This window comes from Gossypium arboreum, chromosome 10 (assembly GCF_025698485.1).
Source record: "Gossypium arboreum isolate Shixiya-1 chromosome 10, ASM2569848v2, whole genome shotgun sequence".
NCBI lineage: Eukaryota > Viridiplantae > Streptophyta > Magnoliopsida > Malvales > Malvaceae > Gossypium > Gossypium arboreum.
In genome coordinates this window covers 125809015-125881103 of record NC_069079.1, presented here as the reverse complement: position 1 = coordinate 125881103, position 72089 = coordinate 125809015, and the positions used below count along the sequence as shown (strand labels likewise).

Genomic DNA, 72089 nt, shown 5'->3' with positions numbered 1-72089 from the left:
TTTATTTTAGACATTTTGTTATAAAGTAAAAGATTTAATGAGGAATAAAAAGATTTTTAATTGAGAGCACTTTTCCAAAAGGTAAAAGTTAGAAGTTTTGGGTTGGATTAAAATCCTAGTTTAAAATCAATGTTTGATTTGAAATAATTGTTTGGGTTGAATGATGCTTTTCAACCTCAATTGAAAGCACACCCTAAAAGAGTGAGCACTCCTTCAAACACTATGATAAACATGAATAAAATAAGGGTTACATTGATTGTTTATGCAATTCGGCTTCTCTATGTCAAAGGAACCAAATTGATTTAACAATAAGACTTTTATAATTTTGGGGTTGTGTGCATGTAACTTAAGTTATGTTAATATTGACTGGCCTAAATGGAGGCTAATATTATACAAAATTACATTTGCAACTGTTGTAATAAACATGTGATGCTTATTGTTAGTGTTTAATTACTACACCAAGATATCATTTACAAATTAATATATTTGTCCAAAAATAAAATATTAATGGAGTGATTGGTATCTTAAGGTTTACCTTTATTCAAATTAATTATTAGTTTGTTTTATATTTGAAGTCTTACGTGAGATTGTTTTGTTTGATACAACTAACCTGCCAACATTATTGCATGCATTAATTGTATTCTTATATTAAATGACACCAACTTCAAGTTATGGTAAGAGAATCTTAAGATAGTTCAACAATATTCTCATAATCTTTATCCTTTCCCATCATCTCCTCCAATTTTCTAGTCAGATCCCTCTTAAGGCCCTCCATTTTATTTCTAACAAAACCCGCCCATCTCACCAAGCCCTTCCTCACACCTTCTAACTTAACCAACATATCACCCGAAGTAGATTGACCTATTTGTTTAACCTCCTCCTCAAAAGATTCTTCTATCACCCACCATGCCTCAGACTAAAACCTTTTCTGCCTCAACCTATTACTCTCCTGCTCTGTATGATTAAGAAGGGCATAATGATCCGAAAAAGAATGTGGTAAATGCTAAATCACTACACTAGAAAACATGTTCATCCATTCAACATTCGCCACTCCTCTATCCAGTCGTTCTCTCATATTCGTTTTATGTAAGTTTCCCCTTTCCCAGGTAAACCAAGCCCTAAAGTATCCAATGTCCATTAACTGACATTCCTCTAAGACTCCTCGAAAGACCTCCATTCTCCTCTCCTTTCTTGGCACACCAACCTTTTCAAAAGAGTATATAATTTCATTAAAATTGTCATACACTAGCCAAGGGAACGTTTGAGAGCGTCCTAGATTTTTCACAAATTCCATGAATTGTCTCTGCTACACGCATACGATGTCCCATAGAAGCCAGTAAACCTTCACTATTTTTCCCTATCAGTCTCCTAAAATATAATATCTACATGACTACTAGAATGACTCCTTAGATTCGTTTTAACATTTTCCTTCCAAGCTAGAAAATGACCTCTTCTAAAACCATTTACCAAAACATGAATACCATTTAAAAATCCACACCTTCTATACACATTCTCCATTTGCACATTACTAATTTTTGTCTCCATAAAGGAGACCACTTGTGGATTATACATCTTCAGCATATGCCGAAGCCTTCTTATAGCCCGTGGACACCTCAATCAATGGGTGTTCCAACTAATTATTATCATTACTACCGATCATCTTGCCCCTTGGCAGCTGTAGATAAAAAGTGAGTTAGTCCCAACGATCTCTCATCTCTAATCACAAGTGAATCTATCACAATCGAAACACTGCGATTTCTATTATCCTTTTTGGGTCTTTTTTTTCCCATCTCTGCCTTCTATAGCGCATTCCTCAGAGTCATGATTTGTATTTGATTGACCCTGTATCTTTGAAGAGTCCCCTTGCATACCCGACACTAATTTCAAATCACCTTCCAAATTTAACCCCAACACAGGATCTATAGTCATCCCAAATTATTTTTTCCGTCCTCCCACAATCCCTACACTAAATCAAAACGTCCTAGGGTATTTCCCCTTATCTTCCCTTCACCGTCCTTTCGCAGCCACACACTGTTCATCGCAGCAACTCTCCTAGACTGGGCTTTTAGAGACAGATACCATCCCATCTCTACAACTTCTAAGCCTTTAGCCATTCTAGCTTGACAAAAATAGTCATTGTGCCCTAAACAAGCACAGAAAAAATAAAACAGATTCAGTCATTCGTAGATAAAGTTGACATAGGAACACTTGCCAAGTGAAAACATAATCTTCTTTTTTCGCTTCAAAGAGCATCTAACATCCATCTCAATCCGTATACGTAAGAAATTCATGAGGCCCTTACCCAATCTTTTGCCATTGATCCAAAAAACTTACCCATAAAATCACCTAACTTCTTCGCTATAGATTCAGTAAACAACCCTAGGGGTAAATCATGCACTTGTACCCAAAAAGTCGTATAGATTAGCGGTACTTTCATCGGATCCTCACCATCCTCCAAACAATGAATCACCAAAAGATGATTATTGAAAGTTCATAGATCCTTATTTAGTACCCTATCAATATCCATTTTATGAAAAAATTGAAAAAAGAACCTCTTATCCCCAAAATTAGAGATCTCAACCCCTCTCAGAGGATGCCATAGATTCGCTATCACGCTTTTTATTGTCGTAAAATGGATTACAGTTGTTGTGAGAAAGCATCCAAATAGACAAAGATCATAAACCATCGTCGCAGAATTAGTTTCCTTTTTTACTTGCAAAATCTCCTATTCCTCATTTTCCAATGTTAACTCTACCAATTCATCCTCCATTGCCACAAATCAAAATCAACCAGATTGATAAGAAATACTCTATGTCATAGCCAGAACAAAGAGAAATAAGCCAAAAAAACCCTAAAAAAAACCAAAACATACTAGAGCAGCAGACCAGAGACGTGCTAGAGTAGCAGACCTTCGATATGTCGAGTTAAAATTTTAAATACAAATATTTGATTCTATTGATATACATGAATAAGAAAATCCATCTTAAACATACTACATGCCATAATTATTAATTAAGAAAATAAAGTAAATCACCAACAATGTTAGGTGTAATGGTAAGACACATTACATGTTCAAAGGATGACACAGGTTCAAACCTTGAAAACGACATTGTTGTGAAGAGTAGTCACGAACTTCGAGCATGGACCAACCCTTCTTTATCTCGAAGGATAAGGCACCCTAACCACTTTACGACTATTCCATTCCTGTTGTCCATTGAAATCGCTTTGAATAATCCTCCTTTTGGGGAATTTTAGATTGAGCTTCTGATAAACTTTGATTTTTAGCTAACTCGACACTAACCCTTCAAAATATTTCTTGTTGGAAGTATCCTTCTTCCTATCGATAACGAATGAGAAGGATGAAATAATTCGATGGGGGTAGTTTTTGAACCATACCACTCTTGATAAGTAGTCATACTTCCACCTATTTATACTTGGTGTTTGTCACACATAAACAATTCTATATACCTTGAAATTTAGTATTACCATTTTTCATTTGGTACTTGGTAGTCTATTTTCCTCTCTTACTCTCTTTTTTTATTTTGATATATATAAACATGACTTTTTAGTTAATTACAAGGTAATGTATCCAAGTTAATGAGTCTAATGCTACTAGAATCAATGGCAACAAAAGAAGTAAATAGATATCAAGCAATTGTTCAAATAGGGGTATTGACAGTATATTGTGATAACACTAATGCAAAAAAAAAACTCCAAAAACCCTGTGTTGCACTCTCGAATGCAGCATCTAGATATCAAGCATCACTTTATACGAAAGCCTATTGAATCAAAAAGGGATATTCTTCAATATATGTCAATAGAAAATCGGATGGCTAATAAATTTATCAAGAGTCTTGGTGCAAAAGGATTTGAAGTGCTAAGAGGAGCATTTATAATCTGTTATGAATCTCTCGAAAGTATAAAGAAGGGCACAACCATTACCTTATCAGTGCGTACATTTGCACTTATTTATTTTATTGGTTTTATTGCCAAATTTATCTCATGTTGGCTAATTTTTATCCTATGGAGAATTTTTAGGGGTGGCATTAAGGGGGCTTTTTGGTGGTTGAGTTAGCCTTAAATACCCCTATTCAGTTAGAAAAGGGAAAACCTTTTTCCCTGTGACTTTTATTTTCTTTTCTCAATTGCTATTTCCTCTTGATTAACTTTTTTTACACTTTCAAGAAATACAAACTTGCTTTATTGGCTCAGAATGGCTAGAGTGAAATGAGAAGTAAAGAAAAAGGTTGGAACCTCTTCTTCTTCCATAGAAATATTTGAAGAAGAGGTAATAAATGTTTAGACTAATGAAACTGTCTAAAAAAATATCCCTCCACTCAATCAAGACACACAAGATGATCAAATTGTTGTGATTGCTGGAGAAGAGAGGAAGAAAATAACAAAATAGGAGGAAGAAGAAGGAGAGAAATAGCAGAGAGAAAAGAGAAGAAGTTGAGAACGCAATATTCTTTTCATAACAACCCAGTACTACGGGCATGCTTAAAAGGAAAAGATTGACGCTGTTGTCATTCGGTTACAACTAAGTGCCCAAAAATCCCCATTTAGTAACTAAGCTTTCGCCTTAAAACGCAACGTATTCATTAAAAGACCCCTCCCCAAAACGTGTCGTTTCAACAAATAGAATAAACAAAATTTAACTATTGTTTTAACCTCTCTAATTATTATCCATAACAATACTGCCTACCTTAAATAGATCATTGTCCTCAAGGATCGAAAGTAGGATACTGCTTCTGAAAGTTTGTCCAATCTTCTCACGTGGAGTCCTCAAGGAAAGTGTCTGCCCATTCGACTAATACTTCAGTGGCTGCCTGATTTCCTTTTTTAACCATCCGTCTTTCAATGATCCTAGTTGGTTCTTTCAAGATTGAACCATCTATTCCTACAGGTGGCAAGGTCGGTGAGCGGACAGCGGAGCCAACATACTTTTTCAGTTGAGACACGTGGAATGTGGGATGTATTTTGGTGCTAGCAGGTAGTGTCAAACAGTAAGCCATCTGACCAACCTTAGCTTCAATAGGATAAAGGGCCATAAAACTGAGGAAAAAGCTTTTGGTTTCGCACCTTCTTCAATGAATGCTGTCGGTAGGGCTGAAGCTTCAAATACACGAGATCTCCTACTGCAAACAATCGATTAGACTTTTTTTTATCTGTCATTTGCTTCATACGGTCTTGAGCTCGTTTCAAGTGGAATCGAAGGAGCTTCCGTAGGGTTTCAAATGTTAGAGGGTTCTATCCACCTTGGCTACAGTGGAAGAGTCGGTCAAGTATGGTAGGTGCAAGGGAGGCTCTTGTCCACAGAGGGATGTGTAAGGAGTATTGTTGATAGCCGAATGGTGTGTGGTTTTTTTACCGCCATTTTGCTGAGGGTAGCCAAAGAGCCCATTCAAAAGGTTTTTCACCAGTCATACAACGCAAATAACTTTCAAGGTATCTATTTAAGACTTTTGTCTGCCCATCTATTTGAGGGTGGTAGGCCGTGGAAAGATAAAGTCGGGTGCCAAGTAGTTTAAAAAATTCTTGCCAAAATGTATTAAGAAAAATTTTGTCTCTGTCGGACACGATGGACTCTGGAACTCCATGAAGTTTATAGACATGGTCCAAGTAGAGTTGAGCAACCGTGGAAGCAGTAAAAGGGTGAGCCAGAGCTAAAAAATGAGCATGCTTGGTTAGTCTGTCAATTACTACCAAGATGGTGCTCTTACCCTTGGATAAAGGAAGGCCTTCAATAAAGTCCATACTGACAGTAGCCCATGCTCGATCAGGTATTGGCAAGGGTTGTAAAAGGCCAGGGTATGTAGCATCGTCACCTTTGTATTATTGGCATGTGGGGCATTCTTGAACCCATTGCTTGACATCCTTCGATAACCCCTTCCAATATAGCAAGCTAGCGATGCGACCCCGAGTAGCATGGGTGCCTGAGTGTCCACCCACGACCTCACTATGGAACAGCTCAAAAATGGCCCTCCTAAGGTCGGTGCTGTGACCGATGACCACCTTCCCGTTTCGCTTAAGAAACTTTCCATCTAAGGAGTACTTGGGATGAGATTGAGGGTTTTGTAATAACTCATTGGACAGCTTTTGGAGCCTCTCATCATTTAACCCTGCCTGTAGAATTTTATCCCATAACTTGACCAGTGAAGTGATACTTCCCCAAAGCATTGGTGAAGTTGGCCGTCATGCAAATGAAGGCGTCGGGATAAAGCATCAGCCACGACATTTTGAGACCATTTGCGATACACAATGGAGTAATTATACCCCAAGCATTTTGGAAACCCATTTCTGTTGAAACGGAGTGATAGCCTGTTGCTTCGAAAGAAATTTTAGACTTTGGTAGTCAGTATTAATAACAAAGGGGTTCCTAACAAGGTATGAATGCCACTTCTTAACAGCAAGCAAAACAGCCAGCATCTCCTTATCGTATATAGATAAAGCTTGGTGTTTAACGCCCAAGGCTCTACTAAAGAATGCCACTGGTCGAGCTTTTTGTTGTAACAAAGCTCCAATTTCGCTACCACAAGCACCTGTCTCCACAAAGAAAGGCTCACTGAAATCGGGAAGAGCAAGGACTGGGGCTGTGCACATTGTGTTTTTTAGAGCTAAGAAAGCAGATTGGGTCGAGTCTGTCCAATGCCGCTATTGATCTTTCTTTAATAATGAGGTGAGGGGCTGAGCAAGTGCGCCATATCAATGAACCGTCTATAGTAGCTAGAGAGACCTAAAAATCCTAGAAGTTCCTTGATGTTCTTAGGTGTAAGCCAAGAGAGAACGCTTTCAACCTTTGAAGAATCCATTCGAACAGTTCCTGCAATGATAATATGGTCGAGATATTCAACCTGAGTAGTAGTAAAACAACATTTGATTTTCTTAGCATAAAGGTGATTAGTCTTTAACAGCTGTAAGACTACTTCCAAATGTCTCAAATGGTCATTCCAATCCTTAGAATAAACGATGATGTCATAAAAAAAAACTAGGACAAATTTTCTCAACACTGGATTGAAAACATTATTCATCAAAGCCTAAAAACTGGATAGAGCGTTGGTTAGGCCAAATGGCATAACCAAAAACTCGTAGTGGCCTTCATGAGTTCGAAACGCTGTTTTATAAACATCTTTGTCCCACATCCAGATTTGGTGATATCTGGATCTCAAATCCAATTTAGAAAACAAGGTAGCTTGGCTAAGCTCATCCAACAATTCTTCAATAACAGGGATAGGGAACTTATCCTTGATAGTCATGCTATTGAGTTGCCTATAATCCACGCACATACGTCAGCTCCCATCTTTTTTCCTTACTATGACAATAAGTGAAGCAAAGGGACTAGTGTTGTCCCTTATAATTCCTTCCTGTAACATTTCCCATACTAGTTTTTCAATCTCATTTTTATGAATAGTAGGGTACATGTAGGGCTTGACTTTGACTGCTCGTGATTCATCCAGCAAGGGAATACGATGATCGTGAAATCAAGTAGGTGGTCGACCGGATGGCATTTGAAAAACATCCTCAAAAGCAGTCAATAACCTGTAGAGCAGTGGATGATCAAGGGACTTTGGAAGAGTAAGGGTGGTCTATTGACTAAAGGATAATAGCATCGGTTGGGGTCCATAGCTAAAAGCCTTGAAACATTTAGTTGCTTGGTTGTCAGATAATAACTGAAGACTGCTAGGCATAATTCCTTGGAGGGTATGATTGCTGCCCCGATGCTCGAACTGCATAGTGAGTGAGGAAAATTTCCAGATAATGGATCTCAAAGAGAAAAGCCACTGGATATCCAATACTATATTAGATCCATTCAACGACAACAAATAGAAATCAGTAATGAATGCGAATTCCTGAGCTCCCTATTGGGCATTTTTGTAGATTCCCTGAGTTGAGAGCGTAACACTATTAGTTACCATGACCCTTAATGTAACAGCCGGCTCAATAGGTAGGTTTAGATGCTTTGCGAGCTTGGAGTCCATGAAATTATGTGTACTCCCAAAGTCCACAAGGATAATGACCTCTGTTTGCTCGATATGAGCTAGAAGCCTCATAGTGTTGTGACCTTGAGAGCCATGCAAGGCATGTAAAGAAAGGACAGATGAAGTAACCTCGGGTTCCTGCTCCACTTATTCCTATTGCTCCTTACAATCTTGGAACTCATCAGTGTTAGGACTATTCGGTTCAGCCTCACCACCAGAAGAAACATTAATCACCAACTGGTACAACTGAGATTTTTGACATTTATGACTAGGGGAATACTTGGATGCACACCAAAAGAAAAGGCCTTTATGTCTCTGATCATCCATTTCAGCCTGTGATAAAGACTTCATAGGACCCTTATGAGCCCCCATGGTGCTAGAGAAGGGAACAGCTTGAACGGGTTTAATATTTGGCAGAAGGGGTCGAGTGAGTCCTCTAGTCCCACCGATATATGTCAATTTTTTAACAGGCCCCGAGATAATGTTTTCCACTCGTCGAGCTAATCGAAACCCATCCGTTAGGGTGGAAGGCAGAAACAACCGCAAATACTGCCCTATCTCTGGTTTGAGATTATTAACAAACACGCTAATCGCATGTTCCTCGGTAAGATCAATTTGGTTGAGTAGAATAACAAATGTATCATGAAATTGGGTCACTGACCCGAGTTGCTTCAATGTAACAAGTTCAAACATAGGATCTAGAAGAGTGTCGAAACAAAAGCGTTCCTGCAGTCCACGGGCATATACCTCCCAGGACAGTTGTGGTAACCCACCACGCCTCTGGACAAAAAAATGATGCCAGTTGAGAGCCTTACCTTCAAGGTGAAGCATGACCATCTTAACTTTTGCCTCGTCTCGGATACATTCAGATGAGAAGAATTGTTCCAATTTCGACCACCAACCTCAAAAATCTGTACCATCAAAACGTGGGCAATCCAACCTGTATAGGTTACTAGTGATGTCCCCAAAAAACCCCTTTTGCAATGATTCTGATTGCCTGAACTCCCGTAACGGAGATAGGATTAACTGCTCCTCTTTCAAAGAATCAAGAGGAACACTCCCTAATATTCCTTTTCCTTTATCCAAGCTGACTTCCATCGGAGTCGTTTTGCTGGTACTAACAACACTGGTTGGTGTTGGCTGCCCCATATATTGCTCAAATAAGGCTTGAAGACCCGTGCGAATCTCGGTTCAAATCTCACCTTTCATCGAATCATTGAAGGTTTGAGACTTGGTATCAATCTTGGCATACAAGTCTGATTTCAACTGGGTGAACTCCTGCTGCAGTTGACTCATTTCTTTTTGAAGCCTGGTGGTTATTCTGTCATTGGCCATGAGGAAGGACTAGCTCTAATACCTTGTTACGGTTGCTGGAGAAGAGAGGAAGAAAATAACAGAATAGGAGGAAGAAGAAGGAGAGCCATAGCAGAGAGAAAAGAGAAGAAGTTGAGAACGTAATATTCTTTTCATAACAACCCGGTACTACGAGCATGCTTAAAAGGAAAAGATTGACGCTTCTCTACAGCTGTCATTCGGTTACAACTAAGTGCACAAAACTCCTCGTTTAGTAACTAAGCTTTCCCCCTAAAACGCAGCGTATTCATTAAAAGACCCCTCCCCAAAACGTGCTGTTTCAACAAACAGAATAAACAGAATTTAACTACTATTTTAACCTCTCTAATTATTATTCACAACACAAATTTATCGTTTGATAGACTCCTTAACACAACAAGCTGATGAAGCATTAGGTGAAACAAACCTGGAGATGAACCTAATGAGATACCTGTTCGAATAGGCGCTTGAATAGAAGATCGAACAGATGAAATAACATTTTGAGAAAAGAGCATTGTTGAGAAGGACTCCAGCTTGTTGTGTTGATACGTATCATTGAGAAGACACCCTGACAAGGGGGAGTATGGTGTGTTTTTGATAAGTGGAGTTTGAGTTTGATGTGTTGTTACTTTTTTGGTTGTTGATGTTTGATGGGCTGTTATTTTTTTGGTTGATGGTTATTGTTTTTAGAGGGAGGAGTTGAGCTATTTTTGAATACTGTTATGAAGTTTTCTTGTTCTTGCTACTTTGGAGATATTTATTTATGCTCCTGTGTGAAATGGTGGATGGTGCTGATGAGCGAATGGATTTGGTTGCTATGGTACTGGTGTAAGGGGGAGTTTGTGCTATCTATTGCTAATGGTCTATCTCTGCCAGCTGATGCTATTTATTGCTAGTTATATAGGTTGTTGCTATTATTTTTCTGTTTCATGCTGAAGTTTAGGGGGAGATTATTGGTTTTATGATTTTACTGCTATGTTTCTACCTTTATACTGCTATTTTTCTGATGATGTATATAACATCTTTCTTGAGTTACTTATTCAATTTATATTTGGTATCTCATGTGGGTTTGTGTCATGGTGATAGGGGAGTGTACCATTTGCTTACGTTTTGTCAAAAAGTCAAAAGAGAAGATTGTTAGGATCGATCAAGACTGTTCAATGCTGATGTTTCAATTCTTGTTCAAACACCCTGTTTAAATAGCGTATTTAAACATGTTTAAACTCCCGTCCAGATAGATTTTTGGGGCAACATAAGTATTTTTTGATGTTCACATTTTTTACTTAGGCCTTCACATCTGTTTTTACCATAAACAAATGGATCCTAGGATGTATTTTATGTTGTCTCAAACCTTGGAGATCAGAATTGATGGCTTAAGGAAGATTGATATCGACATGCCTTATCCAATAAGGCTTACATTTATCCTTTAGCCTCTTTTCTTGGTGATTTATATGTTGATGTTTCTTGATTAATCATAATTTATTTTGGGATAAGTTTTGAAGATTATTTATGTATAATTATTATGTTGTTTATAGTGTTTTAAATTTATCAAACTTTAAAGTGTATAAAAATTTTGATAAATTATTTTTATATTATATTTAAATTTTTATTTTATTTTTGAGCGTTAAATGTGCAATAGTTTAAGAATTTTAAAATCAATTGTTAAAATCGAAAGTTGATAATTGCTTAAGGATGTTTTTATCTCTACTTGTATTATTCGGATAAGCTGCAATATTGAGCCTATAAATAGGTAGCAGATTGCATGGTGAAGATACATTTTTTGGAAGGAGAAATTATTTTATAGATTCTTCCTACCACAATATCTATGATTTCTTTCCAATTATTTAATAACATTTCAACAATATTTTCATGTCATTGATATATATTTTTGGTATTTTCTTTTTACTCTGAACCCCAAACCTTGAACCTAAATCTAAACTCAAATCTTAAACACCGGATCTCAAACCTCTAACTTCAAACCCAAACCTCAAACTCGAACCTTGAACCCAAATTCAAATCTAAAACTCAAAACTTTAGTTTAGGGTTTGGGATTTAAGATTTGAGGTTCGAGTTTGAGGTTTTGGGTTTTGGGTTCAAGTTAAAAAATAGACTATAGATGATGTGATGGGAATGATCCATAAAATAATTTCTCTTTTGGAAGTGTTTTGTGCAGATTTGTTGTGGTACTTCTTGGTGATCTTTCCTTGTATTATTGCACTCATTTCATAGGCATTGTTTGAGAGAGTTTTGTAATTTTTCAAGGATTTTAAAAAATTTTCGAATGAAATCTATATTATCTAGTATTATAATATTTTTATATTATTTTAAAAATATTATTTTATCCTTTTCAATCCGCTTGACTAAAAATATGGGTCAATTAAAATGTTGTCTAAATCTACCCATATTTGTAAGTGGCTAATTCATGTCCATTTTAAATCCACCTATATTTTTTTAAAAATATCTATTTTAATTTTAATTTAATACTTTTATATATTTTTGATGTATTAAAATTTTATATATAAATAACTTAACATTTTTCTAATGTTTACATTATACTATCATATATTATATATAATGTAATATATTATAAATTTTAAAATCAAATCAAAATTTTGAACCCAACCCATATTTTAAATACTCCAACTTTTTATACTTAAACCTATTTTTCTAATCTAATATTTTTACTAACCCATCCAAATTTTCAAACCTTACCCTTAATAGCACTTCACGAAGGATTTTGCTTATAAGACTTGAGTTATGCAATGGCTTTGAGGGTTGGATTTGCTAATTGGCCTATGAATTCATACACACGCGCGCGGACACACACACACACACACACAAATATACATGTATAATATTCACTTTTTTCTCATATTCATTGACAGTATTTTCACCAGTTTCTACCTTTCAATTTATTATTAACTAATTGGAAATAAAAAAATTATAAAAAAACCCAAATGAAGTTGGGGAGTTAATTCTAGTCTAGTATGATACAATTAAAACTAGTCAGCTATTAAAAAACACAAAACCCTCAAGGAAAATTTTCAGTTAATTCAAACCTCACCTTGATGATATCCATCCATTTTATGGCGATCTTCTTCATGTCCTTTATAACAAGGATCACTACAAGCTTGCTCTCCGCCAGATAAATACTGCTCAGAATCTCATTAGCAAGATTTCTAAAGATTATGTCAAGCTGTTAAAGTATGGTGACTCGTTATATCGGTGAAAGTCACTCAAGGTTGCTGCACTTGGTCGTATGTGTACTGTGATAAAGAGGATTGGCCCTAGTTTGGCCTACCTTGAGCAGATTAGGCAACATATTACTAGGTTGCCATCTATTGATCCAAATACTTGAATCATCTTGATTTGTGGGTACCCTATTGTTGGTAAGAGTTCATTTATGAACAAAATCACTAGGGCTAATGTGGATGTTCAGCCTTATGCTTTCACTACCAAGTCACTCTTTGTGGGTCATACGGATTATAAGTACCTTGGATATCAAGTAATTGATACCCCTGGAATTTTGGACAGGCCTTTCAAAGATCGAAACAAGAGGTGCAGCATTACAGCATTGGCTCACCTACGAGCTGCAGTGTTGTTCTTTCTGGATGTATCTGGGTCATGTGGGTACAACATTGCCCAACATGCAGCTCTTTTTCACAACATTAAATCTTAATTTATGAATAAATCGATAGCATGTTTATTTTGCATATATTACGTGCTCAAGTCAACTTGTTCTTGAATTAATTCCTGCCAATTGGTGAATTTTATGTTTAAATCTTGCTAGGAACGAAATTAGGATGCTTTAATGCAAAAACAAATAGAAAATGATTCAATTGGAGCATGAGCAATAGAAGAGGGGTCAAATAAAAAATTTAAGGATATTTAAGAGCTAATCAGATTTTTGACCTTATAAAAGCTAAATTTAGAAAAGAAAATCTGATATTTTATTTCATGTAATTAGTGAGTAAGTAGGATTAGTCTAATTTTAGTATATGATTTATATATAAATATGGGGTATGGTAGACTTGAAAAGACACACATTCATAATTGAATAAAAATCAATTTATTTTCTTTCTTTTTTGCATGAAATATATGGATGCATCCTGCCAACTTTGTTTCTATTTCAATTTTTTGCTTAATTATTTCCTAAGCCCTCCCCCTTTCATCTTTCACTATTTCCATCCAAATCCAATTTCATAATCAATCAAAGCATTATTAAATTCATGCTTCACTAAATTCAAATTAGTTTTAGGTTGGTATTCTTTCTGGTCAGGAACTGTGAGAAACGAATGCGCACTAAAAATCTTTCAAATCGGTATTCACAATTTCTTCGAAATATCAGGATTGACAAATTCATCCCTTAAAGTTAACTTGATTTCAATTCAAAAAGCGCGTTGGGTTGGAATCGTTTTGGCGTACAGTTAGAAATACGAGTCAGTCGTGCTGTATTTGGATTTTCATAAACAATTTAAGGGAGATAGTGATCGAATTTAAACATCCCATGTGGTTGAGGCCGCTAATCTGAGTTGAGTTCGTCAGAATGCAAGACTATCGAAGTCTTGAATCGCGAATGCATTTATCGTGATTAAGTAATTGGTAAGGGTTGGTTTGCAGAGCGTATCGAAATCAACTATGAGAGGAAGAATTGGTGGTTAGGATGTTATTAGTTGCTATAACCAGCTTATTGTTTGGAGGAGAAAACTTATTTTCGAGGATCGATTCAGAAATCGGACTCACCGAGTCTAGGGCTAAAGCTTATTATTTTTGTTCACAAAATTCAAATTTAATTTATAATTCAATTTTATTTTTGATTTCTTTAATTGCTTATTTCTGCTCTCTCGATTATTAAATTTCTAGAAATTTCCAATTGCCTTAATTTATTTAATTTATTTTTCAGCAAATCTATTTGGAGTCATGGACATGACTATTGTCACGATTATCGACTCAACCAAAATTTTGTTCATAAGAAAAACATGGAAGTTGATCATAATATTCAATACCTGTGGACTCGACCTTACTACTTTTTCTTTTTTTTTTGCTCAATCAAGATTTTACAATTTTCAACATTTGCAATAAATGCTAACATACTACCAAATGCAATCATACCTCCAACTAAAATGATCCACACCCAAGTACAAAAATTAAACTCAAACTGATAACCGCAAACAATCACCCACAAGAGCACCAAAATCCCTCCTGTTAAATAGCTCTCTAAGCAAAATACAAAACCAACACAAAAAACCCCCATAAAACCCCATAACAGCATACCTGACACACTTGAACGAACATAACAACATCACTCCAAAATCACCACCATGCCTTAATCATACCAGGCCTTTTCATTCATGTTGCTGTTAATGTATCTGCCATTTCATTGCCATTGGGCTCTGCTTTTGAAATTGTTGCCTCATCCACACAGGCTAGTCTCCTTTCCAAATCTGCAAATGTAACTTGTTGCAACTAAGGTCTCCCGTCTTTATTCAATAACCAATTATATACCTCCAGTGATCCACTTTCAATAATAATCGAGCCAGTTCCCCTCCACCCTAACTCAATTATTACATCCAACACAATAATTACTACTATTTAGAGTTATTTTAATTGTAAAAATTATTTTTGGTAGTTCCGACGCCCATCATAAACCCTTGATCATTGTTTGCAATAAGACTAATTTGCAGCCATTGGATGGCATATATGAGGAAGACAAGAAATTGGTCATGGGGATAAAAGCTGAAGCCATGAAGACTTTGATTGGTCAAGGAGGTGAAGTGGTGTTATTGATTATGAGCACTTTGATTGAGGATGGAGTGATTGGTGTGAAGAATGCAGCCTGCGAAGGGTTATTAAATCAAAGGGTTGAGTTGAAGATGAAATAAAATAAAGATGAACTACTACCTTAATAGGTTTCATGTTGTATTGCGGAAACCACGTGATCAGAAGAAACGACCTCTTTGCATACCTCAAGCAGTTTTGGAAGCTAAAGCTAAGCTGTTCAAAGGTGGCAACTACAGCAGCATGCATGCAACCATGCACGAGCATGCAAGTGACCAAGCAAAGAAGCAACAGCAAGCTTTTGTCCACTATGTAATTCGGTTAATTAGTTCATGTGATAGTTAACCTTTTTTTTTTTGTTGTTGTTTTGAATGTAACTTTTGTATTTGCTAAGGATTAGTTAGATACTTAGCTTATATGGTAGCTTTTGGGTACTCATTATGCTGATTTAACAGCTTAGTTACTTGCACAAGCAAGTTTTATTTTCTCCCAATGAAATTTAGCTACTTAAGTTCGTGTATTATTTTTCTTATTGAAGTAAGGAGAGTTACCAATTTGTTCTCTCAATTGTTCATTCGTTTTTGCTTCTGTTTTGCGCTTTCAAACACAAATTTTTTTAGGTGTTGTTCATTTGATTAAAACTTAACATAAGCAAGTTGCAGAGAAAATTGAAAAGGATTTGGAGGATGAAAATGGTGGCGCTGGTGTGTATTCTGCTAGTTTAAGTAAGAACTATATCTTGGCAAATAATGAATGGAAAGAGGATATAATGACTAAAATTGTTGATGGCCACAATTTGTACAACTTTATTGACCCTGATATTTTGTTAAGGCGTGAAGAGTTGGAACGTGAAGAGAGTCTAGAGGAGGAAGGTGATGACTTTGGGATGGATGGTCAAGAATTATCCCCGGAAGAGCAATAACCACTAGCTGAGATCAGGAAAAAGAAAAGCTTGCTTATTCAACAGCATAGGCTGAAGAAAAGCACTGGAGAAAGTCGGCCCTTTATACCAAGAAAGTTTGACACAGAAAGTTCACAACAGAGAGAATGAGCAATCAGTTATCTTGTTTGGGGCTTGATCCCCCTCTTGCAATTAACCTGCTAGTAGCAAGTCAAGGAGTCAGAAAAGGGAGCGCTAGGGTGCTATGGATATAGATGGCGAACAAGTAAGCAAAAAGCTCCGTGTGAGGTCTACATCTCGGTCAAGGTCACGATCAGCCAGTGAAGTAGCAGCGGGAGAGAGCTTGAAGGATTCTGCACAAAAGGTGAAGGCCATTAAATTGGCAAAGGAATCTGTTAAGAAGAGGAATAAGAACTCATCTTGTTGTGGAGAGTCTGATAGGATTATTCCTACATTGAAACCAAAGCACCTGTTCTATGGTAAAGGTTCCATCGGAAAGACGCATAAACGCTAAGACGGTGTGGCATGCATTATTCTTAGTTCTGTTTAACTTTATCTTGGGTTATTATATGAATTTATAAGGATAGTTTGAATAGTTTGAATGTGGATGAACATGAGGTATGATTAGGACTTGAATGCATGAATTTATTTTTTACTTGGTTTTGCTTTTTTTATGTTTAATTGGTCAAATTATCTTCCAGCAGCTTGGGATTGGGTTCTCAAAGCATCTAACTTCTGCAGCATGAGTTGTACCAACTTTAGACATGAAATCAGCAGCTTTATTCGCCTCAAGGGAAATCTTTACAACCTCAACTTCCCAACTACGCCGATAAAACTCCTGAATATTCCGTACCAGACTTGGTGAACATCGCTCCATCGAATTTCCAGACATCAGCTGAACCATCACATCATTATCACTCTCCACCATCACCTTTCTGTAACCTCTTTGCCATGCAATATTCAAACCCTCCCAAACTACTAGAAGTTCTGCTTGTAAGGCTGAACCAGCTCCCATATCTGTAATAACCAACGATCCAATTGCCAGATTCATCCCTTAGAACACCAGCAGCAGCCCGCCCAAGAAAAATTCGAAGCTACCGCTCCATCCGAGTTAATCTTTATCCAACCAGATGGGGGGAAGATCCAACTCTTCTGATCATTTGAATCATTCCTCTAATCGATGCCAAAAGTGAAATATGAGCGGCATGTTTGGTCAAACACCAACTTTGCTTAATTAACTCCTGTATACTGTAAGACTGATCTGCAAAGATAAACTTCCTAGGCGTTTTCCATATATACCAGCAAATAATTGGAAAATGAAAATGCCATGAAATAGATTCTACACTCCAACCATACCTATTATCAGTTCCATCCATCCACCTTTTAGCCAAATCCAAGGAAATGAAACTTTGTTTACCTTCAACGGAAACAAGTCTTGATCAGACAGACTTTGCAATATAACAGTAGCGTCAAGCATGAAGGATGGCCTCTTGGTCCGCTCCACAAATATGGCACAAAGCTCCGGGGAAAGATGGCGTCTCCTACGTTCCTGATTAGTTAAGAGTCGATTCCTCATAGTTAACCAAAGGAACCATCTGGCACGTTGAGGAATTTGTAATTTCCAAATTCTCTCCCAAGAATTCATATCAAAATTGGCTTGTGCAATCATTTTATAAGCGTTAGTAACAGTGAAAGGTTTCTGGTTTGAACCTATCCACACACAAAATCCTCTCCCGATTCGTTGCATTGTGGAGACGTAATTGCGAAGTGCAGTAAAGCAGAAGAGTCCAACAAATGAGCAAAAACACTCCACCTCCTATTGTCATTATCATCTACCATATCAGCCAAACTAACATCCTCAAATGTCGGTATGCGAAATTATTAAATGGTCCTTAAGTCTCCCCAGGTCCAACACCCACTCATCTGTACAAAATCGCACAGTTTTCCCATTTCCAATTCACCAACAGGTTTGTTCTCCAAATATATTCCAAACTTTTTCCAGTGATCTCCATAGAAAAGAACAGTTGGCTATTAATATCGAACGAGTGCATCGATCCATAATTTTGTATTTGCTCTTCAAAATTCTAGTCCAATAAGCATCAGAATTAGTTATAATGCCAAGACCCCATTTAAACAAAACAAAAGAAAACATTTATTTTGATCCATAAGGCTTCGAATGCCAAGACCGCCATTTTCAACGGATTGGCAACAATTCTTCCATTTAACAAGAGCGACCTTTCTCTCACCATTTATTGAACTCCCCAAAAATTTGTAACAATCTTCTTAATTTTCTTATATACTGTTAAAAACTTGCTATAAAGAAAAACAAAGGTAAGACGAAAGTAGAACTAATTTTTACGGGAAGTGTATGTTTTATTGAATTGTAAACTAATGTTTATATAGGAAAAAAAAATATTACAATCAATGACTAAAAAATAAACTACTAAAACAAATCTTAAAATCAGCAACAAATTGAAAATGAATAAAAATAGCTAGGTTTTTTTAAAGTAGCTAAGGTAGATCTTCAACACTTCTCCTTACTCCAGTTCTTGCAAGTTCCAAGCATTTATATGAGAGATTCAAATTTGCTTAGGCAAAGCTTTGGTAAACATATCTGCTAATTGAAGATTAGTTTGTAGTACTTTAATTCAACTGAAACTTCCTTTTGCACATCTCTATATAAGAATAATTTGATATTGAAATGTTTGGTTTTTCCATGAAAACAAGATTATTTGAGATAGTAATAACTGCTTGATTATCTACTAACACTTCTATATGCTCTTCTTGCTTTAAATTCATATCAAATAACAGTTTCCTAAGCTATAATACTTGATTTGCAGCAGCTGTAGCTGCAATAAACTCAGCTTCAACTTTAGATTGTGCCACAATTTATTTCTTTTTAGAACACCAAGAAAATACCCTTGAACCAAGATTAAAGCAATAACCAAAAGTGCTTTTCATATCATCCGGCGAACCAGCCCAACCACTATCAGAATATCATTGTAGCAAGTATTTTTTTACTTGCATAGAACTTGATTCCAAAATTTAGCATTCCTTTAACATATCTCATCACCCTTTTCACTAATCTAAATGGGTGTTAGTTGTACAATTAGTGAATCTAGATAGAAGACTTACAACATGTAAAATGTTAGGTCTAGTAATTGTAAGATACATGAGAGAGATAACCATCCTTCTATAAAGAGGCTCATACACTCTTTTAACTTCATCATTCTTGCTCAACTCTTCTTTTTGACACATTAGAGTAGTTGTTTCTTTGCAATTTTCCATTCTGAACTTTTTCAATCTCACTTGCATATTTCTTTTGACAGATGAACACTTTATTTTGCTTTTGTTTGATTTTCATTTCCAGAAAATAAATCATTTCTCCTAGGTCTGCCATCTCGAAAGTATGTTGCATATCTCTTTTGAACTTCTTAACAAATTCATCATTGCTTCCAGTAACTAGCAAATCATTTACATATAGCGAAACAATATAAAATTTATTTCATCACCTTAAATGTAGAGAGTAGCTTCACTAAGGCTCTTTCTAAAACCTAGTTGCAACAAATGCTCATCAATTTTGTTATACCAAGTTTTAGGTGACTGCTTTAGCCCGTACAAAGCTTTCTTGAGCTGATACATTTCATTTTCATGCCTTTTGCTTGAAAATATGTAGGTTTCTCAACATATAACTCCTTCTCAAGAAAGTCATTCAAGAAAGCGGATTTAATGTCTAGCTGAAAACACTTTCCAATCCTTCTGTGCAACTATAGGCAGTAATAACCTGATGGTTTCTAATCTATCAACAGGAGAAAAAATATCAAAAAAATTGACACCAAAGATTTGAGCATATCCCTTTTTCAACAAGTCTAGCTTTGTACTTGTTTATAAAGCCATCCACACTTAACTTGGTTCTAAAAATCCACTTCACTCCAATGGCTTTTCTATCTTCTATTCTTTCACAAGTTTCCGAGTCTGATTCTTCTCAATCTTGATGATTTCTTTTCTCGTTGCAGCTATCCATTTGGGATCCTTTTCTGCTTCCCCAAAATCTATTAGCTAAAAAATTGCTACATCATCTTTGATAGATATCAAAAAGTGATCTTGTGCCTTTTACTGGGACATCATCAACAAGTTTATCTTCTTTCAGCTGGAGCTTTTTACTTTGTTTTGGAATTGATATTGGTCTAACTTCTTTCCTATTCCATTGTTCATCCTCCATGAAATGTACATTTTTACTTATAAAAAATTTTCTTGTACGAGGCTAAAAAATTTTTTAAGCTTTGGAAACTTTGTTGTAACCCACAAACATTTTATCTTTTTTCGTTTTGTCCAACTTATCTCTTTTGATCTATGGCACAGAAACAAAACACAAGTATCTAAAAACCTTTAGATTTTTAAAGAAGATTTATAACCATATCAGACTTCAAATAGTGTCTTTCATTCCACTACTTTTACTGGAAGCCTGTTAAGTAGAAAGATTGTAGTATGTACAGCTTCAGCCATTACTCTTTTGGCAAGCACTTCTCAAACAACAATCATCTGGTCATCTCATTTATGGTACGATTCTTCCTCTCACTAAGTCCATTATGCTGTGGAGTATATAGAGTACTAAGTTTATGTCCAATCCCAGCTTCTTCATAAAATAGATTGATTTGATCAGATGTGTACTCATTGTCATTATCAGACCTTAAAAGATTGAATCTTACAACCACTTTGAGTTTCAGCCCATTGCTTGAATTTCCAAAACACGTCAGCGACCTCTTACTTAAATTTGAGGAAAGAAATCCAACACATCCTAGTATAGTTATCAATGAAAACTATGTAATACTTACTCCCATTGAGTGACAAAGTTTTTGGAGGTCTAATTAGGTTTGTGTAGATTAATTGTTTTTCAATAGCTCTCTAGGTTGCTTTTTTTGAAAGGTAGCCTTGTCAGCTTACCAAATTGACAAGTTTTGCAATATAGTATATTTGCTTCAAGGTGAGGTAGCCCCTAAATTTGATCTTTGTAGGTTTATTACAATAACATTATTGAAATGTCCAAGCCTTTTGTGCCATTTTTTTACCTTAGTTGTAGCATAGGCCTTTTGTTCCTACTCTAAAGAATCCAAAACAAAGCTCTTTCCCTTCATCATAACTATAAATACATCTTTTCCTTCCACATCCTTGATTTGACAATGATCGATTTCAAAAAAAACTTTCAAGCCCTTTTTAAGCAAGTGACCAACACTTAACAAATTTTGCTTTATATTAGGTATAAATAACACAATATTGATTAGCTTTGTACCCGAAGGGCATCTAATTTCCATTATGCCTTTGCCTTTAACAACAATATAATCTCCATTACCAATTTGTACTTTGGAAATTATTGAAGTATCTAGCTCTCTGAAGAGATCACAAACAAATGTCATACGGTTTGTGCAATCATTATCGATAAGCCACTTGTCACTAGAGTTGCTAGTTGCAAAACAAATTGCTACAAAGAGTTGTTCATTCTCTTCTTGATCAGCTATCTGTGCAACTTCATTTTGTTGAAAGCTGTTTTTGCAAATATTTTGATGATGTCCCATCTTCTGACATTTCTCACACTACTAGTCTGGCATTTTCTAGCATTTGAATGGTAGATGACATTTTTTTCCATAATGCTTGCAAGGAGGAAAAACACATTTTGTTTCCTCATTGATTTTAGGAGAATCAAAACCTGAGTTTTCCTTATTGTACTTCTTTTTTTTTTTTTCTTTCCTTTATCTCTTTGATTTGATTAAACTCTTGCTGGTAGTGCGCCCTCGACAAACCCTTCAGACTTCAAAAGTCTTCTTTGTTCTTGTGCCCACAAAGCAATCAATAATTCTACCAAACTAATTTTTGACAAATCTTTAGCGTTTTCCAATAAGGAAATAGTTGCTTCAAATCTTTTAGGGACTGTTACAAGAATTTTTTGAACCAATCTAGAATTAAGAAATTTAGATCCAATAAGGAAATAGTTCCTTCAAATCTTACTTTATTGATAATGCTGAGTAATCTGTCAAAATACTCTTTTAATTATCTTAGAGTCTTTCATCTTTTGAAGTTCAAATTCTTTGATCAAGTTGAAAATGGCATTCCCTTATCCTTTCATCTCCTTCATACTTTTCCTTTAGAGAATTTTAGACTTCAAATGTTGATTTTTTTGTCATAATTCTGACTAAGATTTCTGGTGAAACTATAGTAAATAACATAGTTCTAACCTTTGACTTTCTTGTTTTCTTCTCCTACTGATTCTTTGGTTATGCCATGGTTGGATTTGCAAGCAAGGGAGGAACTTCGTAGTCCTCCTCAACAGCTTCACAGAGATCATTTGCCTCCAAATGAGCCTCCATCCTTGCTAACCAAACATGATAGCCTTCTCCATTAAAAATATGTGGTGCAAGTGTCGTGAAAAAGGTTTCTGTAACACCCCTAACCCCAAGCCGTCACCAAAATAGGGCTACGAGGCATTACCGGACTTATACACTAACATTTATATAAAACCGAGTCATAAACTTTAAATTTCAGATCGATTCGTATCAAATTTCATCTTAAAGTTGTTAATATGGGCCTACGGGGCCCTATATATGTTTTAGAAGTGATTTGAGACTAAACCGGAAATTTTTAAAAATTTTCCTTGAAGATAGGGGCACATGCCCGTGTGGCTTGGGACATGCCCGTGTGCTGCAGCCGTGTGATACATAGCTAGCTACTGACTTAAGTCCAAGGCCAAATGACATGCCCGTGTGTCAAGGCCATGTAATAAGTAGAAGGTTACTGAGTTTCTTACACTGCCATAAGGCACGCCCGTGTCCCCTGACCGTGTGGCGCCATGTAGGCATGATTTAAGCCAAGTTGCCGCCCCTTTTTGAGGTAATTTTCACAAGCCATATTATATAACATTTATACCTAAAAATTTTCAACCAAACAATTATTTCAAGCTAAAACAAGTATATTTCATTTTCCAATCATAAAACATCACATTCAACATAATTTGCATGCTTAATTATTCATATAATTACATTACTAAATGAAATCCTATACTTGCCATATAAACTAAAAAGTTATTTAACAAAATCTACCGGAGTAAATCTGGATAGTGTGACCCTTGATGTAGATCCGATCCTCCGTATGTATATAAGTCAATCTACAAAACAAATCACATACACAAGTAAGCTTATAGAAGCTTAGTAAGCTCATAGGCATAATAACACGGATCTTACCAAACACTGTACACAATTATATATGTATTAGTTAAACTATTTCATCCTGCAAATCACAACTTCATTAATAAACTCATTTGAATGATTTTCATGATGCAATTGACGAATTTAATTCTTTTGGGCCCATTTCTTATTTATTTCCATTGTCAAATTAGGGAACAATAATGGAATTGAGTGCTTCATTATCACATTGCCATAGTAAACTATGGACTTTCACATTGTCACACATCACACACCGAAGCCATAGCCCTGCCATGGTCTTACACAGATCACATATCATACCGATGCCATATCCCAAATATGGTCTTATACGGAATCACATTATCACATCACACCGATGCATAGCCCAGCTATGGTCTTATGCGGGAACGCGAATCACATTGTACCGATGCCATAGCTCGGCTATGGTCTTATACAGAAACATATATCACATCTTTTCTGTCAGTTCATTATGGTCATAAAACGAAAGCACTCAAACCATTGTTCCAACTAATTTGTTCTTTTAGTTACACATTATTCATTAGTTAATACAATTTGACAATATTCATCTACAATAAAATACTTTAGCAATCATAAGATTTTCATATCAAACATTGAACTTTGCCATATGAACTTACCTGGGCTAATTTGCAAAACTCGTAGAATTTAAGGGACTATTCTTGAATTTTCCCCTTCCCACGATTCACTTCGTTTTCTTGATCTGTAATTATAAAATTATTCCTCCATTAGCATCTATTTCAATTCCATTCTATTTCACAATTTATGCCCTTAATTTTCAAATTTTCATAATTACCCCAAGCTTTTCAATTTTTACAATTTAGTCCCTATTCAATTTATTCATCAATCCAACTAATTCCTTTCAAATATCATTTTATCTAAACACTACAAACTACTTCACAGCCTTTGACGTTCCAAGCTTCAACACAAAACCCTAATTCCAACAACTTTCATAATTAGGTCCTAAAATAAATTTCTATGCAAATCTCTTCACAAAATCATCATCATATAACAAAATTAAAACCTTAATTCCATGATAAATCATCATAAACTTTCAGCACTTACTCATGGTAACTTTCTAAAATATTCATAAAAGCAAAAACTATTGAATTAGATATTAGGACGTAGTTGCAAAAGTCTCAAAATCACAAAAATCACAAGAAATAATCAAGAATTGAGCTTACATGTAATAGAAATATGAGAGACCAGCTTAAAAGAACCCTTCAATGGTGTTTTTGCTGGAGAAAATGAAGAAAATTGAAGAAAACTCTAGATTTTTACCTAATATATCATATTTTACAATTTAATAATTACCCAATTCCAATTTTGCCCCTTGTTCACACTTGATTTTTATTTTTCCAGCACACACCTGCCGTCCAGCCCAATAATAGGTGTTTAATTGCCTATTTAGTCCTCCTTTAATAATTACTAGAGCTATTTAATCACATTTCACAATTTTACACTTAATTCAATTTAGTTCTTTTTACCCAATTCACTACCAAAACCTTAAAATTTCTTAAAAAAACTTTAATACTAACTTACTAACACTCCATAAATATTTATAAAAATAATTACTGCTCATTTTATGAATTCGAGGTCTCGATACCTCGTTTTTATCTTATTTAATCTACAAATTTCTTTTAATTCATAATTTCACTAATTCGAAATTATTTCTAAAACCACACTTAACTTTTACTTACTAATATCTAAACTCACATGTCAGATTTAGTGATCTCAAATCACTATTCCGATATCACTGAAATTTGGGCCGTTACAGTTTCTGAATCCATAGAAGAAAAAAAAATTCGCTCAAAAAGTCTCTTAAGAAGATAGCTTTGATACCACTTTGTTGGAGTTTTGAGAAAAACTTGCTGTGAGAAAAACAACAAAGGCAAGACGAAAGTAGAAGTAATTTTTATGGGAAATGTATGTTTCATTGAATTGAAAACTAATGTTCATATGGGAAAAAATTCAACAACTAATGAATAGGAATAAGCTACTAAAAGATTCATAATCTCTAAAAAATCTCTAAAAACTAGCAACAAATAAAAAAAAAGCTAAAAATAGCTAGATTATTTTGTTAAAATAGTTGAGGTATAAATTTTCAACACAAACTTAGCAAAAGTAATGCGGCCTGCCATTGGTAGTAATTGTACATTTTATCCACTGAGTCTTTGCTAGGCTTCATCAACAACAAATTGGAAAATGCTTGTTGATATACGACAAACGAAAGTGGAGAAGGAGAGGGAGGTGTTAAAGGAGGCTAGTTTACCCATTCCAAGGTTGAAAGTCGAACAAATAGAGTGATCTAAAATGAATGCTTAATGTATTAGGATTTTGTATGGAGAGAGCTCCTATTTAGTGGTATCTTCTATGATTTAAAGGAGAGTGAGAATTCATATTCAATTATTCCTTTCGGTGGGCTTTAGGCGACTCAACAGAGAGTCCAACTGGGTTCAAGTTGAGGTAGGGCTATAATAAAGCTCCTAATCATCCTTTTATAGAAAAGTGGTACCCTTAAATAACTTCCCAAATTAGTAGCCTTTTGAAAACTTATGAGGTCGCAAATCAAAACTGCTTGTGATTCGGTCACATTCGTAGAGAAAAAAAAACTCAGGTCTTTTGAAGCACTTTATTAACAGTCATTTCTTGTTTATTGTTCGCTTCGTAGAAAAGAATTAAATCATCTAGGAAGAATAAGTGAGAAATATGTGGGCATCCTCTATTAAACCTGATTGATTTCCAAAATCCATGCATGACAGAATCATCAATACTTTGTCCTAATCTTTCCATTTCCAAAACAAAAAGATAAGGGGATCAAGATCTCATTGGTGAATTCCTCTTGTCAGTTTGAAATCTTCTGTATATGAACCATTCCATAAGATTTGCATGGACAACGAGGTAACACAATGCATAACTCTAATCAGATTCATTAGAATTCTAGCATCATACAAAGAGTCCTCTAAGAAATCCCAACAAACTCGATCATAAAATTTTTTAAGGTCATATTGCAATCCAACCTTTCCACCCTTTTCTTGCATGCATGGAATGAATCACATCTTGAGAAATAATAATATTATCAATAACGTTACCTCTACGAACAAAGTTGACTTAAGTTTGGGCAACCAGCATTGGTATAACCAGTTTCAACTTGTAGACTATAACTTTAGTAAAGATCTTGTATGGAACAGTACAGAGGTTGATGAACCAATATAGAGATAAAGACTCTGGACTCACCTCTGTTGGAACCAAAACAATAAGTGTTCTATTCCAATAAGGGTCTAAAGATCCACCACTGAAAACTTCAAAAATCATGTTAGAAATTGAGGCACCCACATGCTTCCACTCCCTCTAATAAATATGTGCATGAAAACCATCTACCCTTAGAGCCTTGAGAGGAGCCATGTCAAAGAGAGCCCGTTTAATGTCATCGTTACTGACAGGACGCTTAAGAGCCTCAATAGTTGTTGGGTCAAGCATAGGAAAATGACTCTTAATACAAAGAACCCCGCCACAATAGTCATTCAAAGTGAAGAGCTTCAGAAGAATGGCTATAGATTTAAGAACATCCTCATCGTAACACCAATATAACCCATCTAAACGCAGAGCCTTGATGTGATTAATCCTTCGTCTCTTGATAGCTTTACTATGAAAATACTTAGTATTACAGTCCCCCTTTGTCTACTAGTCACAACAAGATTTTTGCTTCCAAAAGAGTTCTTCTTGAGAATGCTCTCAAGTTCCCTCCTTAAGTCTTTATCTAAATTCTGTAAATTTTCCGTATGATGCTTCTCCAACGCCATTTGCACCCCCTCTCCAAGTAAGCATTTCCCCGCTGCCAATTTGGGCTATTTTATTTAAGGGTGTTGTAAGGCAGTCAGATTTAAATTAGGGGACAGCTTGAAATTTTGCTAGTTTAGTAGCAAAAATAAAATCAATCTCCATATTAATTTTCTTATTTATTTTTGTTTATTATTGGTTTTAATATTAATTTCTGCTAACGAATCATACAACTTTATTTAATTTCATATCATAATTTCCCATTATAACTTAATGATACAATTAAATGTTTTTATATTTTTATGGACAAATAAAAGAAAGTTATAGGCACCTAAAATTCATGGAATATAAAGTTTTTTTTTTAGATATAGATATTATTAATTTAACTAAAAATATAGGTTTAAACCTATCAAAGTTTCTGCTATTGCCTAAAATTTAAAATTTAGTCCCTATATTTTAATTTTGAGAGATTGAGTCTTTATACTTTTTCTATTTAAAAATCTTTGTCCCTCTGTCAATTTTACTATTAGAATTAGTGATGTAGCTATTACAAAAGAAGAAGGTAAAATAACTCTTGTAGTCTTCAACATTTATAGTTTTTTTTAATTTGGTATTTACACTTTAAAAGTATATAAATAATTACTAAAACATATTTTAAAAATTAATTTTTTTCATATTTCCAATAAAAATTAAATTTTGGTGAAGAACTAAATATTCCTTAAAATTAAAAACAATAAAAATAAATTTTAAATAATTCGTTTTGAATAAAATTTACTCCATTAGCAAAGAACTTCTTAAACAAGTGGACAGGTATAATCTCTATGCTTGTTATCAATTACCATTGACCTTGAGAAGAATATGAACAAATTAAGATGAAAGATATGCTTTCTTTTTTATTATCCCATCAAAGCACAAAACTGCTATCAATAAAATGATGGAAAAAAAATTCACCCTTAAAAACTCGAGTTGTGGTTAAGCATGTTGGCACATCAAAACTCGCATAAAACAATTAAAGAAGTATTTTATCCTCATCAAAGCAAGCATAAAACAACTAAATATTGAGAGTTGAAAGAGCTTTCACAAGGAAAGTTTGATTGGGAGAGAATTCAAGCTAAATATATTAAGTTTAAATAGTTGCTTGTATCATAAGATTTTAAAACAATGCTTAGAACTACCCTGGTCCCTTCTCAATCCATAAATAGGAGGATAATTTGCTTCATCACACTCGAACTCATGTTTTCCTATATTGACAATAATATCCATGTCAATCGAAGAAAGAATCAATTAACTTATATCATAAAATTTAATAATGAAATTCTTCTTTAAATAAAGCCTTACAGACTTTGATTAAATTTAAACTACATAAACAATTCTTTTATTTTTATCGTTATATGTGTTAAATTGTGTACCAAAATGTATTCCCACATCATCTAACACACCAAATTATTGACTAGACTTGACCAGACTTTGGTTATCTAGCTTAGCTTTTTTTTTTAAATCAAACCCAAACTTGACTTCAATTGTGAGATCATGTAAAACGACAAACTGGTGGTAAAAAAAAATAAAATAAAAAACTCTAATAACCTAAATTTTCTAGTTTTAATGTTATAGAAGACTTTTGCTTAAGTTATACTCTTACTTTGGAAGCACAATAATTTATCAGTCTTATATGTGTTAAATTTATAAAAGTTTTATGATTTAATTTGAGGCCTTGCTGTATTTAATCAAAAGTATAGAAAAATAATGTTACTATATATAAATTATTGAATTAAACCAATAATTTTTCCATTCCAAGAGATTTTATAGAAAATTTTAAAATGGTTAGTTTATTAATTATCGAAAATTGGATGAAAAACAAAAAGCATATTCCAAAAGTTTCATTTTCATTGAAGTGGAAAGCTATAAAATAGTAACTATAGCTTAATTAATATATCATATTAAATATGCCAAATTTTGCTTTTAATTAGAGAAAAGCAAAGTTATATCAACTCACAGCTAATTTAATCCTCTATTAAATGTAAACGTTACTTCTAATAATTTCTCATTTTGTCAAATTCCATAAAGGTCCCTTTACTATAATTTGATAGTTCTAATTCATCTTTTTCGAAATATGTAATTTCAATTTCAAGGTTAACTTTTTTCTATTAATTCCATTAAAGTATTTGCCCTAGCTTTTTTTTTTTTGTTAGAAACATACAGTGATGTAGGGGTGAGCGTTCGATCGAATCAAGTGAAAAAACTTCGAGTTAATCGAGTTGACGATTCCTATTTTATCATCCTAACTCGAATTGAAATTTTTCTAATCAAGTCGAGTTGAATCGAGTGAATTTTTCAAGTTAAATTAAAAAGTTAAACATATCAAATTAAAATCTTCTTATAGTATAACTAATTTCATGTTAGAGTACATAAATTTGAAACTATATATATTTGAAAACATTTTCAAAGAAAAAAACATTAGTATGGTAAACTTGAATCATTAATTAACTTATTTACATCCCAAAATTATTATTCTAGAAATTTTTAATTTTTTAACTTTCTTTATATATTTTCTAGAATTTTGTTTGATATTTTGAATTTTAAAATTTATTTTAAATTTTAAAATTATTTTGAATTATTTTGTAATTTTTGTTGAGAGAGAAACCAATTTGCTCATTTTCAAACTTGACAGGGATCAAAAGAGTATTTACACAAATCTGTTATTTGAATTATTCGAGATATTTGAATTATAAAATTCAACTCGATTCAAACTCAAAACTCGAATTACTTATTCGAGTTGACTTGAATAATTTGAATAACTCGATTAAATTAACTAGAAATTAAAAAAAAAATCAATTTTTTCAAATCTAATGGACTCACCCCTAAGATGATATGCCAAATACACTTTGGCATTTTTAGTAAAACAAATAGCAAACTTTTTTCTTTTGGAAAAAAATTTATCTCGGGATTAAAAAAATACATATTTTCAGAAAATACTAAAAATGATCTAGAAGGATTCACCTAAAATGAATAATACATGCAATTTGACCTAAACAAAATATCAAGCCAAAAGAAAGCTCATGAAACATGAAAAGAACTGAACAAACAAGTTATGTTTATCTTCTGGTTAAAGAGTCATGTTGATGTAAACAAATTCACCAAAAAGAAATTATAATCAGAAAATATGTTAATTTAGAATAAAAGAAAAATATAATGATATATATCTCTATATTCATTATACATCTCTATCTGTAAATTAATGAACAAATATATACATGAACCCCTTCTAGAAAATATTAAAAAAAAATCAAAATCATATAGCTAATCAGAAAGGAAGAGTTTAGAAGAAACAATCAATTGGTGGAGTTGCTTTGCCAAGCTTAAACAATTCTAAATCATTCTCCAATGGAGTCAAGTTCAAATCCAAACATAAAACCCTTCTGCTATTCGGTTTCTTCACAATCGGTGTCCTTACGGTCTCTTGAGATGACGTCGAAGAACTCAAAGGTCCATGTTGGTGCTGGTTTTCACTCGAACCACCCCTGTGCCTCCTCATATGTCCCCCCAAGGCTTGTCCGATTGAGAACTCGAGCCCGCAGATCGAACACTCGTGTGTCTTAGGCTTCGCTGGTGGTTGGTTCTCCGTTGATCCGCTATCGAGCAACTTGGGTTTCTTGTGGCTCGCTCGATGACCACCTAGAGCTTGGAATGAAGCGAACTGTCGGTTACATGTTTTGCACTCGAAAACCCTAGTAGGGTTATTGTTGTTGTTATCGTTGAAGATGGTATGATCATATTGGTTTGTTCCTTGTGAAAGGAGCATCAAACAATTTGCCAAAGCCAAATTGTTCTCAATTTCATTAGGAAAGCTTCTCTTCATAGTTTTTTTTGGGGGTATGGTGTGAAAATGGAAGTTGTTTTTGGGGGTATTTGATGATCTATTCAAATAAGAAGTAAGTAAAATGGGATATTTATTTATAGATTGGTTTGATAGGAAATTATAGAGATGGAAGTTTTTGACTTTTATAGTTGACCTTCTGGAATGACGTTTGTATCCCTTCTTTTAGTCATTTTTTTTATTTGTCACTTTAATTGAAATATGGTATTAGCGTGTTGTGAGTTTTGAGTGTGAAATCAGTTCAACTCGTGCATGCGTCAGCATGACCGAGTTGCTGAGTCGAGCGAGTTGCAAGCCTTTTCCTACAAGTTAAGAGTCTTCAATTGTCTAGAAGATTCTAACTTTCTCAGCAAAATGTTGTGACTGGTCATACCCAATAAATATTTCCAAGTAGAATTTATAGTCAATTGAATATTAGGTGGCAGTTGATGATTGGTAGAATGGTTTTACTTAATGTAGGTTCTTTTGTATGCGAACCTAGTAAGGTCATGAGTTACATGGTTGAGATAAGAGTGATAACCTTTATATGTTTTCACACTTTTACTTCTTTTCTTAATTCTTTGGATAATGCAAATGCAAGTGCATCCTTATCACATAACTCAAAAGTCTTTCACAAATAAAATATTATTCAATTTACAAAAAAAAAAAAAGAAATTTATTCAAAGCTCGACTTATTGTATAAATCACATCTTTACAATCGAATGAATAATCGACCTTTGAAATATTTAATTCATATTAATTTAGTGTATTTATATATTTACTTTCAATTTCTAATGAAAAATTCAAATTTATAGAAAAAATTATTCAACATGCTCGACTTCTTATTTATATATATTTATAAAAGATTCAAACTTAAAATTAGTTTAGTTATGAACATAAATTATTTGTCACTCCATTATTGGTTCAGTAATTTTTATATTTTTAAATATTTGAAATAAAAGTTGGTGAAGTCTTAGTTCGGTTGACATCAGTATTGTTGTCAGTGTAAGAGAACGTGAATTCGAGTGTGCTAAAATACATTTATTCTCTTATTTAAAGGTTAAATAGAGGTTATGGATAGTTTTAAGTAATAAACAAAAAAGAATTATTTGTAGATGAAAATGGAAACTTAAATATAATTTTGCACTAACTTTGTAGAGTCAAGATAGTTAAAATGCAGATTGGAATATTGCATAACATGTGTAGGGGAAAGTATAATTTATTTCCATCTTTCGTCATTGCTTATTAGATCTTTCACCGACGAAATTGTAAAAAAAAAAAATACAAAAACAGAACTAATTTTTTTATGAAGAAAGAAAAAACAATTAATTGAATTTCACAAGAATCTTCTGTTTGCCTAAAAAGAAAGTCGGGTCAAACAATCTACAATTATTAGTGACGACGTCATTGAATTTTATGGGAATTACTTGAAAACCACGTATTGCTTTTGAACTTACACCACTTACTTACGTGTCAAACAGCCCCAACTACCTTTTAGCGACGAAATCCTTAAGCTCTTCTGTTGTCGGCTAAAGTGGTCCTTTGTTTCTTTTGCTTGATTGCTTTTACACACTTAAAAAGTGGATTTGAAGCTGATTTTTTTTTTTGTTATACCATGTAATTTGTTAAAATTTGAATTATGAAACCATCTAAAAAGTTAAATTTTGAGGATTTTAAATATATATTATATAACATTTGGTTTGATAAGGGTTTAACTAGAGGAGAAGGTAGGGGCAGGCAAAGATCGGACCCGTAAAAAAATTATTTAACTCTTAAAAATTTATAAAATTTTAAGTAAATAAATGACCCAAATGATAAAATTTTGATCTCGTCTTAAAATCTATTTTATAAAAATATAACTACAAAATTGACTTCAAACTGTATCAATTTTTTCACTTAGGTATTTAAAATTGTTTGGGTTAAAAGTAGTATCTAAACTACTAATATTATTTCATTTTATTCAAAAGAAAATGTGTGATATTCAGTAAGAATATATTATGTGTCACGTTATTATTAGTTGATATCGTATTTTCAGAATAAACTGTGCATTCAATCATTTAAAAAGTAATTATTTGCAAAAATAAAACATTTCTAAATTAAAGAAATGACAAAGGAGGAGAATGAAAGGTGGTTGAACAAAAGATCAAGAAACAACAAATCAGTGGCGGCTAGTCAACTTTGTAGCTGATGATTACTTAACCCAAAAGCTCTTAATTTATTTTAATTATTTTATTAAGTAAGTTTAATTAGTGGCTTTAGTTAATAAATAATTACTTTTTGAGTTAACTCTTTTAGTTGAAAAGGTATTTCCTTTGGTTTTAACAAAATAAGGACGTATACTTTAAACTTTGCCCAAACACAAGTTAAAAGTGTAATTAAATGTAATTTAGAAATTAATTTTCATAAAAAAAAAAGGTTGGAAATGTGCTTTTGTTATAAAATTAGGTAAAATTTATCCATTCCAAATTAGGTAGCATCACTTAATAATATTTCTTTTGGGTAAATTACAAAAGTAATCACTTTTGTTTGCCTTAAATTATATTTTAGTCATTTATATTTGAAATGTTACATTCTAGTCACTTACATTATCGTTTTGTTATGAAGTGGTCACTCTACTATTAAACTCTATTACCTCCCTAACGGCAGTCCTACCTGGCGGTCCAAATGAGTTTTAAATGCCAACTTGGATGTCCAGTTGTTGGGTTAAAAATAGGTTTTTAATTAAATAAATTTAATTTGGACTACCACGTAAGACATCCAAGTTGGCATTTAAAACACATTTGGACCGCTACGTAGGACCGCCTTTAGAGAGGTAACAGAGCTTAACGGTAAAATGATCACTTCGTAACAAAACAATAACGTAAGTGACTAAAATGTAACATTTCAAACATAAATGCCTAAGATGTAATCTGAAGCAAACAAAAGTGACTATTTTTATAGGTTACCTTATTTCTTTTTGGAAGATTAGAAATAATAATTGAGAATATAATAACTTCATCACATTTATTACAATAATTGACAAATAAATCGGTAAGCATCAAATTGTCAAAAAAAATCCCAAAGATTGAAAATTTGTCAAGTTGATAAATACTTTTAAACTTTTGTATTAGGCAAATCAATTTTGTTCTAATTATATCTGTTCTTTTTGAGACAATACTTAGAACTACTTATAGTTTTTTTTCCCAATCCATAAATAAAAAGATAATGCGCTTAACTACACTCAAATTCAGGTCCTCCTACATTAATAACAATACTCATACCAATCGAATTAAAACTCAATGGACAGGAAATTAATTTTTTAAATGGCTGCTGAATTGCTAGACGTGCATGTTACATGCCTATAGAAAATGGAAATGGATTTTGTTTTTCCAATTCAAAGTCTAAATTTCTAGAATAAAATTGAGAGAATAAATTTCCAAAATTGCCGTGGCGTGCAGATAAATCTTATCTAAGTGTTGTTGCTCTAACTTCCAAGTCTTTGTTTACTTAAATTGTCTTCAAATTGAATTGCAAAAACTTATGAAATATTATTTCCTTGTTTCAAGCAAGCATGTATTACTTGGAAATTTATAAATTAATACATAAATACCAAGAAAAAAAAACATATAGGTTATACTTGGCTTTGCAAATTCCTTATTATTTTGGAAATTTCTTGCTTAATGTTTACATCAATATTGAAATCACAACTTTCTCCTTTGGCATTCTAGAAAAGTAAGATAAATCAAGTTTGAGATTTTTTTGTTCTTTCGGTATAATCACATGTATTTTAATTAAATTTATGATTTTATGATTTGAGCCTATTTTTGTTGAAATTCGAGATAGCATTCAAGTAAATTTCTCTTAACATTCTGCAATTTTTAAAAAAATTTGGGAACAAATTAATTAATAAAATAAATTGAATCAACAATACATAGTTTATATGATTTGATATATATTAAATTCTTCGGATTAGGATACAACTTGAAAAACTTGTTTTAAATTTACTTTTTATATTAAAAGAAATAATATTTGATGTCTTGTCGATGTAAAGTCTTATACACCATTATTGAATAATAGCATGACATTTCGTTATTAAATTAAACAAAAATATGAAGAATCTAAAAAAAATACTGATAATTTTATTTGTAACTATTATAAATAAATATTAATGACTCTTGAGTTTAGGATATTTGATTTAAGGGTTTAGCATCTCAAGCTTAGAGTTTAGAGTTTTAGCCTTTATTTAAAATGAATTATGTTAAAAAATTATTAGTATTATCCATAATTCCTCCACTATTTTTATTTTATTTAATGATGAAATATCATATTATTATTTATCGATGGTATCTGAAATTTATATACTAAGAATGTATCAAATATTCTCCAAAAATTTATTATATATGATGAAATTTAATACTTCAACCAATTGAATTCATATTAAGTATTAACTAGTTCTCCAAATACATAATTCTCTTAATATTTACACTATTAAATATTTAAGTTCATATTTTATTTTAAATATTTACTATATTAAATATTTAAATTCTTTTTAAATATAATCAGAATAAACTGATATTGAATTAGGCATGGACCAGGCAACTTGGTCCTGTCTAATCTTTAGACTGGTTAAAATTTACCTAGAACAGATTCAAATTGATTAAAATAATATTTTATTTAAATTCAATTATAATATATGAACAGTAAAATACATATTGTTAGGTCAAATCAAGTTGGGATTTGGAGTTGAAATCATTCTTAAAACTAAAGATTTTGGACCTCAATTCAGTTTTAAAAAATTATATAATTAGATGTTTTTAATAAAATAAAATAAGAAAAATAATGGACCTACCTCTTTTGTATATGTGAATCTGATGTGCTTAGATGAAGGTCTCATTCATGAATTAGTAAACTATATAGTAAAGAAAAAAATTGGTTTGAAATGATATGAATAGTTGATAAATTAACGAATATTTAGAATGTACAGCAATAAGCAAAATTAAATTATTGATATGCACCGACATATATTCATTTGATTTGCTACAGTGACTTAAAGAATTAGAAGATATATATACTCTAGGCATGCTCTACAAGTAAGGGTGGCTTAATTTAATGGTTTGTTGTTAGCTTACTTTTGCTTATAAGATAACTTAAAATGAATAAATAATTAATTGTTGACTTTTTAGGGGGCAATTTGATAAAGTTAACTTAATCAATTTATTATAAATTATAATCAACAACTACTTCACATTATTCCAAAATATGTGGTCTTAGTCACCATTTTAATTGAGATTTGCAAAAACCCAATTGTGAGCTAAAAGTTATAATTTTGTATTATGTTTGTAGTTTTTCATTTATATAAGTTAAATAGTTCCTAATAAAATTAAAATTAAAAAATTTTAGGTTAAAATCTCAGTTAGGGTAGCTAGAATTTTGTCTTTTCTAATAAAATCTTGTTCACCTCTTCAGGTGTGGTTTGGGTTCGAGTTGCGTTAATTACGTTACTGTTAAGGCTTTTTCCTCCTCTTATAATTCAAAAAAAAATATATAAAATATAATAAAAGTTAATTTATTTGATTTTACTGAAAAGAGAAAAATAATAATGCATTATTAATAGTCTGTAACTTTTGATCTTTTAACTCTCCATGCCTATGATATTTAGTGTCTTTGTTTTTAATTTTAGAAATTAATCTCTCTATTTATCTTATTTGAAAAATTAAAATCCCAATTGTACAAGCCCAATTTTGGGCCCAATACTCAAAACCCACTAAACCCAATTACAAACCAACCCCTAACTCAGCCCAACTAAGCCCAAACCCCACCTAACCCTAGCCCACCCTCCTAAACTCCTCCAAGAAACCCTAGCCGTCAGCACATGCTCCCCACCCCTCTGCTCCACCACCGACGCCTGCAAGTGGACTCTGCTCCACCACTGGTACCTGCAAACAATAAACAAGATAGAAAGCAGAGCAAGTTGTAAGGGAAATGCATATAAAAGGCCACACCCGAAACTATTGTACGGGGGGTTTTTTTTAGAAAAGAAAATAAAAAAACAACATTATTATCAAAAAATACAAAGCAAAGAATAGATATCATCAATATATCAAGAGCAGAAAACGAAACTCAAGGAGGAGATCATAACCAGAAATCAAAAGGTTTTCTAAAATTCTCTAAGTTTCGAATCGGTTTTCTTTTTTTTTCTTTTCTTTTTCTTTACTTTTTTCTTCTTTGTTTACATGTATGTATGCATATATATTAAAAACAGTAAAAATATATATAAAAAAAAATTTACCTTTTGAAACTCCGCCATCAGGTGCGGTGGTGGCGACGGTGGCAAAAGGCGCAGGCGCTCGGTGACCGGCGATTCCCCGGCCGAAATCGCCCTCTCCCTCTCTCTCCTTTTTTTTTTTCTTTCCTCAGAAATTGAAATGATTTTTTTAGAAATTTTCAAGCTTTTATAGCCTACCTAACGGCACCGTTTTGGTGCCCGATTTAAAACGCAAAAGCGACGCCGTTTCACATGACCCAAGAACCCGATCCGGCCTGAGGATCCGCGTGTTTTATATAATGGTCTAATTATGCATGTCCTTCCGCTTTTTATACATTTTGCAATCAAGTTTTCATGTCTTTTAAATTAGCCTCAAGTTTATCGCTTTGTGATTTGGTTCTCCTTCAATGACGCCGCTTTTAAGGACTCGGGAAATTTCCTTTTGGCCCTCCAAGGTTACGCGTATTTAAATGGGTCCTCTCTTTATATCTCCTTTCAAATTGGCCCCAAAACTTTGATTTTGTTTGAATTTGGTCCTTTTCGATTTAATTTGATTTCTATATTATTTCTACCTTCTTTTACTAATAACATTATTTATTATCATATTTACTATTATTATTATTACTATTACTATTACTATTATATTTAGCAACATATTACCATTATTATTTATTGTACCATTATTATTTTGTTTCCTTTATCCATTAATATTACTATTATTCATATTAATACATATTAAGGTATGTTTATTTACATATATATGCATATATATTTTATATAGCACTATATTAATTACTTTACTTTAATATTTCCATTACATTTTGTTTGCTCTTTGCATTTCGACATTATATTTATTATTACTATTGTTGTTATATATTAATGTATGCTTTTATATGTATACGTATATATATATTTGTATATAGCATTATTTGTTTATTACTTTGATTTAATATTTTCATTATTATTATTATACTTGCTTTTCGTATTTCTATATTATTATTATATAGTAGTATGTATTTTCATTATATACGCATATATTTATATAGTAATATTAGTTCTTTTATGACATTATTATTTTGATTAATACATTCGTATCCCATATGTACATCCTTTAATATATAATATTCCATATTATGCACGTATATATTGATATCATATTATGCTTATCATTACATTTTACACATATCATGTACATATATATATATTATAAATAGCATATTGCCCATACATTCTATTATGTATATTTTTATAACTATTATGAGCTCATTTTATATATATCCCGTATATTTTTAATATATCATATATTTTTTTCGTTTCGTTATTATATATATTTTAATACCATATGTATTATTATCGTCTTATACTATTATTATTATTTTCGTCATCATCGTCATTTTTCTTTTGTCATTTTTATGCATCTTTATTATTTCATGTATTCATTGGTTTTATTTTCTTCATGCATTTGTTATATTTACACACTACTAGGCTTGCTATCATTTCATTTTATATAATTGCTACCTTATTATTTTTGTTATAATCACGTTTATTATTATACATTATTATTAATACCAAAATTTGCCTTTATAAATCACGTTATATTTTGTCACTCAATATATTCAAACAATTCCTCCATAAAAGTAATATCCTATATTAGGCAATTTGAGATAATCGTGCCCTAACTTACTGGGTTTCGACTTTTCTCGTTTAACCTAAATAACGGAGTATATTCTTTTTAAATCATTATACGAGTTTTGAAAAATGCTTGTTCTCGAAGATGTGAAGTGTTGTGCCCTAACTTACCGGGTATGATATTTTGTCATCTCGAAATAAGAGTTTTGTTTAGAAATAAAGGCAATACTCAGTGTTTGAGAATTCGAGAAAACGTGCCCTAACTTACTGGGTTTCGACTTCTCTCGTTTATTCTAAATAATCGAATACCCTTTTAATAAAATACACAGATTTCATAAAAGGCAAGCTCGCTCTCGAAAATTTAAGATGTCGTGTCCTAACTTACTGGGTGTGACATTTTACATTTTGAGACGAGAGAGTCTTTAACACTTGAGCTTTTTATAAAGAAGGATCGTATTTTAAAATTCTTTCAAGTTTTTTTTAATTTTTGACACTAAGACACTAATTAATCAACTAGGTACCAATTTTGGGCGTATCGAGGGTGCTAATCCTTCCTCGTGCGTAACCGACTCCCGAACCTGTTTTCTCGATTCTCGTAGACCAAAATTGTTGTTTAAATAAACCAAACTATTTATTAAAAACAACCACTTTTATGAGGTGACCTGATCACACCTCGTCAAAAAGGATCGGTGGCGACTCCCGTTCTTTTATTTTCAAAATCCAAGTCGATTCCCGTTTTTTTTTAAAAAATAGTTACGACACCAATAATTTACTTCTTTAAATATATGTTGTCATCTTGTCAATGGGATTTTAATATTAATTTTTCAAAAAAAAAAACCTTAATAGAGTTATCAATTAGACGTGACTAAATTTCAAAGCCCTTCCAATTCTCCTTCTATGAAACTTCCTAATAGATTAAAATAGACTAATTAGCATTAATGTGTGGTCCAAAAACATGGTGTTTTAAGTGGTACGCTGCAAGAAATTTGTAGATTCTATTGTTTTTTCCTGGTCACACGAAATGGAAAAAACTACACTTATTTTGTACGATTTTCCACATGTTAAGACCAAATTGCAGTACAAAAAGGAGGTCAAGGTGTAAAGGGTAATTAAAGAATGGAAATTTATAAAATGCTTGACAAACCCATTTTTCAAGAGATAGTGACAATTTAGATTAAGATTTAAATTTGATTTTTGTTGAGTGTTTTTGTGAATTTATCTCTCTAAGGTTAATTTTTTATTTATATGATACAGTTTTTGGATGTGACGTCTTATGTAAGTCCCCATGCATGCTAACACTGTAACGCCCTAATTTTCGGGAATTCTGTGAATGTTGGCATAGATTTAATTATGTTAGTGGGCCTCTAGAAAGCCCAAACTTAAGATAGAACCCAACAATTTTAGTTAATTTTTGTTCCATAAGAAAAAGGGGGTGAAATTATGAAATAGGACCTATGTGAAAATGTTTGAAAATGCTATAGGCTAAATTGAAGTGGCCAAATAAATAGGAGTGCAAAATAGGAGGATTTGCATGACAAACCTCCCATTTTACATGAAGTTGCCAGCCATCATGTTGTTGTAGACAAAATGTACACTTGATATCCATAATTTATGGTACAAATTGATACAAATTGATAATAGGTTAGGTAAATGTTCCATGATAATGGGTTAGGTAAATGTTTCATGATAATAGGTTAGGTAAATGTTCCATGATAATGGGTTAGGTAAATGTTTCATGATAATGGGTTAGGTAAATGTTTCATGATAAGAATATCATGTCTTTTGTATTAAAGAATTAAATGGATGAAATATGAAGTTTTATTAAAAGAAAAGGGTGAAAAGAACAAAGTTTTGTCCATCTTTGTTCATCATAGCTGAAAGTTAGAGAAGAGAAAGGAGAGGAGAAAGCTCTTGAGTATTCGGTCATTAGGAGGAGGAAAATTGAAGGTAAGTTCTTGGTACCTTGCTTCTATTTTGAGGTTCATGAGTTCTTCTTGATTCTACCTTAACTCTTGAAGTATATTTTGATTTTAGTTGTGTTGTGAGCATTTGGTCATGAATTAAAATGAAGGAAATGGTTGTTGTTTCATGTTCTTTTGATGAAAATGGAAGATATGTGAAGTTGAGCCAAACAAATGAGCATGCATGTGCCTTAGATGCTAAAGGGAAAAATCGGCTAACATGTTGTGCTTTGAAATGATGAAATGGAGATTATGCTTAAGTAAAAATCATAGATATGTGATGATTGATTGGTGATATACATGTTTAAATAACATGCATGCAAGATAGGTGTATGAAAGAGTGATTTGGTAATAAATCTGCTTGGGACAGCAGCAGTAACGTGACTTTGGAAAATCACCATAAATTGTGGGAGATGAATTAGAAGCTTAATAAATTATGTAATTAAATCTTAATGAGTCTAGTTTCAAATGGAATAAACGAGAACATATTTTGAATTCTGTACAATGAGAAATTTGATTCGTAATGAAGTGTGGTCAGATTAGTCAAACAGTGAAACATGGGAAACTTTGAGAAAAATCTGGTATTGATTGGCTAAACCAAAAATTCTGAAAATTTTATGGATAGAAGATATATGAGTCTATTTTCAAGGAAAATTAACGGAACTTGATTTGGAGTTTCATAGCTCTAGTTATAAATAATTTAGTGACTGTTGTTCAGGAAGACAGCTTGCAGTGAAATTATGATTATGTGGTAAACATTGACAAAAATTTGTTAATGAGTTGCTTATTGTTTTCTTATAAGCTTACTATGATCTGTAGGTGTGGTTGGCGAATATTGTAAGGGGTTAATCGTAGTTCGTATTTGAACAGTTAGATTAATGTGTTAGTAATCCAATTGTAGGCAGTTCGTGTGTGGATCTAAATCAAGATATCGTCGCAAGCAGTGTGTAACTAACACCCTCTTTCTTAGTCTAGATCGGCAAAAGCGAAATGCCAAATCCGGTATTTTCTAGATTTGCGAGTGTGCGAATGCTCGTGAGGTAAATCGATTAATGTTTTTAGTAGCTGCAATGTTTGGACTGCAAAGTGCATGATTTACGTGCCCTCGATATTTTTGGGCTTAATGGGCCAAAATTGGAATAATGGGCCAACGGGCCCAATTGAGTAAGAACCCTCGATGACGTGATTACATTAGTACGTGAAAGGTAGGAATATGCATGAAAAACCCTAAAATAGATAAATTATTGAAATACCTTTAAAAGTGGAAAATTTACGTTTACCCCTAGTAGATAAATTACCGAAATACCCCTAGGGTTAAATTGACCTAAATGCATGTTTGATGTTGTTATTTACTGCATGCCATGTTATTATCGATGCATGGGACTGGGATATTGACGGAGGAAGTCTTGAAAGTGGCTTGTCCACGTCTTGGAGGCTTTGCCTCAATTCTTTGATAAGCGAGCGACAAAGGTTTGCAATCTGTGGAGTGTTAAATTTGGGTGGGTTGAGCTATTCCCCACATGGAGTGTATGGCTGGTACGGGTGGAGTGTAGTGGTTGGTGGGTTGAGTAGTCTCCCAAATGGGCTTGCATATGTTTCTTGATGTTGCATGTATTTTGAAATGGGCCTATGGGCCATATTGTTATCTGAATAAGGGCTAAGGCCCGTTTATTATGTCTGAAAAGGGCTCGCCCAGTACCACTGTTACCTAAATGGGCTTAGGCCCAATAGGCTTGAGCTGACTTGGGCTTTGAATGGGTTTTCCTTACACACTGAGTTTCCCCAAACTCACCCTTTTATTTTCATCCACGCAGGAAATCCCCAACCATAGTGGGCTTGGAGCTGTGAGGGAATTCGGAGTGGCCACTCGTTCTGAAAGTTTGATTTTCTTCTGGTGAACTGGACATCCTTTTAATTACGTTTGAGGTTTTGGGCTTTTAAATGTAATAAGGCCGCTTATTTATTTTTGATGGTTTTTGATATGTATTACTAAGATAGGTAATACTTATTTTAACTGTTGAAATTGGATAGCTTTAGGGCGCATTTTCAAAAACAACAGTTGATTTCAAAATAACACGACAACAAGCAAAGCTTCCGCAATGAAAGTATTTTCCAAAATTAATCACTTTTCCTAAAAATGACTTAATCAAATCGGTTTCTTAGAAATATCCATGACGTTAAGGTGTGGCAATGGCAGTATGCATGTCTAGGATTGGATCCGAAGGAGCTTGGTACTTAGCAATCCGATGGACTCACCACCTCTTTTCGGTTTCCTACGGTGCATGACTTCCATTCACTTTAACCTATAATGAAATTAATCTTTTGAACATCAAGTACGATTTTCTGGACTTAGAATGGAATTTTTTTTTTTACGTTTTTGATGTGGCATGCCGGATCCGGCCATAACTTTTGGGCTGGGTTTAAGGTGCTACAAACACATACCCTATTGTAAGACTAACATGTGTTCCCTAAGTATGAGTTCACTTGTATGATAATGCAAACTCATGTAAGCGAACTATGTCGGTAATGACTACTGAAGTAAAGAAGATCAGATCAATTCCAGTCAAATAATTAGGTAGTGGGTTAGTAATGACGAACACCACAACAATTTTAATTTTAAAAAATATGATGTACTAATTTAAAAAAATGAAATTTTAAATATTATGATGAAATTCAAATTTTATGAAAATTTATCTTTTAGGAGAGATGGAATAACCTCAAAATTGAAATTTGATTTAATACAATGAACGAAGACGAATTTAATAAGAAAAATTCCGAGTATTTTGGTCGAAATTTCCCTTACAAAGACATCAATTGAGCCAAAAATTTGAGTTTACTTTTTAAGCCGAAAGGAACTTAATTTCTATGTATTTATCATCATTTATTTGGACCATTTAATTTATTACTATTTTCAAATATTTAGTTAGATTTGTTATTCCGTTTTCAAGAAAAAAAAATTAATTTGGACGGCCTGGCGGCTTTCAACGTAATAAGACTTTTGGTGTTTTTTAACATCTAATTATATATTTTTATCTCTTTATTTTATGAAAATAAAGAATTTTTTTTTTTATAAAGAAAATAAGTCCTCAGTTCAAACATTAAAGCTTCCTTCTTTGTTGGCCTCTACAAGGCAAACCACTTTATAGGGGTGCTTGAACATTATTAACTATGCTTAGGTAGAGTGAATATAAAGAAAATATTTGCTAAATCATTGTTGTAGCGACGTAAAAAATTCTATTTCGGTCGCTAATTGAGGCGATTATTTGAAAATTTAAAAATCGACTTTCGATTTTATTAAAAAAAAGGAGTCGCCACCGATCTTTTTTCTAGGTGTGACCGGACACCTAATAAATCATCCTTTTGTAGAAAAGAAAACTTATTCTTGCACAAAAATGAAGGCCGAATTTAGGTCTACGTCAAAAGCCAAAGTAAAGTTGGGTTCGGGAGTCGGTTACGCGCGAGGAAGGTATTAGCACCCTCGCGACGCCCAAAATTAGTATCTTATTAAACACGTGTTGTCTTAATTTTCAAAAATATGAATTCAATTTGACATTTAAGTGTGATCCGATTGAAGGAAATGAGAAGTTGTAAGTTTTTGGTTTTTTAGAAGGATATCTCGTTTTTAACACGAGCCGACTAACTTCACCCAACATAGCGATGAAATCAATGACTTAATGTTAAAATCGGTACATTGCCTTATTCTTAAAATTAAAATGTAAAAAGTTTCTAAAATGATAGTAAAAAAAATCTAAGAATATTATTGTAAAAAATGCGAATAGTGATGTGAATAATATAAAATATTAAAATATCAAAATATTAGAATAATAATAATTAATATTGACAAATAAAAAAATAAAATAGAAATAAAAAGTGTACATAATATATATATATATATTAGAAATAACAATGATGTTTAAAAATAATACTATTAATAATACTTCATAAATATGTACATATAATAACCCTTTTTAGAATAATAATTAAATATCTGAAAATAATATTATATACACAAAAGGTATATATACACTTATGGTGAAATATATGTACTAACATTAATAATAAGTATAATCGAAATAAAAATAAATACAATAATATATACTCAATATGGTATTAAAAATACATATATATATAATAGTATTTGAGTATGTACATGAGACAATATAAAATATATACATGGAAATATACAAGAAGTATACAACTAATAACATTAAGAATATATATATAATATAAATATAATATATACAATATACACATATGGTAAAAACTATTAACATGTACATGTATATCTACATACACATTAAGTAAAAGTACTAATGCTAACAATATTAATAATAAATATAATAATAGATATATATGCATATAATAGTAAGAAACGGAACATAAAGAAAAATATATATATATATATAGCTAAATATAATATAATAATAACAATATATAAAAATAATAGTGATAACAATATTACATATATAACATGATTAATATTTAAAGCTAAATTAAATAGCAAAATAATATGAAATCCAAGGTAAATCGAAAAATAAATGAAAAGAAGAGAGAGGAAGAGAGAGGGAGGGGGAAGGGAATCGGCGGGGGCGATCAACGGCCGATCGTCGTCACCGTCAATCGATCATGCGTGGCTACCACACATGACGCAGTGGTGAAAAATGTAATTTTTTTATATTTGTTTTGTATATATATTTTTATTATATTTTTTTATTATGATGTATATATATAGATTAATAGATTCGAAAAAAGGAAAAAAAAAAAATAAAAATAAAAATAAGAGTAAAATAATAAAGAAGATAAAATCACCTTTAGGTATTTTTAGAAGATAAATTCTTTGTATTGATCAAAATTCCCCTCCTTACATGATTTTTGAATGGCTTTTTATAGCCATCTTTTACATGATTTTCTATTATTTCTTTTTCTATTTTGTAGGTGGTGGTGGTAGACAATGGATATCAAAATGGGAGGAAAATGGGGCAAGTGGGAAAGTGGCTAGGTGGCTAGGGTTTCTTGGTTTTTTTTTTTTGGGGGGGGGTTAGGTTTTTCTTTTTTTTTTTGGGGTTAGGTTTTTTTGGGGGACTTAATGGGCTTTTAAATTGGGTTTAATATTTGGGTTTTGTAATGGGTTTGGGTAGATGTAAATGGGTCATGGGTTAAGGGTTTTAGTGGGTTTAGAGGCTTGGTTGGGTTTGATATAATCGGGCCGGGCAATTTGGGATTCTCTATTGCCCTCTTTGCTCATTGTCGCAACGATAATAGAGCAAAGACTTTCAAGAAGACCAAATTTGCCGGTCTTGCTAGGTCTTGACTTGCTTTGGAACTCTTCTTGTTTAGTTAGTCCCTTTTCAGTCCACCGCATCTTGTAGCTTTGGTTCAATCCACTGCAAATTCGGAGATATGCCTTGTAGCTTCAATCTGCTCCAATGTAACTTCAAGGATATGAGATTTGTGGCTTCGATCCGCTTCATGTAACTCGGAAAGATAAGATCTACAACTTCAATATGCTCTTCTATCGCTTCGGTGAGATAAGGTTTTGGTCTTCTCTTCTGCCACTTTAGAAAGGCAAGATCTGATATCCTCGATCAGCTCCACTGCAACTTCAATTAGCTTCACTGTAACTTCAGGGATATAAAATCTGTGTCTTCGATTAATTCCAGTCTTTATTCTTTACTCGGCATGTGATCCTGAGCTTAACTCATTTCTCGCAATATGAATTGACTCTTTAAAACTAGACATTAAAAACAGAAATTGAAAATAGCTCAGCACGTGAGCCAAGGCTCAACTCACTTTTCGCAATATGAGTTGATTTTTAAAACAAAATTTGTAAAACAGATTATGAAAATACCTCAATATATGACCCGAAACTCAACTCACCTCTCGTAATATGAGTTGATTTTTGCAAAGCATAAATTAAAAAAAAACATCAATTGAAAATACCTCGGCGTGTGGCCTGAGGCTCAACTCACCTCTCGCAATATGAGTTGATTTTTTTGACAAACATAAATTGAAAAAAAAAATTGAAAATACCTCAACGTGTCCTGAGGCTGAACTCACCTCTCGCAATATGAGTTGATTTTTTTGGAAAAACAAAATTTGAAAAACAGAATTTGAAAATACCTCAGCGTGTGAGTCAAGGCTCAACTCACCACTCGCAATATGAGCTGATTTTTTTGAAACACAGAAATTGAAGAACAGAAATGGAAAACACCTCGGCGTCTTGAGGTTCAATTCACCTCTCATAATATGAGCTGATTTTTTTAAAGATGAAATTGAAAATACCTCAACGTGTCTTGAGGCTCAACTCACCTCTCGCAATATGAGTTGATTTTGAAACTTAACTTGAAAAGCGATTTTGAAAATACCTCGATATGTGACTCAAGGCTCAACTCACCTCTCGCAATATGAGTTGATTTTTGAAAATATAAATTGAAAAAAAATACCTCAGTGTGTGATCAAGCTCAACTCACCTCTCATAATATGAGTTGATTTTTGAAAGACGAAATTGAAAATAGCTCAGTAGCGTGAGCCAAGGCTCAACTCACCTCTCGTAATATGAGTCGATTTTTTTTGAAAGGCAGAAATTGAAAAACGGAAATTGAAAATACCTCGGCGTGTGATCTGAGGCTCAACTCACCTCTCGCAATATGAGTTGATTTTTTGAAAGACGAAATTGAAAATAGCTCGGTAGCGTGAGCCAAGGCTTAACTCACCTCTCGCAATATGAGTCGATTTTTTTTTTAAAGGCAAAAATTGAAAAACGAAAATTGAAAATACCTCGGCGTGTGACACGAGGCTCAACTCGCCGCATAATCTGAGTTGATTTTTTTGACAAGAATTGAAATTACCTCGGCGTGTCACGAGGCTCAACTCACCTCTCGCAATATGAGTTGATTTTTTTTTTTTTGAAAGGCAAAAATTTGAAAAACGAAAATTGAAAATACCTCGACGTGTGACCTGAGGCTCAACTCGCCTCTCGCAATACGAGTTGATTTTTTTGACAACAGAAATTGAAATTACCTCAGCGTGTCCTAAGGCTCAACTCACCTCTCGCAATATAAGTTGATTTTTTTTTAAAATACCTCAGCGCGTCATAAGGCTCAACTCACCTCTCACAATATGAATTGATTTTTGAAACATACGAAAAATTGACAATACCTCAGCGTGTCCCGAGGCTCAACTCACCTCTCGCAATATGAATTGAATTTTGAAATAAAACATTGGAATACCAGAACATGTCATCTGGTGGAACTCATGTGTCTTTTCAGCTATCATCACATCTTCTTGCTCTACTGGAGTACCTGTATATGTCATGCATGATGTTATCATGATATGCACATGTTTGTCTTAAATGATTTTATGCCTACATGATTATGCAGTGCTCCTTAAGCATGTTTGTCGTATGTCCATTTAGCCACGATTGTTGAGGATCTGTGTTCATTGCTTTGATTCTCGACTTTCTCTTCAGGCCTTATACCTGTCTTCAAGCTTCACGAGTAATCGACGTTTCTCGAGATATCACTCTTACGCTTCGATTGAACTTTGTTCTTACTTTGAGACTCTTGTGCTTATCAAATTTTCATCCAAGTAATGCTTAACATTTCTTTTGTTTAGAGTATGTCATTTCACCATTTATCATGTAAATAATGAGATGCATGAAAAAGGTCAGATAGGGACAAAAATGATATTTCATATTCATCTATTTCAAATGTGGCAAACAAAGCAAGTTAAACAATGAGAGTAAAAAATGTCAAAAAGAAAGAAAGGATCGTATTCAACGGATACAAATGCTCTAAATATTCAACACATGAACTCTTCCTCGTTCCTCAATCAAAAATCTTTTCGAGCGGCTTCTTGCGTAGAAGATTTGAGCTTTCGAAATGCTTCAAATCTGTAGCCTCACCGCTTGACCTATCGTTCGACCGCTTGAGTTTGTTTCATTAGGACGCCTCTCGGGTTTTCATCCTAATCTTTTGTACTAATCAAGACGCCCTTTTCGGGTTTTCACCTTGATCCCCCCCTTTTTTTTTTTTAAGATGCCCTTTTCGGGTTTTCATCTTAAGCATAATATTTCTTCACAGCATCTGAGTTCACTGGATTCGACAACTCTTTCCCATCCATCTCGGTAAGGATCAAACTCCTCCTGAGAATGCCTTCTTTATGACGTACGATCCTTCCCAGTTTGGTGCCCATTTCCTTCACAGATCTTTTTGTATTGGGAGAATTTTTCTCAGCACGAGTTCTCCTTCATGGAATTCTCTTGGTCGTACCTTTTTGTCATGGGTTGCTATCATTCTTTTTTGGTACATCTGCCCGTGACAAATTGCCCTAAGACGCTTTTCTTCAATGAGGTTCAGCTGATCATATCGAGCTTGTACCCATTCTGCTTCTTCTAACTTTGATTCCATTAAGACTCATAGAGAAGGGATCTCAACCTCGATAGGTAGCACAGCTTCCATTCCATAAACCAGAGAGAAAGGAGTTGCTCCCGTAGATGTTCGTACAGATGTACGATATGCAAACAAAGAAAATGGAAGCTTCTCGTGCCAATCTTTAAACGTCTCAGTCATTTTCCCAATGATCCTCTTAATATTTTTATTGGCTGCTTCAACAGCCCCGTTCATCTTTGGGCGATAGGGAGAGGAGTTATGATGCTTTATTTGGAATTGCTCGCATACTTCCTTCATCATCTTGTTATTCAAATTCATGGCGTTATCTGAAATGATTCTTTCAGTTAAACCATATCGACAAATGATTTCCTTCTTCAAAAAACGCAAAGCTGCAGTCTTGGTCACATTGGCAAGCAAGCGGCTTCTATCCATTTTGTGAAGTAATCAATGACCACAAAATGAATCGATTTCCATTAGAAGCTTTGGAAAATAGGCCTATGACATCCATGCCCCACATAGAAAAAGGCCACGGAGAAGTCATGACGTGAAAGGCGAAGGGCTACATGAATTTTATCGTTGTAGATTTGACATTTGTGGCATTTTACGCAAAACTAATGCGATCGCTTTCCATCGTCAACCAAGAGTAACCGAAGTCTCATAATCTTTACGCCATCTCGAAACCATTGGCATGTGTCCCATGATTCCTTCATAGACATCTTCAAGTATCTTTCGGCTTCAACATCATCCACGCATCTCAAAAGTACTTGATCATTTCTTCTTTTATACAGGATATCCTCATCAAGAACAAATCCCGCTGCCATTCTTCTGATTGTTCTTTTGTCGTTCTCATTCGCTTGTTCGGGATAGCTTTGATTCTTGATATATTCTAAGATATCATGGAACCATGGTCGTCCGTCTGCCTCTTTCTCAATGCTACAACAGTGTACAGGGACCTCGTATATGCTCATTTTGAGGGGAATTATTTCTGCTTCTTTACTTGCTTTGAACATTGAAACCAAGGTGGCCAGGGCATCAGCCAATTGGTGTTCTTCTCGCGGGAAGTAATGAAAAGTTATTTCTTTGAATTCTTTGATCAATTCAGCTACTAAATCACTGTACTTAATCAATTTTGGGTCCCTCACTTCCCACTCTCCACGGATTTGGTAAACCACTAGGGCTGAGTCCCCGTACACCTCTAAGATTTCGATGTTTCGTTCAATAGCTACACGAAGTCCCATGATACAGGCCTCATATTCTGCTATGTTATTGGTACAGAAGAAATTCTGTCTTGTAGTGAATGGATATTGATTCCCATCTGGTGATACCAGGATTGCTCCAATTCCATGCCCTAAAGCATTTGACGCACTATCAAAGCACATCTTCCATGACTTCTCTTTTGATGACTCGGATTCCATTTCTGTGATGCACATTAAGTCTTCGTCTGGGAAATCAAATTTCAAGGGCTCATATTCCTCCGTCATTCGAGTCGCTAAGAAATCAGCTATTGCGCTCCCTTTTATCGACTTCTAACTTACATAGGCAATGTCATATTCTGACAGGAGGATCTGCCATCGTGCCATTCTTCCTGAGAGTGCCGGTGATTCCATCATGTATTTTATTGGGTCTAGCTTTGAAATTAGCCATGTCGTATGATACAACATATATTGTCTGAGTCTCCGAGCTACCCAAACCAGAGCGCAACAGTATTTTTCAATGGACAAATACTTTGCCTCATATTGAGTGAACTTTTTACTGAGGTAGTAGATCGTCTTTTCTTTCTTTCCTGACTCGTCGTGTTGCCCCAGTACGCAACCCATTGAATTTTCAAACATAGTTAAATACAATATCAATGGTCTTCCCAGAGTTTGTGGTACTAGCACTGGAGGACCAGACAAATATTGCTTTATTTTATCAAAGGCCACCTGGCATTCCTCATTCCATTCTCCAGGGTTATATTTTCAAAGAAGTCGAAAGATTGGGTCGCATTGGTTGGTAAGCTGAGCGATAAATCGGGCGATGTAATTTAATCTCCCTAAAAATCCTCTAACTTCCTTTTGCGTGCACGGAGATGGTAACTCTTGAATGGCTTTTATTTTATCTGGATCAACCTCGATACCTCTTTCACTGACAATGAAGCCTAGCAACTTCCCCGAGGTAGCCCCAAACGTACATTTGGCTGGATTGAGCTTTAACTGGAACTTTTTCAGCCTGTCGAACAACTTCTTGATATTCACTACATGCTCTTCTTCCCCTCAGGATTTAGCAATCATATCGTCGACGTAGACCTCTATTTCTTTATGCATCATGTCATGGAATAACGTCACCATAGCCCTCTAATATGTTGCCCTAGCATTCTTTAACCCGAATGGCATCACCTTGTAGCAGAACGTTCCCCACATTGTTATGAAGGTAGTTTTCTCCATATCCTTAGGGGCCATCTTGATCTGATTATACCCCGAGAATCCATCCATGAAAGAAAATAATGAATGTTTTGCTGTGTTGTCCACCAACGTATCAATATGTGGCAAGGGAAAATTATCTTTTGGGCTTGCTCGATTCAGGTCACGGTAATCCACGCACATTCGTACTTTGCCATCTTTCTTTGGTACCGGGACTATGTTAGCCACCCATTCTGGATATTTGGAGGCTTGTAGGAAGCCAGCATCAAATTGCTTCTTGACTTCCTCTTTTATTTTCAACAGCATTTCGGGTCTCATCCGTCTTAATTTTTCGTTGGATAGGCTTGCGTTCGGCTTTAATGGGAGCTTGTGGACCACTAAATCTTCATCTAGCCCTGACATATCCTGGTATGACCATGCGAAAACATCTTTGTACTTTCATGAACAAAGCGATCAAATTATGCCTAGTGCTCTCGAAATAGAAGTCCCAATCTTCACTTCTTGTTTTCTTTCTTCAATGCCCAAGTTTATTGTTTCCTGATTCTTCATGAGGCAAAATCATTAATCCTCTTGTTCCACTATTCTTAACAATTCAGGAGATGAGACGTAATCTTCAGCATTTTCTTCGGCTTCAAATTCTCCTAAGCAAACAGCCTTCTCAAAATCAATTTCAAGATTCGTAACGGGTTTATTCATGTCGCCAATATTTGAGTACCTGAAAGTTGAATGGAAAAGGAAACTATAGAGGGGCATCCAAGTATTGGAACCAACAAAAGGAATATCATGTCATGGCAATGAGGCAAATGTGAATATAGGCTATAAAATGAGAAAATGATTATGAAATTAGCGATAATGTGAAAAAACGTGACAAAATGCATCTTCATTGATATTCATTTGAATGATAAAGAGCGAATGCACGCTCTTACAAAAGAATTCTATTATATCTAAGGACATAATAGAAGGTTAATGTTTAGCATTACTTTGAAGACTTATAAACTACAAGAAGCTCCTCGGCAGTCCAATTGTTTAACATGAAACCAGGGGGACAAGGGCGTATCCTTGAGACATCTTTACTCGCATCAGCTCCTTTGTCAATAACATTTATACTAACATTTTGAAGACCCTTTTCAATTAACCACGGCGTGTTTCGTGGACCATCTTGTCTAGGGTACATCATTCCCGCAGATGTAAATGTTTTTGACAAAGGAGGGTACTCTATTGGTTCCCATTCTGGTTTTCGGCCCAAAGTTCTTGCAATCCTTCTTTCCTGATCCTTCTTCCACTGTCTTCTTCTTTGACGCATGTCAGGCTGGAACCCCAAACCGTATCGGGCCTTGTGGTGCGCTGGCTTTAAAGCCCTGACTATTCCTTGCAGATATCTACCTAAACCTCTTCTTGCTCGAGCTCCCCTTCCTACGGTCAATTTGACCCTCATTCTAGTATTTCTCGACAGTTTTGGCACCGGAATTTTGTTTCCCTCAACAACAAAAGTGGCATTGACAAATTCAAGGGATCGAAAGGAACATTCCGGTCGTCTTTGTTCACTTCAAGCACGGTGCATCGGCGAGACAGATCGACAATATCTTCTTCGCCTCGACTGTGACCAAACAACGGTCCATGATAAATTTCACCTTTTGATGGAGGGATGATGGGACTGCTCCAGCAGAATGGATCCAGGGTCTTCCCAAAAGGCAATTATAAGAGGGCGTAATGTCCATGACTTGGAACTCAACATCATAAATATAAGGGCCCACCTCTAGAAGGATCTCAATCTTTCCCATAACTTCTCGCCTTGTCCCGTCAAATGCCCTTACCGTGGAATGACAGGGTCTTAAGTAGGACAAATCCATCGGTATTCTAGAAAGCGTGGCCAATGGCATAACATTTAACGCTGACCCATTATCGATGAGCACGTTTGGTATTATGTAGCCCTTGCAGCGAGTCGTGATATGCAGCGCTTTCACCGAGCCTCTACCATTTGGCGGTATCTCATCATCACTAAAAGAGATGAAATTGTCCGCATTCAGATTGTTAACCCACCTATCAAGCTTCTCAACGGATATGTTGTTAGCTACGTAAGCTTGATTTAACACCTTCAGCAAAGTGTTCCGGTATGGCTCTGAATTTAAGAGTAGAGATAAAACTGAGATTCGTGCTGGCTGCTTGCTTAATTGTTCCACCACACTATACTCACTGTGCTTGATAAATTTCAAGAATTCCTGAGCTTCTTCCTCATTCACAGGCTTTTTAGTTTCTTGCACGGGTGGAATTTCTTGCTCAACTTCGACTTCGTGCATCACTGCTTTCCCTTTTTGCTTCGAGTCACTAATTTTATTTACCGGTTCAATTTCTTTAGAATAGCACCGTTCATTTCGGGTAAAATGACCTACCTCTCCCACATCTTCAGTTATGGCTTTGGAATTTCCAACTTCCGGTGTGACAATATTAACATCGTATCTCCACGGTACTGTTTTATTGTTTTTATAAGGAAAGGAGATGGTACTTGATTATCATTTTGGCTTCACGGCTCTTTCTTGGCGTCATAATAAATTATTAACGGTCGATTCGCTTATATGGGAAACCTGATGATTGATTGTCAGAAGCACATATTTCTCCTCTATCGGCCTCCTCGCTTTTATAAAAGATCCCAATCTCCTTGTTATCCATCATACTTTGCAGTAATCCCCTGAACTCATCGTAGGACTGTATGTCATGCCCTTCAATGCCATGGAACTCACAAAAACTGTGACCTTTTGCATCTTTTCCTTCGAATACTCAGTCAAGACGATAGAACAACTCTTTTTCAACTAGTACCTCCCAGATTTTCTGTAGAGGTGTTCTTATTTCAGAAACCCATCTTCTACTTTGTCGTTTGTTTTCCTCTCCTACTGCGCTCACATTCCCTTCGGTGTGGTTTGGGAATGGATTCCCGGTTGTACCGCCAGTACCATCAAATCGCAAAATACCCGCATCAATGAGTCCTTGAACTCTCCTTTTGAAGGCAAGACAGTTCTCTGTAGAATGCCCCTGATTCCCAGCATGGTATGCACAACTAGCATTTGGATCGTACCATTTTGGGTATGGAGGTTTAAGGGGTGCCATGTAATGGGGGGATATTAACTGTTTCTCCAAAAGTTTTGGGTACAATTCCCCATACGACACAGGGATGGAGTAAACTGCGGTCTCTCGGGATTAGGCCTTGCTGGTCTTGGTTCATTTCTGGGTTGGCTTTGAGCGGGTATCGTGTTTTGTGGGAATGAGGTGATAGGTCTTTGGTTGTTCGTGGCGTAAACGGGATAGGAAAGAGGTGGTGCTTGGTAGTAAGGGTTTTGAGGGGGATAATAGAAATTTGGAGGTGGATAATTTCGAGGTCGGGGTTGGTTCGGATATAGATTAGAGGCATAACGGCTTCCCATTCCCACCATGTGGGCTTCTGGTTCTTTCTTCTTCATAGGTGCTGCCCTTTTTTAACCTTCTGAGCCTTCTATTCTACCGCTCTTGACGGCATTCTCTATGAGCTCACCAGATATTACAATATCCGAAAACTCTTTCGTGGCACTTCCCACTAATTTATCATAAAACGGCGCCTTTAAGGTGTTGATAAAGAGAACGGTTATCTCCGTTTTTGTTAGTGGGGGTTCCACTTGGGCGAGACGTCTCTCCATCTCTGCGATACCGTCGAAGGTTTCGATGGCTTTTCTTCATCATTTGCAAGGTCATCCGATGCGGCACCATATCGACACATGCTTGTCTTGCTTTCGCAGAATCTCGACGCCAAGTTCTTCCGGGATCGAATCTTTCTCTCTTGAGTTGGTTGTACCTTTGAAGAGTGACCTGTTAGACTATCTTGAAAGCAATGTATGAGTAGTTTATCCTCGTTCACATAACCGGTCATTTTCGATGAACATAATGAGATGTGCTTTTGGGCAACTTGTCCCATCATACTTCTCAAAATCGGGCACTTTGAACTTGGAGGCAAAATTAGATCGGTACCAAAGCGAGTTCCTTGGCACCTAGTGCGGAGAAGACTTGATGCCTTCTATTGCTTTGAGTCTTTCCTCTAGACTCCTATATTTTGCGTCATGGTTATCCAATTTTAACTTGGTTACCTCTGCTGGGTCATCCAGATTTGGAACTAGTGGATCAGCAGGACTAGCCCCTGGGTTCAACGCGAATATTCCTTGCCCCAAATTAGTGGGTGGAGCAGGTGGCATAGGTCGATGTTCCAAGCCTGTGGGTTCCCCTTGAGTATACCCTCTTTGTGTTGTATATGCGGGTAGTGGAGTGAATCCCGGGGGATAGAGTGGATCCTGATCGTGGTGAATTCTTGACTGAGGTTCCATAGCATCGGGTTTCTGCATGGGTCCTTTTCCTTTGACCAAAGTTGTCATCATCTCCATCATTTTGGCCATCTGATCTCTTTGCTCGAGTGATTCCTCTCGAGATCTCACCATTAGATCTCTCGTCTCTTGTTGCGATTTGGCCAGTTGCTCTTGTAATTCCTTTTGAATCCTTTCCATCCTTTCGATCCTTTCGTTGAATTCAGCCTCCATTACTCTAGCTTGCCTTCGCGTTTTATACGGATGACGTGATTCCAGTCTTATGGTATTACAACTGCGAATTGTATATTTTATCTTTCAGCGACCGAATATGGGATATGCAATGTATGAATGAATACATGAATGAGTGCATGAATTTCAAAATGTTAGTTATGAATAAATATGCAAGAATTTGGTGTTGATTTCAAGATAGCCCCATATTTAGGGATTTCATTTATCAAAAGAGTCTATTACAAAAAGTTTCCATTTTTCCAACAATTACACGACTTTTCTAGCCACATTGCCTTGTTTCTTCACTTGCTCTAAGAACTCTGATATACTCGATCTTTGGTTCGGAGGGAATTGGAAACTGAGAACTTCGGCTTCATCTGATAATTGAACAACTTGCATCGCCGCCCTGCGAATTTCATTGATCAAGAAGTCGAGTTGCATTTCTTTTGCTTGGAGAGTTCCTTCATACGCGTGAATGTCCCTATCGTACTGATCATTCTTTTCTTCTAGAGCCTTCAGGAGATTATCTAACTATTGTTGATGAGATTGCAGCATATTTTCTAGATCTCGTGCTTTTTCTTTTAATTCTTGATGTTCAGACTGACTATTCACAAATTTTGCAGTCATCATTTCATACTCAGCGTTCTTCCTTCTTAACTCTATCGCAGCGCATGTAGCTTTTTCCTCCTCTTTCTTTGCTTTTCCCTTCCAAAATTCCATTCCTCCTTTGATATTGCTAATTTCTTCCTTCCATTTTGCTGACGACTTACCTAACCCACTATTCTTTATAGTGTTTCTTAATTTCTTATTTTCCAAATGAAGGTCCCTTAAGTCGTTTCTCACGATCTCGGCTTCTCTTTGTACTTTTTCAGTTCTGGACCTTTCAACCTGAACTTCAATCTTCAGTTGATAGTTTTCTTCTTGAAGGGCACTAAGGTCCCAAGACATCTTGGCCTTTTCTCGTTCGAATTCTTGTCTTGCCATCTCTAGCTCAGACGGCGTTTCCTCCGAGAAAGGATTCTGGATAGTGTAGTTTGTTGACGAGATTTGCTGACTATTTACCCGTTGCTTCCTCCATATGTCGTAATCTTGGGTAAGGGTATCAGTATACAAGGCTAATTCCATGAAATGAATTTCCTTCCAAGACTTTGCAGTGTCTCGGACTCTCTTCATATATCCTTCACCCGCGAAAGCGAACTCGAATTGTGCTAATCCTCCAGTTGCGGGTAGGAATTGTCGCGAAGAAAATTGCCTTTGGACCAATAGGCGGAGCATATCCAACTCCTCCCCATAACCAGAGTAAAGGTACCCAATCTTGGCTTCCACATTTGTATAGCGAGGCGAAGGACGGATCCGTGGTGCTCTCCATGTTATATCCCGGCGTAAAGATTACGAAGGCGATACCCAATGTTGTTTCGGTGACTTCCTTGGCCATTCTTTCTTGAGGTAAGCTTCTAGCGGGGCAAATGTTTTTGAAAACATATGGAGCGGAGTGCGCTTTACTTTCAAAAATGACTCAAAATCCAAACATTGAGAAACCGAGCACATCCACTAAATCGTCCCTTTCCAACCCTTCGACAAGTACTCGGGGACCGAAGGTCTCGGCTAGGATAGTCGGGACAGGTTGACTCCTTGTTTTAACCTTTCAAGAAATCAACTCTCGCAACTTCGAGATGTCCGAGAACTTTTGGGAAAATGACCAAACCATAAATGGCCAGCGAATAGATTTACCCTTTTCAAACATGTCGGGATGGTTCGTAACCAAATCTCGTAGGGAGGACCATGGAATGCAAATGGTTTCATTCTTCTTCTTTATCATTTTTCAGCCCATGCATCGTCATGTCATCGGTCTCACTAACTTTTTCTTGAAGGTCATCGGCTTAGGCTCTTTCACATATATTTTGCGAATTGTACATTGTCGATGCGAGCAAGCAAAGCATACTCTTCTATGGTTGGAGTCATGTCTTCTTGATTGAAGGTGAAACACTAATAAGTTGGGTCCCGAATCGAACCTTGGCTTGAATCAACTGTTCGTCTACGGATGGTGATCGGTGAGCTATATCTCCATACCTCTCGGTGAAAATGTCCCTAGTGTACGAATCCCACCGATTCCAAATTGAACCAAATCCTCAAGGTTATTTTGGCGAACATTTACAGTTATATGTTCGGGAAAATTGGCAACACCCCCTTCTACTAGACTATCCCCCTTTTCTCTCTGAGTTTTTAGAGACCAGTCCCGAACCACGGCATTCTTCTCGTTTATTTGTGTAATTGACTCCTCCATCAGAAACCCGTTTTTTGGCAACCAACCTTTAATCAACACCTTCCTAATATGATGCCTATGATGCATGATGAAAATAAAAATAAAAACAAACAAACTTGGTTAGTAAACACAACAAATATAATTTGAAAAACAAATTAAACTACCCAATCCAATTCTTTTGCATAAACAATGTAAATGAAAGGCAAAAGGCATTTTCCCCGTGTACTTATTTTGGTGACTATAAGCGGACAGAGGTTCGGCATGGCTCTAATTGGATAGCTCGTATGGTTCATTATATGCGATCTCGGTTCTAGACAGGCACTTTCGAATTGCTCGTACTATCATACGCTAAGATTAGTACGAAGCCTCGATCATAACCCATCACGAGCTCACGAGTTCAATTGAAGGATTACATTTACTTATGCCTATGCGGAGGGACAAGTTAACTCACGAAAGCATAAGTCATATGTAACCGAAAGTATTCACTAGCTTTGTCTGAGAGGACGAGTTAACTCACGAAGGCGTAGCGTTTACTTTCACTTAAGCGGGACGAGCTGGGTAGAGAACTCATGTTATGCGAAAATGCAAGTGCACGGTGTGTGGGAAAAACTCATAAACCTTTACGTTTTACTTAAAAAACTAAACCAAAATTAAAACCATAAAAATTGAAAAGCGAAAAACAACCAAATAACAAGTTAGAAGAAATATTTACAACACGATACAAATGCATGAATTTTGAAAACGAGATTTTGGATCACGACCAAATATTTACTTTGAACAAAGAAATTTGAAAATTTTGACAAAACGTGTTTAATTCGACTCGACTCATAAGTTTTGTCCCCAGTGAGTCGCCAATATGTAGCGACGTAAAAATTCTCTTCGATTCGCTAATTGAGGCAATTATTTGAAAATTTAAAATCGACTTTCGATTTTATTAAAAAAAAAGGAGTCGCCACCGATCTTTTTTCTAGGTGTGACCGGACACCTAATAAATCATCCTTTTTTACAAAAGAAAACTTATTCTTGCACAAAAATGAAGGTCGAATTTAGGTCTATGTCAAAAGCCAAAGTAAAGTTGGGTTCGGGAGACGGTTACGCGCGAGGAAGGTATTAGCACCCTCGCGACGCCCAAAATTGGTATCTTATTAAACACGTGTTGTCTTAATTTTCAAAAATATGAATTCAATTTGACATTTAAGTGTGATCCGATTGAAGGAAATGAGAAGTTGTAAGTATTTGGTTTTTTAGAAGGATATCTCGTTTTTAACACGAGCCGACTAACTTCACCCAACATAGCGATGAAATCAATGACTTAATGTTATATACACAAAAAGGTATATATACACTTATGGTGAAATATATGTACTAACATTAATAATAAGTATAATCGAAATAAAAATAAATACAATAATATATACTCAATATGGTATTAAAAATACGTATATATATAATAGTATTTTGAGTATGTACATGAGACAATATAAAATATATACATGGAAATATACAAGAAGTATACAACTAATAACATTAAGAATATATATATAATATAAATATAATATATACAATATACACATATGATAAAAACTATTAATATATACATGTATATCTGCATACACATTAAGTAAAAGTACTAATGCTAACAATATTAATAATAAATATAATAATAGATATATATGCATATAATAGTAAGAAAGCGGAACATAAAGAAAATATATATATATATATATATATAGCTAAATATAATATAATAATAACAATATATAAAAATAATAGTGATAACAATATTACATATATAACATGATTAATATTTAAAGCTAAATTAAATAGCAAAATAATATGAAATCCAAGGTAAATACGAAAAATGTAACGCCCCAAAAATTGGGCCTAGAAGAGTTGGGCTTTGAGTCTGGGATTCGGATAGAAGAAAACCTGAATATTGAGAAGTTTTAAATATTACTAGTGTTTAAAAAAAATATATATTGATAAAATATTTATGTTATTACTAATATTTTAATTTTTATGAAAATTATTATCATTATAATTATTAGATACAAATATATTTATAAAATTATTGTTGTTAATTTAGTGTTTAAATTAACATACTATTAGAAAATTTTCTTGTATCTATTTTTATTGATTTATGGAAATTATAATTATTATTAGGAAAATATATATATTATCGTATTTGAAATTTTCATTATTATGGTTATTATTATTATTTTAGTTTTAAATAAATTACAATGTATTTAAAGTGTGGGAAAAATTTGGACCAAGACTTTAGCAAAAATTATTATTTTTGCTCCTTTAGAGATCTGGGCATTAAGGTTTATTAATAAGTTGGCCTACCACTGGACATAAGGAGGAATCTGGCCTAGTGGTTAGGCGTGTTAAGCAGTAAGAAGGGAGCAGGGGTTCGATTCCTTGCGTGCGCAAATGTGAGTTTTATTTTAGAAAAACCAAGGGCTGTCACAGGTAGGCCTTATTAACTATTCAGGCTAATTCATGTCAGAAGCAAGCATCTGGCCTAGTGGCTAAGCACGCTAGGAGGCCGTGGGAAGTGCACAGGTTCAAGGCACGGCGCATAAATTGGGTTTTTTTAGTATGCAGGTTGCGGTTGGAATAGGCCTTAAAGGAAGTTGCGAATGAAGTCGACACAAGGAGAGCACTGTGGCGCGATGGCAAGCAACGTATGTGTGTGTTTAAGAGGTCGCAGTTTGAGATGTACAATGAGCAAAAATTTCCTTTTGTTTCATAAGTAAGGAGATTCAAGACTAAGGTTTATAATTAATCGTGACCGTATATAAGTAAAGAGAGAAGCATGGTGCAGTGGCGATGTAGTACAGGCGAAGGCACAAGGGCGACAGAGGTCGAGGTTCAAGCCTCACCTCACGCACGGAAGGCTTGTATTTTTGCTGCTCACGTGGGGAGAGTCGAGTTTGACCGAAACTCTTTCGAGCAAAGCAGTGAAGCGGTCAAAGCGTGGATAAGGCTGCTAGGTGGTTGGATAAATTTCAAATGCCTAATTCATGGAGCAAAGCAAGGGAATTTGAAATTAGAAAGAATTTTTATTAAGCATTAAGTACCGTATTTTATTCTTTTAATTTTGGCTTTTATGAATTATTCCCTTTTTGTTCATCTTTCCTTCATCGATAATAACCGAACCTATCTTCTTTTACTCTTCTTTTCTTTCTTTTCTTTTAGCTCATCTCTTCCTTCTTTAATTTCCTTCAAAGCCGAATCATCTTGTCATCTCCTCTTTTCTATTTTTCTATTTTCTCTTTTTCATTATACTAAAATCTGAAGCATCCATACTTTAGTGATTCGAGAATTGATTTTTAGATCTATTTCCTACTTGCGATTAAGATAGATTCACAGTGGATCTAAGATTTGAAAAGTGTTGGAAACGCTTCTGACAAGAACGTCTTTGGTGGTAAGCATTCAAATCTTATTTTTTTTATTTAGTAATTCGAGGATAGGCTGAAAACCCCTAAATACTTTAGGGAGACTATCGATTTTTGCCAAGATTAAAATTAAGTATTTTTCATTCAGTTTTTTTTATATGTGCGCATCGAAGGCTAGCGATCAAGATCTATTTGGAGGCTAGTAAGATCAACAAGGTTAATCGTGGGGGAGATCTCGTTAGCGAATCGTCATAAAACAGGTGTGTAAACGACACCCACTCATAGACTAGATCGGTAAAAGCCGAAAAGCCGGCATTTGTGAACTTGCGAGCGTGCGAGCGCTTGTGAGGTGGTTTGGTTGTTAATTTTGGTAATCACAAGCAGTATGATTGTAGAGTGCGAAATTTCGTGCACTTCGGTATATTTGGGCTTAATGGGTCGGAAACGGGTTAGTGGGCCAACGGGCCCAATTCGGTAAAAACACCGGTAAGTGCTTCTGTTAATGTGTTAATGGTTAGAATATGTATGTAAACCCTAAAATATTTAAATTACTAGAATACCCTTAAGTAGGAAAATTATCGTTTTACCCCTAGGTACAAAATGACCGTCATACCCCTGAGGTTAATTTTGACTGAAATGCATGATATTCTGATTATGTTTGTTGTATGCCATGACATGTATATCTGTTGCATGGGGTTGGGTTTTGTTATGGAGGAAGAACCCGTTCTGGTGGCTGTGCCACATATTCCTATATAAGCAACTTTGCTGCGGATTATAGTTAGTGCCGCAACCGGTGCTAATACTGTAAGTGTAGGGATGGCGTGGGTGATTTATTCCCCACAAGAAGTGTAGGGATGGACGGAGGGAAGTGCAGGGTTGGATGGGGTTATCATGCATTAATCATATGAGACTGTTTTATTATGGGCCAACTGTACTGAAGTGGGCCCAACTATGTTAATATGGGCAAGGCCCAATATATCTCGACTTGTAATAGGGCTACGGCCCAGATTGATCTTGATATGGGCTAGGCCCGAGAACTCAGCATTGTAAGGGCTATGGCCCAGATTAATATTGATATGGGCTAAGGCCCAGTTAACACTAAATTCTGAATAGGGCTTAGGCCCAGTAAAGCTTGAACTGATTTGGGCTCTGGTTGGGATACTTTACACACTGAGTTTTCAAAACTCACCCCCCTTTTTCCCATCTTTGCAGGTGAGCCTTAGATCGATGGACTTGGAGCTGGGCGAGATTCAGAGTGGCCACGAAGATTAAGTTTCTGTTTTCTTTAAAATAAGTTTCGATTTATTATTTTGATCATTTTTATTCTGGTTTAAGTTGTAATAAGGTTGCTCTTTTTATTATTTTTAATATTTTGGGTTATTAAATTGGTTAGCTCTAAAGCGCGTTTTATAAAATTACTTACTTTCAAAATATCACGATTTCGAGCAAAGCTTCCATAGCGTAAATATTTTCAAAGGAAAGAAATATTTTAAATAGACTTAAACTTAATTTATTGTTCGTGGACAAGTAATAGGCTTAAAGTGTGGCAATGGATGTGTGCATGTCTAGGATTGGATCATGGAAGAGCTAGGTACTTAAGCAGTCTAATTGACTCACCTCCTCCTTTCTTGATTCCTACCTGGTGCGTAGTATCCATTCACTTTAAGCCATGACAAAGAAGGTTTGATACTTAACTGTTTTTTTAAAATAACATGATTCTGCCACTACAAAGGTTTACAAGTTTTCAAAGTTTCTCATAAAATTTTACAAGGTTGTTAACAATGTTTTGATTATTACAATGAATCACGTTTTGGAAAAAAAAAAGGCTAAGGTTTTATTCAAGTTTAAACGATGAAAGTTTCTAAACATCAAGAAGGGTTTTCAATGAAAACATGGTTTTCGAAAAACACTTCAATGTGACACGCCGGATTCGGTCGTAACGTCTGGGCCGGGTTTGAGGTGTTACATTTAGTGGTATCAGAGCCAGGTTGCAACAACTCGGCTGTGGATCGGGTCCAAAAAGGGTTTTCAAAACTTTATGCCAAAAAGGGTATTTTTGGAAAAACCTGACTTTTGAAAAAAAAAATTTGTTTAAAGGAGATAATCTCCGAACTTGTTTTTTTTTTTAAATGATTGAAAAATGGATTTCAAAAAGTTTAATTCTTTTGAGTTCATCTTAAAACTGAGGAGGTGGCATACTGAATCCCCGACACCAAGTCTGTAAGTACTTCTTTTTCCTATACTGTAATGTACTGAATTAATACTGTAGTTAGAATCGAGCCTTCTGATATGAAACTGTAGATAGGGTAGAACTAAAAACCCTAAAAGATTGAAACCGTGGCTAGGATATGATTCTATAAAAACAAAAACTTTAAAATACTCTCTCTGCATAAGACACATGAATAAATAGTAAAACTTTTTGAGATCTTTGTAATTATTTGATATGTGTACTGGTAATGTAGAGCATTGAGATGGATTCTGAGGGTAAGCAAAGTCTGCCAACATTGGGTAGCGGTAACTCGGAGCTTGGTACTGAGGCACTGGCCGAGATAGTAAGGAAAGTGGTAGAGAAAGTATTGGATACCAAAATTAAGGAAATTAGGGAAACGCTTCAAACAGGGTGCTTGGAGTGTAAAAAGAGGAAGGATCTTAGTTCTCAAAGAGCGAGCCTCGATTACGTGAAACATGTTAAGACACGACCAAACTTTCCAACCTGCAAAGACCGCAACGGGCGTCATCCGGGTGAATGCCATAGGAAGACAGGAGCATGTCTTAGATATGGGTCCAAGGAGCATCGAGCTCGAGATTGCCAAGTTTATTCTATTTAAGTGTGTGCTACGAATTGTATGCGTGCTTGATAAACGTTTCCTTATTTGGTAATTAGATGTTTCGGTCGTATTAAAATTATTTATATCGAGTCTTGTGAGATAGCATATTAGCATAGTGGTTTGACTTGAGTAATCTGAGTTAGTTGATAGTTGGAAATTTCGAGGACGAAAATTTTTTAGGGGATAGAGTTGTAACGCCCCAAAAATTGGGCCTAGAAGAGTTGGGCTTTGAGTGCAGGATTCGGATAGAAGAAAACACGAATATTGAGAAGTTTTAAATATTACTAGTGTTCAAAAAAATATATATTGATAAAATATTTATGTTATTACTAATATTTTAATTTTATGAAAATTATTATCATTATAATTATTAGATACAAATATATTTATAAAATTATTGTTGTTAATTTAGTGTTTAAATTAACATACTATTAGAAAATTTTCTTGTATCTATTTTTATTGATTTATGGAAATTATAATTATTATTAGGAAAATATATATATTATCGTATTTGAAATTTTCATTATTATGGTTATTATTATTATTTTAGTTTTTAAATAAATTACAATGTATTTAAAGTGTGGGAAAAATTTTGACCAAGACTTTAGCAAAAATTATTATTTTTGCTCCTTTAGAGGATCTGGGCATTAAGGTTTATTAATAAGTTGGCCTAACACTGGACATAAGGAGGAATCTGGCCTAGTGGTTAGGCGTGTTAAGCAGTAGGAAGGGAGCAGGGGTTCGATTCCTTGCGTGCGCAAATGTGAGTTTTATTTTAGAAAAACCAAGGGCTGTCACAGGTAGGCCTTATTAACTATTCAGGCTAATTCATGTCGAAGCAAACATCGGCCTAGTGGCTAAGCACGCTAGGAGGCCGTGGGAAGTGCACAGGTTCAAGGCACGGGCCATAAATTGGGTTTTTTAGTATCCAGTTGCGGTTGGAATAGGCCTTAAAGGAAGTTGCGAATGAAGTCGACACAAGGAGAGCACTGTGGCGCGATGGCAAGCAACGTATGTGTGTGTTTAAGAGGTCGCAGAGTTCGAGATGTACATGAGGCAAAAATTTCCTTTTGTTTCAAAAGTAAGGAGCTTCAGCAGACTAAGGTTTATAATTAATCGTGACCGTATATAAGTAAAGAGAGAAGCATGGTGCAATGGCGATGAGCAGACGAAGGCACAAGGGCGCGGAGAGTCGAGGTTCAAGCCTCACCTCACGCACGGAAGGCTTGTATTTTTGCTGCTCACGTGGGGAGAGTCGAGTTTGACCGAAACTCTTTCCAGCAAAGCAGTGAAGCGGTCAAGCGGTGGATAAGGTCGCTAGGTGGTTGGATAAATTTCAAATGCCTAATTCATGAAGCAAAGCAAGGAATTTGAAATTAGAAAGAATTTTTATTAAGCATTAAGTACCGTATTTTATTCTTTTAATTTTGGCTTTTATTAATTATTCCCTTTTTGTTCATCTTTCCTTCATCGATAATAACCGAACCTATCTTCTTTTACTCTTCTTTTCTTTCTTTTCTTTTAGCTCATCTCTTCCTTCTTTAATTTCCTTCAAAGCAGAATCTGTATTGTCATCTCCTCTTTTCTATTTTTCTATTTTCTCTTTTTCATTATACTAAAATCAAGCATCCATACTTTAGTGATTCGAGAATTGATTTTAGATCTATTTCCTACTTGCGATTAAGATAGATTCACAGTGGATCTAAGATTTGAAAAGTGTTGGAAACGCTTCGACAAGAACGTCTTTGGTGGTAAGCATTCAAATCTTATTTTTTTATTTAGTAATTCGAGGATAGGTGAAAACCCTAAATACTTTAGGAGACTATCGATTTTTGCCAAGATTAAAATTAAGTATTTTTCATTCAGTTTTTTTTATATGCAAGATCGAAGGCTAGCGATCAAGATCTATTTGGAGGCTAGTAAGATCAACAAGGTTAATCGTGGGGAGATCTCGTTAGCGAATCGTCATAAAACAGTGTGTAAACGACACCCACTCATAGACTAGATCGGTAAAAGCGAAAAGCCAGCATTTGTGAACTTCTGACGTCGTGAAGCGCTTGTGAGTGGTTTGGTTGTTAATTTTGGTAATCACAAGCAAGTATGATTGTAGAGTCGAAATTTCGTGCACGGTATATTTGGGCTTAATGGGTGGGAAGCGGGTTAGTGGGCCAACGGGCCCAATTCGGTAAAAACACCGGTAAGTGCTTCTGTTAATGTGTTAATGGTTAGAATATGTATGTAAACCCTAAAATATTTAAATTACTAGAATACCCTTAAGTAGGAAAATTATCGTTTTACCCCTAGGTACAAAATGACCGTCATACCCTTGGGGTTAATTTTGAGTGAAATGCATGATATTCTTATTATGTTTGTCGTATGCCATGACATGTATATCATTGCATGGGGTTGGGTTTTGTTATGGAGGAAGAACCCGTTCGGTGGTCGTGCCACATATTCGATATAAGCGACTTTTTTGCGGATTATAGTTAGTGCATAACCGGTGCTAACTGCTTGTAAGTGTAGGGATGGCGTGGGTGATTTATTCCCACGGGAAGTGTAGGATGGACGGAGGAAGTGCGAGGTTGGATGGGGTTATCATGCATTAATCATATGAGACTGTTTTGTTATGGGCCAACTGTATTGAAGTGGGCCCAACTATGTTAATATGGGCAAGGCCCAATATATCTCGACTTGTAATAGGGCTACGGCCCGATTGATCTTGATATGGGCTAGGCCCAGTATACTCATATCGTAAGGGCTATGGCAGATTAATATTGATATGGGCTAAGGCCCGATTAACACTAAATTCGAATAGGGCTTAGGCCCAAGAAAGCTTGAACCGATTTGGGCTCGGTTGGGATACTTTACACATGAGTTTTGAAACTCACCCCTTTTCCCATCTTTGCGGTGAGCCTTAGATCGATGGACTTGGAGTGGCGAGATTCAGAGTGGCCACGAAGATTAAGTTTCTGTTTTCTTTAAAATAAGTTTCGCATTTATTATTTTGATCATTTTTATTCTGGTTTAAGTTGTAATAAGGTTGCTCTTTTTATTATTTTTAATATTTTGGGTTATTAAATTGGTTAGCTCTAAAGCGCGTTTTATAAAATTACTTACTTTCAAAATATCACGATTTCCGAGCAAAGCTTCCGCAACGTAAATGTTTTCAAAGGAAAGAAATATTTTAAATAGACTTAAACTTAATTTATTGTTCGTGGACAAGTAATAGGCTTAAAGTGTGGCAATGGATGTGTGCATGTCTAGGATTGGATCATGGAAGAGCTAGGTACTTAGCAGTCTAATTGACTCACCTCCTCCTTTCTTGATTCCTACAGTGCGTAGTATCCATTCACTTTAAGCCATGACAAAGAAGGTTTGATACTTAACTGTTTTTTAAAATAACATGATTACGCCACTACAAAGGTTTACAAGTTTTCAAAGTTTCCCATAAAATTTTACAAGGTTGTTAACAATGTTTTGATTATTACAATGAATCACGTTTTGGAAAAAAAAGGCTAAGGTTTTATTCAAGTTTAAGCGATGAAAGTTTCTAAACATCAAGAAGGGTTTTCAATGAAAACATGGTTTTGAAAAACACTTCAATGTGACACGGATTCGGTCGTAACGTCTGGGCGGGTTTGAGGTGTTACATTTAGTGGTATCGAGCCAGTTGCAACAACTCGGTACGTGGATCGGGTCCAAAAGGGTTTTCAAAACTTTATGCCAAAAGGGTATTTTGGAAAAACGACTTTTGAAAAAAAAATTTGTTTAAAGGAGATAATCTCCGAACTTGTTTTTTTTTTTAAATGATTGAAAAATGGATTTCAAAAAGTTTAATTCTTTTGAGTTCATCTTAAAACTGAGGAGGTGGCATACTGAATCCCCGGCACCAAGTCGTGAGTACTTCTTTTCCTATCTTGTAATGTCTTGAATTAATACTGTAGTTAGAATCGAGCCTTCGATATGAAAGCGTAGATAGGGTAGAACTAAAAACCCTAAAAGATTGAAACCGTGGCTAGGATATGATTCTATAAAAACAAAAACTTTAAAATACTCTCTCTGCATAAGACACATGAATAAATAGTAAAACTTTTTGAGATCTTTGTAATTATTTGATATATGTACTGGTAATGTAGAGCATTGAGATGGATCTTGAGGGTAAGCAAAGTCGCCAACTTTGGGTAGCGGTAACTTCTGAGCTTGGTCTTGAGGCCTTGGCCGAGATAGTAAGGAAAGTGGTAGAAAGTATTGGATACCAAAATTAAGGAAATTAGGGAAACGCTTCAAATAGGGTGCTTGGAGTGTAAAAAGAGGAAGGATCCTAGTTCTCAAAGAACAGAGCCTCGTTCTGTGAAACATGTTAAGACACGACCAAACTTTCCAACCTGCAAAGACTGCAACGGGCGTCATCCGGGTGAATGCCATAGGAAGATAGGAGCATGTCATAGATATGGGTCCAAGGAGCATCGAGCTCGAGATTGCCAAGTTTATTCTATTTGAGTGTGTGCTACGAATTGTATGCGTGCTTGATAAACGTTTCCTTATTTCGGTAATTAGATGTTCTGGGTCGTATTAAAATTATTTATATCAGAGTGCTCAGGAGAGGTTTAGTGAAAACATCAGCAGCTTGATGTTTTGCTGGAACATATCCAACATGAATTTGATTGTTGAGCACCTTTTCGCGAACAAAGTGAAGATCCAAATCAACATGCTTTGTTTTTGAATAAAGAACAGGGTTGGTAGCCATGGCAACAATACTTGAGTTGTCACACCAAATCTTGGGTGGTTCAATTAAATTGATTTGGAAATCTAATAACAGGGATTGTAACCATATTATTTATGAGGCCGTATCAGCAAGGCTTCTGTATTCTGATTCCACAGTTGATTGAGAGATAAACCTTTGTTTCTTGGAACTCCATGAGATGATGTTGGGTCCTAAAAAAATGCAATGACCAGATGTTGATCTTCGATCATTACCATCGTTTCTCCAGTCAGAATCGGCATATGCTATGAGGTTCACCATTGTACCAGAGGTGAACATCAATCCATAATCTAGGGTACCTCTTAAGTAGCGAAGAATTCGCTTGACAGTAACCTAGTGAGAATCTCTAGGATTTTGCATTTACTGAGCAACCTTGTTGACACTATACGGTATGCCTGGCCTTGAGGACAGAGATACTGCAGTGACCCTACTATGCTTCTATAGTGTTGAGGATTGCTAAGAGCATTACCATCATCTTTAGCTAGTTTCTTGCCGATTGCCATTGGTGTTGTTGCGGGTTGACAATTCATCATGTTAGTTTGAGTAAGCAAGTCCAATGTGTATTTCTTTTAATTGATGAAGAAACCATTACCAATTGATTGAACTTCAATCCCTAGAAAATACTCAGGACTACCTAGATCCTTCAAAAAAAATTATTTATGAAGTTAATCAACTGTATTTTCTATTGTCTCCTGTGAGCTTCCCATTAGTAGTATATCATCAACATACACAATCATATAGGTAATATTTCCCCCATCTTTAAAAATAAATAGTGAGGGTTTGCTTTAGAATGAGTGAAACCAATGGTAAGTAGAAATTGTTGTAATTTGTAAAACCAGTTTTTTTGTGCTTAACGTAAGCCATATAAGGCTTTATAAAGTTTGCAAACCAAAACCTTATTGTTACCACGATATTGCTCAAAATTGAGGGGTTGAGTCATATAGATATCCTTGGATAAATCTCCCTTTAGGAATGCATTGTTGATATCAATGTGTCTTAGATTCCAGCAATTATATGCTGTCAAAGCAAGAAACATGTTAACGATAGCAAATTTAACTGTTGGACTATAGGTTTCACGAAAATCATACCTCGGGACTTGAGAGAAGCCTTAGCTAACAAGTCTTAACTTATAACATGCTACTATACCGTTCAGGTTTTTCTTCAGGTTGAAGAGTTATTTGTACCCTATAGGTTTGTGATCAGGTGGCAATTCAACTAAAGACCATGTGTTGTTTGCAATGAGAGCATTGTATTCTGTCATGACCGCTTCTCTCCATTTTGAATCCATTAAAGCTTCTTCGATGTTCACTGGTTCTCAAGAATGGTAGAATAAAGTTTAGGTTCATAGATGTTGTTTTTGCTATCTGTAATCATGGGGAGCAAATTGGTGGTATTAGTATCTTCAAGAGTATCATCATGTGTGAGTGGTGAATCAAGAGGTGCCTTATATGGAGAAGATGAACGTTGAATGATAGCATTAGAAGAGTCTTCTCGAGCATTGGAGTGACTTATAACTGTAGAAGGGGAAGCATGAATCATTGGCAAGAGAGATAGTGGTAAGGACCCGAACTATATAGTAAAAGAGCTCAAATGAGGGGAGAAAACCAAAAAGAAAGGAGGGGATTCAAACTCAGTAAGAGCATTGGTCATCAAGGATGATTGGCTAGCTGCAAATAGGAAAACATGTTCATTAAATACTACATGTTTGAAGATGTAGACCTTACCAGAGTCTTTGTCGAGGCATTTATATCCATGATGCATTGGACTATATCCTAGAAAAAATGCAAGCTTTGAAACGAAAATTCAACTTGTGTGACATAAATGGACGAATTTGAGGGATGCATTGAGATTTAAAGATGCATAAGAACTCATAATTTGGTGGTCATCCATAAAGTTTCTCATGCGATGAGATTCCACCAAGAACATTGGTTGGAAGCCGATTTATAAGATAAACAATACTAAGAAATACATTTGTCCAAAATTGAAAGGGTAGATTTGCTTAAGCTAATAAGGTAATACCCATCTCAACGATATGCCTATGTTTCCACTTGACAATCCCATTCTATTGAAATGTATGAGAGAAAGTAACACGATGTTGGACACCAAAGTTAGCCAAATATGAAATGAAATTTCAAAATTCACCTCCCCAATTAGTTTGAATATTAGTAATAGTAGTAGAAAATTGATTATAGATGGGTTTCTTAAAAAGATCAAAGGCAACAATGGCTTCATCTTTTGATTTCAGTAAATACAGCCAATAGTTCCTTAAAAAGGCATCAATACAGAACAAGTAATAACAATAACCTGATGAAGGTTCATGAGCTGGTCCCCATAAGTCAAGCTCAACTATAAGAAAAGGCTCAGTGTAAGTGGTGGTGGAGCTGATAAAAGGTAGACGATGGCTCTTCTCCATGCAGCAAGCTTTACATAAGGGAATTTGTTTTCGTACAAACTGAGATTTTTTGCATTTATTCATGATTTTATTTAGCACCTCAACTAAGGGATGACTAGGACGTCTATGCCATAACCAAAATTCAATAGGCAAGGAAGGTAAAGTAGAATAAACAGCATCCATGACAATAGTTTGCATTAGTTGAGGACGAGTTAGTGTAGCGAGAAATTGATATAGACCATCCTATTCCACACCGTGCAAGAGGACTTTGTTTGTATGTTCATCTTTGACAAGACAATAACCAGGATGAAACTTAAAGTAAACAAAATTATCTTTTGCGAATTTGGAAACTGAGAACAAATTGTTAGAAATAGTAAGCATATGTAGTAATTCATTTAATAATAATGGCCAAGATGAA

The 72089-nt window shown here is 34.8% G+C and overlaps 1 protein-coding gene, 1 long non-coding RNA gene and 1 pseudogene across 2 annotated transcripts; 2 read left to right on the top strand and 1 right to left on the bottom strand.

Moving 5' to 3' along the window:
* The first annotated feature begins 12366 nt into the window (after positions 1-12366).
* Positions 12367-16504, top strand: LOC108465164 (nucleolar GTP-binding protein 1-like; annotated as a pseudogene).
* Positions 16505-30144: 13640 nt separating this feature from the next.
* LOC108465165 (zinc finger protein ZAT11-like) lies at positions 30145-30962 on the bottom strand. The gene has a single exon (XM_017765488.2). The coding sequence runs from the start codon at positions 30853-30855 to the stop codon at positions 30316-30318; it is 540 nt and encodes a 179-aa protein (XP_017620977.1). The 5' UTR covers positions 30856-30962; the 3' UTR covers positions 30145-30315.
* A 9545-nt stretch (positions 30963-40507) lies between these two features.
* On the top strand, positions 40508-42791 carry LOC128281626 (uncharacterized). The gene is made up of 2 exons (XR_008271878.1): positions 40508-40672; positions 42501-42791. It is a non-coding gene; the product is annotated as an uncharacterized LOC128281626 (long non-coding RNA).
* Positions 42792-72089: the final 29298 nt, after the last annotated feature.

What these genes read in the sequence shown, in the direction of transcription:
- LOC108465165 (XM_017765488.2), bottom strand. Translation starts at nt 30,855, where the DNA reads ATGAAGAGAAGCTTTCCTAATGAAATTGAGAACAATTTGGCTTTGGCA.